Raw genomic sequence first — 70,501 nt, 5'->3', positions numbered from 1 at the left:
ATTGACCTTGGGCAAGTTACTCATGTTCTGAGTAGCTTTGTAAGAAGGCACTTTGAAATGTGATTTCTAAGGCTAACCCTTGTTTGAGCATTGCAGATCTGACTTTATGTCTGTTCTTTATTGTCTCCCAGTGACAGCTCTAGGAGCACTGAACCTGGCCAAGCTGAATGATCTGGGGGAGGGCAGGAAAATGTACAGCCTGGGTTTTGCAAGTTGCAGGACTTGGCTTCCTTCTTGATTACCCATGGTTGTCAAATCAGGAAGAGCAATCAGACAGAAAATGTAGATTCTGAATCTTGTTCTAGAGGTTGGAGCAGAGCATAGGTTTCCTGAAGACATGTAGATCTTGACTCTCCCGAGTAGTAAGATTGTTTCAAACTGACTTTGTGAAGTTGTGTCCAACTTTTCTGAGCAATAACATGTGAGTTTGTATTAAATAATAATAATAATAATAGCAATAATATGAAAGGCTTACATAGCACTAACTGTGCCAGTGCATATTATGAACTCAATCCTCAAAGGAAGTAATAGTATTATTAATATACCTATTTTACAGATGAAGAAATTGAGGTAGGTAGAGGTTAAGAACTTGCCTTAGATCATCTGGCTAGATTACGATCTCTTCCTGCAGATTGAAAGCTGATGGAAAAATCAAACAAAGGAAATCCCTATGAAACAGTATCCACATTGAATTAATATAGAAGCACCCCCTCCAACTCCATCCAACCTCCTCCCTCCAATCCAGCCAAACAGTAGCAGAACAAGAATGATCTCTGGGAAGTGTGGTTAGCGCCATTAGAAAGAACAAAAACACTTTCTGTAATCAAACAAAGTGATTAAAATTCTTTTCTGCAAGTGCTTTATCAGTTCAAGGACTAAATCAAAAAGATAAGTCTCTTCTCTTAATCTTTCACTCTATTTTTAATAGTGTTTATATAAATGCATCTTTTACTATAAATCTTGGAGCCTTTTAGGAAGCTGACAGAATGTAAGTGATGAACAACTGGAGTATATTTCATGTGCTACTCTGCTTTGATCCTGACTAGAAATCCATGAATGTTTTTTTTCCCCAAATCATTCCCACTTTCGAGATCCCACTAACAGACTTCATAATCAAATGCTTACTAAAGTTAAACTTTAAACTTTATGTACATTATCTTATTTAATTGTCATAAGAACACCATTTTACAGTTAAGGAAGTGAAGGTTGGGAGGAAAGAACTGACTTGCTGAAGTTCATACCCAGGTCTAACTGCTTTTGACATCTCTCTCCAGTGGTACCCTAGTCCGGGCACCATCCTTTCTCTCTAGCTGCTGCAGTAGCTTGTAGCAGGTCATTCTGTTTTCACTTGTGACATGTGTGTAGATTGCATCATTGGCCCCCATTCTTTACCATTCCCTGTATTCTTGCTCTTTGCCTGGACTTTGCAGTTCTTCTCACTAAAGGAGTGGAATATATATTTTTGTCCCATGACTTTGGGTTTGGTCATGTGACTGACTTTAACCAATGTAGTAAGGCAGGTCCTTAAACAATCTGTCTCCGCTTGACCTCTTGAGCTTTTGCTGTCACAAGAGAAGGATGTCAACACTAGTCTGCTGGTCCCAGGAGAAGGATCCAGCCAGTCTCAGCCTAGATCAGTCTACTCCCAGATAATTCACAGATGCATCAGCTAAATAAATGCTTATTATTGCAGTGGTTCTCAAAGAATGGACTACAGATCCCTTGTAGGGGGTCTGTGAGTTACATTTGTTTTTATAATAGCAGAAGACATTACATGTCTTTCTCATAATGTTGAAATATACACTGATTTAAAAAAAAGCAATGGCAGACTATATAAGAAAACCAAGACCAACTATATACTGATTGCAGGAGACATACTTTAGATTCACAGATAAAATAAGTTGAAAGTAAAATGATATAAAAAATACATAATATACATCATGCAAACACAGCAACTATAAGAAAGCTGGATGGCCTGGGGTGTGTGCAGAAGGCAACCAATTGATGTGTTCTCTCACATCGATATTTCTCTCTCTTTCCCTATCTCTTTCTCTCTCTCTAAAAATCAATGGGAAAATATCCTCAAGTGAGGATTTAAAAAACACACACAAATAAACAAAAAAAGCTGCTGTGGTTATACTGATATCAGACAAATAGATTTTAAGACAAAAGTTACTAGAAATAAACAGGGATATTCTATAATGATGAAAGAAATCCATCAGGAAAATATAAATATTATAAACATATGTGCACTGAATAACAGAGCCCCAAAATACATGAAGCAAAAACTGACAGAATTGAAAGGAGAAATAGACAATTCAACAAAAATAGTTGGAGATTTCAATAGTCTAGTTTCAATAATGGATAGAAAACTAGGCAGAAGATTAACAAAGAGATAGAAGACTTGAGCAACATTATAAAGAAATGAGACCTAATAGATACCTATAGAATATTCTTCCCAACAGCAGAAAAATATACATTCTATACATGGCACATTCTCCAGAATAAACTATGGTAGGCTATAAAATAAGTCTTAATAAATGTAAAAAGGTGGAGCCCTGGTCAGTTGCTCAGTGGTTAGAGCATCAGCCCCCAGAATGAAGGATCTCAAGTTTGATTCTTGGTCAAGAGCACGTACCTCGGTTTCGGTTTTAATCCCTGGCCCTGGTTGAGGTGCATGCAGGAGGCAATCAGTCAGTGTTTCTCTCTCTCTTTCTCTCTTTCTCTCCCCTCCGCCCTCCTTTCCACTCTGTCAATGGAAAAAATATCATCTGGTGAGGAGTAAAAAGCAAAAAATTTAAAAGGGTGGATGTAATAGAGTATGTTCTCTGGCCACAATAGAATGAGTTCAGAGACCAATAAAAAGGAAATCTGGAAAATTCACAAATATGGGAAAAGTACATGACACTCTCAGATAACCAGTGGGTCAAAGAGGAAATCACAAGGACAAATAGAAAATACTTTGAAATGAATGAAAATGAAGGCACAGCATACCAAAACTTATGGGATACAGTGGCTTCAATAAGAAAGTTTTGGAGTTCTGGCCAAGATGATGGCATAGGTAAATGCGGTACCCAGAACCTCCTACAACCACATCAAAATTACTACAGTGGGGCCTTGACTTACGAGTGTCCCAACTAACGAGTTTTTCGAGATACAAGCCGTCTCTCGGCCGATTTTTTGATTTGAGTTGCGAGCTAAAATTCGGGTTACGAGCCAGCTTCAGATACCCCACCGCTAGTTGGCGCAGCGAACGTCACAGTGAACGCCACAACATCAGCCCAGCATCACGTGTCTCACTCGTTCACTGTTGATTTGACATACGAGTAATTTGAGTTACGAGCTCCGTCACGGAACGAATTAAACTCATAAGTCAAGGCCCCACTGTAAATTACAGAACAACCATCATTCAGACACGTGAAATCTAACTGAATAGAAGTCCTATAATTAAGGATAAAGAAGAAGCCATTGCCCTGGCTGGTGTGGCTTGGTTGAGCATCGAGCCATGAACCAAGATGTCCCCGGTTCAGTTCCTGGTGAGGGCACATGTCGGAGTTGTGGGCTTGACCCCCACTATGAGGCCTGCAAATGGTGGCCAATCATCTCATCAGTGTTTCTCTCTATCCCTCTCCCTTCCTCTCTTTTTGAAAAAAAATCAATTAAAAAAATCCTCACCCACGGATATGTTTGTTGATTTTAGAGAGAGATATGGGGGTGGGGGAGAAAAACATCAGTGCGAGAGAGAAACATTGATTGGTTGCCTTCTTTACACACCCTGACTGGGGATCAAACCACCTAGGTATGTACCCTGATTGGGAATTGAACCTACAAGCTTTTGGTGTATGGGACAGTGCTCCAACCAACTGAGCCACCCTGCCAGGGTGCCATTGAGGTTTTGTGGCTGTTTGTTATGTAGTAGTAGCTAGCCCATATACTGTCTGTGGTCATTTGTCCACGTAGCATAGTGAACTTTTAAAAATACCTGTTGGGTCTATCAACAGATGAATGGATCTCTCTCTCTCTCTCTCTCTCTCTCTCTCTCTCTCTCTCAATATGTATAACTAGAGGTCTGGTGCACAAATTCATGTACCAGTGGGGTCCCTCGGCCTGGCCTGTGGGATTGGCCAAAACCGGCTCTCCAACATCCCTCGAGGGGTCCCAGATTGCAAGAGGGCACAGGCCAGGCTGAGGGACCCCACTGGTGCACAATTGGGGCTGGGGAGGGATGTGGGAGGTTGGCCAGCCGGGGAGGGACTGCGGAAGGGCTCCAGGGCATGTCTGGCCCATCTCACTCAGTCCCAATCGGCCGGACCCCAGCAGCAAGCTAACCTACCTCAAGCTAACATGAGATGATGGAGTGTCTGTCCCCGTTGTAAGTGCATGTCATAGCGAGCAGTTGAGCAGCCTTAGCATATCATTAGCATATTACACTTTGATTGGTTGAATTAACGACTGGATAACCGGACGCTTAGCATATTAGGTTTTAATTATATAGGATAGAACAGTGGTTGGCAAACTGTGGCTCGAGAGCCACATGCAGCTCTTTGGCCCCTTGAGTGTGGCCACGAAGTTTCAATTACACTGTACATGTGCGCCCACACGTGGTATTTTGTGGAAGAGCCACACTCAAGGGGCCGCAGTTTGCTGACCACTGGGATAGAATGCTATTCAGCCATATAAAGAGAGGAAATATTGCCATTTGCAACAACATGGATGGACCTTGAGTGCGTTATGCTAAGTGAAATAAGTCAGAGAAAGACAAATACTCTATGATCTCACTCATATGTGGGATCTAAAGCAAACTAAATTTATAGAAAAAGAGATCAGATTTATGGTTACCAGGGACAGGGGATGGGGGTTCAGGGGATTAGATGAGAGTGATCAAAAGGTACAAACTTCCAATTATAAGATAAATGCTGGGGATGTAATGTACAACATAATGACTATAATTAACACTGCTGTATAGTGTATTTGAAAGTTGCTAAGAGTAAATCCTAAAAGTTACCATCACAAGAAAAATTTCTTTCCTTCCTCCCTTTATTCATTCCTTCCTTCCTCCCTTCTTCCCTTCCTCCTTTCCTTCCTTCCTTCTTTCCTTCCTTCCTTCCTTCCTTCCTTCCTTCCTTCCTTCCTTCCTTCCTTCCTTCCTTCCTTGTTTCCACATGAGATGATGGATATTAACCAAATTTACTCTGGTAATGATTTCACAATATATGCAAATCAAGTCATTATGCTGTACACCTTAAGCTTATACAGTGCTGTATATTAATTAAATCTCAATAAAACTGAAAGAAGAAATAAAACTGACTCTACCCAACACCTTATTCTTGGATATATAGTATCCAGAACTATGAGAAAACAAATTTCTGTTGTTTAAATTTTAAAAAATTATATATATGTATCTGTATCTATTGGATTATATCATTACTGTGTTTAAACTTTCAGTGGTTTTCTGTTACACTTAGAATGAAATCCAAACTCTTTCCCTGGCCTGTGAGTCCCTACAAGATCTGGCTCTTGTTGACATTCATGACCTCATTTCTTACCACTCTTCCTCAGTTCACTCTACTCTGGCCACATTGTCCTTCATATTATGCCAGATTGCTGCTGCCTCTGGGCCTTTGCCTTTGCAGCTATCTCTGTCAAAAGTGTTCTTCTCCCAGATCTTTCCGTAGCCTTATCCTTCTTCAGTCAGGTCCTTGCTCAATGTTACCTCCTGAGATTGGCCTTCCCTGACCATCTCATCTTGAATAGTAGCCTAAGCCTCCTTACCTTGATTTGTTTTCTTTAGGGTACTTACACCTCCTTCTTTTATATTAATGCTCTAAGTTTGTATTTGTGTCTGATCTGTCTCCCCCACTACAGTGTCAGCTCCATGAGGGTAGGGACTCTGTCTATCTTACTGAAAGCTGAATCTTTAGGGCCTGAAGCAGTGCCTGCGGCAGAGTGGGAGTTGTGCTGTGTTAACACGTGTCGTGTAGATGTGTGCTGTGTGCGTGGAGTTTATATCCCTGGGAGTTCTCACTAGGCTATACGGTAAATCCCTTGTAGACAGGGTTGTGTTTTACTAAAGACCTCTGTGTTTGTGGAGGAATGGGGACAATGATTCCTGCCTGTGGACCTCATGGGGTTGTTTTGAAGCTCCAACAAGCTAATAGACCACGGAATGTGCTCTGAGGAACAAAAGCAGGACAAGTACTGGAGGTGGTTCTGATTTGGCCTTCTTTGGCTCCCTGCATATTTGGCTCCCTGCAGACTCCGAATTTTGCAGGCTCAAAGGAGCCAGGCTTTGTTTCCAGGTTCAGTCCTCCCTGTCTACAGCCTCATCTGGATGCCAGTGGTGGCCATTCCCTCTCTGGATACCCTGGGCATCTGCTCGTGGTGACCTCATAATGCCAGACAGGACCCTGGGTGCCGCACACCCACCTGGGAGGGCAGACCAAAGGTAAAGTTGGACGAGACAGCAACCCTCATGCTACTTCTGTGCCTGCTGGGTGGTCTGTCAGGGAGTGATGGCTCCCCTTCTGTTTTGGTTGACCAGGACACTTAATGATCTTTTCATTGAGCCTGAACTTCAGGAAGCTTCAGGAGCAAGAAAGCTCGATAAAGCCTGGGGCAGCTCCGTGTGTATGGGTAGGGTGGGTATGTACCTTGCTGCTCTCAATACTGAATGTTAGTTAGATTAGAATTAGAGTTTCAGCTAAACTTAATTTAGGCTAAAGTTAATTAATTTAGGTGAAACATTCTCCCCAAAGGCAACCTGGTGTAGAAGAATGTGAACTGAGTTTGGAACTAGCGCTAGCTGGATTTGAGCCACGCCTCCCCCACCCACCAAACTATGCCTGGCAGAGGGGTATTTTGCAACCCAAGTTAGTACCTTAAGTCCCTCTTTAGGTGCATGTCCCTCAGGAAGTGAAAAATGCATGCAATCTCTAACCCATCAGTAGAAATAAGTGAGTCTAAGAACTTCCTTGAATCCCAGATAAATCTAAGAGTTTCTTCCTTGAATCCCAGACACCTGGGGGAAGGGGTGTGAAAGAGAGGAGGGCTCCCTTGATGTCACGTGCCCCGGGCCTTACAGTGTCCCTCCACTGACCTTTAAGAGACACTGAACATTTGTCTTGTGCCAGGCGCTTTTTATTTCATCTCACGTAAGCTTCACATCTGTTCAGGAAAGGGGTCCTTATCATCTTGTTATTCTTGAGGAGACATCCTTTTTCCCCTTAGGACTTGCCTGGCACACTGTCGGTCCTTGGATTTCCGTGTATGTGGCAGGCATTGGTTCATTAGCCAACTCTTTCAACATGGGACCGATGTGCATGCAATGTGCTAGACAGGGATATAGCAGTGAATGCAACCAGGATCGCTTCCGCCCCAGGGACAGGCATTAGTCAAAACCCACACAAACTTAGGGGAGATCACACGTGTGGAAAGTGCTGAGAAGGAGAGGTACAAGAGGTCCTGATGGAGTGAGGTGGATGTGGTGGTTTGCTGGGATATGAACTTGGCCAGGTTGTGCGGGTGTTGACCAGAGTGCAGAGTACTGGAAAGACAGTTTGGCCCAGGGCTGCACAGGCCCCCTGGGTGGGCGAGAAGGCACCGGATTGTCTTTGCTGGCCTGGAAGGCATCGGACCTTCTCTGGAAGCTGTGCTGAGTTTCCACCGGCCCTGCAGCTTGCAGAGGCTTCTGTTCTCATTTCTAAGGTCTCATTTGCTCAGTACTTTGCATCTCATTTAGGACTGTGTGGTTTCTTTAGGACTAACACTGTGGGCTCCTAACCTGGGACACTGGGCAATGATATTGGGGTGTGATGCGTGTGATGGGTGTGTGGGGTGGGGACACATGGAGAACTCACTGACATAGTCTTCCAGTGCTCTTGTCAGGGGCCCCTGGTTCACTCAAATTGGGGTGACTATGAAGTGGACCTTAAGCTTTGTGGCTTTGGGTACAGAGGACCAATTCCAGCTTGATCTTCTGACCGTTGAGCATGACCATTGCTTCCTAATCTGTGGTCCCCAGACTCTGGGCATTCTCATAGGCAGCAGCCACCTAACAGCTGCTGCTTACTGATAGCGACCATGTACCAGGCACCAACTCCCTCAGCTCTTACTTTGTTGACGCTTCCTGAACAATTCAGTGACATGGAGTGATTGTGGATTGCCCAGAATGGCACAGCAATGCCTTTGGTCTCACACACTCCCAGAGCCTTGCCACTCCCTGCAGGAGCGGTCTTTTCTCCTCCTCCTGAACCTGGGGCCTTGTGGACTAGAAGGTGGTGGAGGAGGGATGCAGTCTGACTCGTGAGGCTAAGCTCCAGGAGAGAATGGCCTTTTCCTCAATCTCTGCCTGTGTGTCTGTTTCTTCTGTCTTTCTCCGTCTCAGTCTCTCTCTGTTTGTTTCTTTCTGTCTGTCTGTCTGTCTGTATGTCTCTCAGGATGCTTGCCTGAGTGAGGCAGCATAGGGACCCACTCGTAGGTGCTCTGACCCACAGCCTCAGCTTGGGTCCCAGCCAGAACCGACGGCTTCTGTGAGAGATGAGTCAATCCTTCACAAGCCCAGGGTGATTCCAACTCCCAGCCTTCGAGTTTCTTCGGTTGATGGTGAATGGAGCAGAGGCGAGCTGTCCTTGCCAATCCCTGCTCAAACCATTATTTCATGAGCAAAATGTTGTTTTAAAACACTACATTTGGGATAGTTTGTTTTGCAGCCATAGTAACTGGAGCATGTGGACATTATCATCATCCTCCCTGGTTGCACACTAGGCACAGAGAGGCTGGTAGTGTCTCTCAAGCATCAAGGTTGAAATCCAGGCTGGCCTGGCTCCTCCATGCAATGCTAATTCCAGGGGCAGGGCATCTATCCAAGGAGCGCCTGCATGAGCCCTTGCGTTGAATCCTCCTCTGCCATCCTTGAATTGTTAGGGTTTCCCAAAGGCAGGAAGAAGGAGACTGTAGGGGAGCTAGGCTTCAGGATCATCAATTTTGGAGGGAAGGGGATGCCCACTCTCTGGGACCCTAGTCCAAGTCCCAGAACACACAGTTCTCAGAAAAAAAGGTAACAGACTAGGAGAAAGTCAGGCATCTGATATGATACCAATTAGTGGAGCAATGTTAGGCCCCATGTTGTGAGCTGTTTCTCTATCTGTAAAGTGGACAAGGTATGGGATTTAACAGTTAGAGGGACACAGGGGGCACTTCCAGTGGGGAATGGGCTGAGCAAGGACATGGAGGTGGACTGTACAGGAGGGTCTGGAGAGCTGGCTGGGTAGCCATACCTGGTATAGGTAGCTGAGTGGTGCGGGTGAAGAGGAGGCTGACAGATGGGCCGTGGTCTCAGAAGGGGCTGCGGGGTGGGATTAAGAAGATTCTGCTAAGGACTGGGCATTTGTATTGGAGAGATAGCTCGGACAGTAGGGAGTTTAATCAGTACCAAGTCTGGTGTCCTGGTCCAGCTCAGCCCCCCTTTCACTGGGTGACAGTGAACAAACCTTTCTTCCTTTCTGCACCTCAAGTTCACCTGTGTGAAATGAATGTAGGTGTGTGTCCATGTTCCTCACAGTCCTCATGCTCTAGAACCCTGGGTCCCAGGGCCGTTCTGGGATGTTGCTCATTCTGGAGAGAGCTCCAGCTCCGGCATGTGTCTGCCCCAGGAACGCAGGTGCCTTGGCGGTCCTGCCCAGGTTTGGTGCATCCTTTCTGTGAGGACCTATTGTTGGAGGGGGCCCTCTAGGATACTGTTGATGAAGTGTCACAAACAGCCCACTAGTGGAGAGAGTGCACTGCCTGCAGCCGAGGAAGAGCTGGGAGTAAGAAAGCAGCCACTCTGTTCTCTCTGTGGCCTTCAGAGGGGCAAGCTGCTCCAGGACCAGGACCCCAGAAAAACTCTGCCTCCCGCTTGGTTGCCCAGCCCCACTCAAATCAGAGCTGGCTGAGGATGCCTGAGAACACTTGAAGGAAGGCCCTGACTTCTCCAGCATGTTGGAGAAAACACTTTCCATAGCGAAGGCAGAGCAGAAAGTGGAGGATGGAGATATGTTGGTCAGTCCTGAGGCTTTTGGGATTCTCTCCACACATTGCAAAAATAATCCATATGCACTATGAAAATCAGAAGGTACAGATAATAAAAATACTTAAAACCATCCATAACCCTACTGTTACTGAACTCCAGGGGTTTGCCACTTGGGGTGCTCTATTAGAAAATGAGACATAGTGGCTGCTAAGTGGTTTTATTTAATTGCAGTAAGTAAACTAAAGAAGGAGATTCATACCCAAAACTATGCCTCCTGGGAAGGGAGGCCTAGCCATTGCTTATATGTGCTATTTGGTCAATTATACGTTGATTTCTTCTTTACAGTTGGCCCTGTCCATCCAGTTCCCTTCCTGTCAGCTCATCATGTTTACTGCAGTATCTGCAAAATAGTGTGCTGCATTTTAACATTTAGTAAGAAATTACATTTACAACTGCCCAGACCTTGAGACCCATGTCCTATCTAACACTGCCATCCAGAGATAACTGCTAATTTGTTTGTAATATTCTTTATAGTCCAGTCTCCCCTCCTTTCCCCTCCCCGTTTCCTCCCTTTTACCATCCTCCCCCCTTCTTCTTCACACACACACACACACACACACACACACGCGCGCGCGCGCGCGCACGCGCACGCCACCTTTCCATGTCAACACAGATCCACCCTATCATTTTTAACCTCTCTATAGCTTTTCACTGGATGTGCACAGTACTAGTCTTGTTCCACTCATCCCTTTTCACTGTTACCAACGATGCTTGATTAAACCTGTATACCTCTCTCTGCTTTTTTGCCTAATTGTTTTTTTAACACTAGAAAGACTGAAATTTAGTATATACCTATATTACCCAAAAGCAGTCAAAATGACTGCATTGTGAAAGAATAACTAATGTGTAAAGAAATTTGTTTAAAATTAATTTTTAATATTTTGTATAGTATTTACAGTTATATAACAAGGTATTAGTAAATATTAACAAAAAAATGTACCTCACTTGGAAAAAAAATTTATGCATTATTATTTGTACATTTCATGCAAATGAAAGTGGAAATCTTTTTATGTGTACATCTTCCGCAAACATACTTTTGACATTTTTCACATATATTATTTGTTTTGTTGTGGCAAAGTCGTACTTGACAAATTTTGCCGTTCTTAGAATGGGTTGCATTTGATGATGTTGCAGTTGATCTTTGTGGGTCTTCATGTTCTGATGAATTTTTCTGTCTTGCAGCTCTGTATTCGGTGGAAAGCTGTTCTGCTAATTGAAACAAGAACTCTTTTCGTTGTATTTGTATTCCTGTCATTTCTTTGTAAAGGATCCAAGCATTTATAGCAGCCAAATCTAAAATATTGAAAAATATTTGGAGGGGCCATCTACAAGAACTAGCTTTTACTGTGTATTTTCTGGCCATTTGATCCGCCATATCAACTCCAAATTTTGTGCTGTTATAAAATTGAATAGATTCCGGTAACATTTTTTTATTACTCTTACCAATTTTCACAGATTTATGCCTAGAACTTAGAACAGCTACTCTTTTATTTGGTTTGCTTTTATATATTGTAAGAACACAATTCTCTGATTTGTATAGCAGAGTGGAAAAACGAGGCCTGTTATCCTTCGTTTGTTTGGCTGCTTTGGGTAGTTCTCTTTTGTTTCCTCTAATAGTTCCAACTAGAGGTGTTTGTTTGGCCAATAATTTTGTCGCGAGTGACATGCTAGTGAAAAAGTTATCGGTCGTGACATTTCTTCCACAGCCTGTATATGGCTCGACAAGTTTCAGAACAACATGTTCACTGAGAAGCATTGACGGTGGTTGCTGTTCATCTTTCCCCAAATAAGGAAAACCATTCAAAACATATTTGCTACTAACATCTGATGCAAGCCAGAATTTGATGCCAAATTTGTTGGGTTTGTTAGGCATATACTGTGTAAACCTGCACGTGGCTTTTGACGGAAATAATTGCTCGTCAACTGTTATATTTTGCCCTGGTTGATAGCAAGCTTGACTCTTTTCAATGAACTTATCCCATACTTCCGAAACCAAGGCAAACTTATTTGTTTGTAGGTGCCTACTTCTTTCGGTTCTTCTGTCAAAAGGAATAAATCGTAGGATTTGCTTGAACTTTTCTCTGGCCATAGTTTTCCTGAAGAATTCGGGACCCCACTTTGCTGACCATAAATAACTGAGTTTTAAATTTTTTGCCTCATAGGCTCCACGAGCATATAAAATCCCAATAAATGCACGTATTTCCGGTAATGTTGTTGTCCAATCGTTCCTCAAAATTCGGCGGCCTTCTTCTTCTGTGCACTTCTTTATATGTTTGATAATATAGTTATCTATTATCAACGAGAATGCACTGATAAGATTATCTGCCATAATGTTCCTTTTTGCGTAGCCTGTTGGCCCTTTCACACCCTTGAAAATACAAGTGCATGGTAACCTTCCAGGAATACCACCTTCGTCAGATTTTGACCACACAGTACCATCGGCAGCTGCTTCGGTCTCCTGAACGGTGTTCAGTTTCTTCATCAGAGTCTGAACTACTTAGCACCCTACACCTTTTCCTGGGCATATTGATGGCACTTTCCTTTTCATCACTGGTGATCGACTCTTCATCGCTATCTTCAGTGTCAGATGTTTCACTTTGAATATAATCCGCTTCATTTTCAGATGATACTTCAGAATTTGCTGCATCTGATTCTATATCGGAGCACTCTTCACTTATGTTCGTTAGCTTTTCCAGTAACTCCCTTCTCTTCGACATTTCTTTCATGAATTTAGGGAGCAAAAGAAATACAATAAACAACCTATTAGAACAAGTATCACTGCATAAAGATTCAAATACCAAGTACTAGTTTACCTTATTGAGCAACTGCAACTTATCAAGTATCGACAATTTATCATGTACTTGTATGTTATCATGTGACGGTAATCGAAAAAAAAAGAAAACTGTTATTTCAATACAGAGCCGAACTGGTCATATAAGAAATTTACTCAATTCAATAATAAGAGTCATTTGATTATTTAAAATTTCCCAAGCAGTCAAAATGACTGCTTTTGGGCAATATAGGTATAACACATATATATACTGGAAATGAAGGAGGGGGAGGTAACTACAATTATTAATAAACACATTTATATGTTGTACAAAAAGTCACAAAATTCTAAGACATTGTGTCCTTATATACATAATTGTTTTTCTAATTGAAATTAAAAAGCAGTCAAAATGACTTTCTTGGGCAATCTAGTGTTAAGTTACATCACTTAGAAGGGTTAATCGCTGTGTCAACAATTATCCATGGATTCAGGCTTTTGATACATATTGTCCAGTTTTCTCTTACAGAGGCTATTCCAAAATACATTCCCTTCAGTCAGCAATGTTTGAGAGCATCAGAACCCCTGCCCCATCCCTCCTCCCTCCGGGGCATTTTTCTTTTTCATTTTCATCTGTCTGCTAGGTGAAAAATGATAATATTTCACTGGCTGGACTCACTCTTTCTATAGAGCGTGTTAGCCTTTCCCATATAGCACATACTCATTCTTTCTGCTAGTGTTTATTGAGTACCTACTGTGTGCCTGAGCCTCGTTGACACTGAGGATGCTTCATTCGTCTGTTTTATACTCACTGCTTCACCATGTGTGTTTTGTTGCCCAGACTGAGAGGATGATAAGAAGCGAGCTGAGAGGGGCCATAGAGATTGTCTCATTTTAAGGAAAGAAAATGGGGCCAGGCAGGCGTGGGGCTTGCGCATGGGCCACACCGGGCAGTGCATTCCTGGTGGCATTGTAACTGAACTCAGGCAGAGATTCTGGTCCCTCCGCTTGCCTTCATTTTCTCACCCGGCTCCGGAGCACTGGGTGGTGGAGCTCAACTCTGGACCCACAGCACTCCCTTTCAGAATCACTCCACTGGGCACCCAGCAGGTGCTTAGAAAATATGTATTAAATGCATGTTTGTGCATAACAGAGCACAGGAAATAGTACAAGGTGGTCAACATCCCAGGCAGACTTCTGTCGGTTACCCCGCTGGGAAGAAGTATCTTTTCTCTCTCTCTCTCTCTTTCTTTCCCTCTTTCTTTCCTCCTTCCTTTCTTTTTTTAATAAAGAAGAACAATGAAACAATGAATGGTTGTTGGAATTGGTGGAGGAGGAGAGGTGGGGCTGCCTGAGGCTTGGGACAGCTTTGTATTGAGAGCTGTCAGGTCACTGAAGTTTCCCACAGGTTCCTTCTCAATCCTATTAGGAGCTGATAGAAATGGGCAGGAGTGTTGACAGAAGAGAGAGCTTTGTTTTAGTTGTGTGTCCTGTGTGCATCTAGACTGACCTCACATGATTCCAGGGGACTCTCTCACCCTCTTTCCTCAGCCCCCTCTACTTTACCGAAACTTCTTTTCAGCGTTCACCTCCAGAGCCTCTTTAATGCTGCTCAGGCCTTTCATGGCACAGGGGGTGGCTGGGTCCATGGACAAATGAGAGTGTGGTCTGGTTTCACTTGTGACACTGGGCAAGTCCTTGCCATGTGGCCCCAGGCACCACCCTATTCAGGCTACCTCTATTCTCAACAGCTTCTTAAGTGATTTGCCTGCTTCCAATCTATGCCCCCAACCCCCACAATGTAAATGCTTATCACTGATTACAGCTCTCCTTAAAAACCCCAAATCTTCCTGGCACCCTGAGTGAGAGAGAGAGAGAGAGAGAGAGAGAGAGAGCAAAGTCCCCACCATGGCTCCCAGAGGGGGTGGTCTGGTTCTCCCACCCTCTCTACATTTGCCTCATGCTTCATGCCAGCCATGCTGGCCTCCTTTAACCAGTTGTGTGGCTGTGGGCAAGCCCCCTTCCCTCTCTGAACCTGTTTCCTCCTCTGTGAAATAGACATGAGAATCACAACCATTCTGCTTGTTTTGAGATTTATGGCCACTTTAAATGACCCTCCACTCTTCCAGGCCCTAATCCTCCAAAAGAAGTCACAAATTCAAAGATCCTGATTCTGAATAAGCCTTTCCATCTGCAACAGAACAGCCTGTTTTTATTCCAAGGTCTGTGATTACTAAAAAATGCTTTTCTCTCTAGTTATGTGTCTTAACCTAGGCCAACAGTGTCTACCAAGGGAGAACATTTTTTATGCCAATTTCTAAATAGTTGCGCTGTGACATCCACTGTCAGTGGGCATGTTTGTGGAATTAGAAGCATCATGCCTTATCTCTGCCATCGCGTACTCTCTGGAAGAATGGCACATATGCATGAGTAACATGCTTTCTCACAGAGATTCCCCCTCATCTTGATTTCCACAGAAATACTGTTCTGGGAAGCACAGGTTTGCCCCTGGTGACTAGTTTGTTGAGGGATGTTCTTGGGTAGTCCAGAAACCATTTTCTCAACATATTTTTATTGATAGGTATGTATGATAGGAAAGATGGTAGGTAAATACATAAAGGACTTTGATATATGGGATTGATACTAGGCACTTACAACGGGATGGGGAGACTGAGCACATTCACATTACAAGTGAAATCTGCACTGTGCAAACCTGCGCTCACTCAGCAGAGGCTCAGAAAGTGGGGAGTTCTCAGAGGGCAGGGTAGTCAGAGAAAGAGGGTGTCCCTGAGGAGGTAGATTTAGAATTCCCATCACACCAGTTGTTACTGTCCTTGCCTGGCACAGTCAGAGAGAGAGAGAGAGAGAGAGAGAGAGAGAGAGACACACACACACACACACACACACACACACACACACACACACACACACACACGGTGTTTGGCTAACTGAATTGAAAAGACATGTGGAACTCCATCCAGAAGGATTAATAAGATGGAGGTTGATTGGATGAGAAACAGTTTTCATTGGATGGACCTGGGGTGAGGACTGTCAGTATAACACAGAGTGAGTTGTACAATACTTCCCTGTTTGCAAAGCACTGCTCATGTGGGGTGGGGGCAACGTCTCCTCAGCTGGAGGCACTGGGGGTGGGAGCATGCTTTATTCATTGTGAGGAGTCTTCACAGGGACCCCACAGTTAATAGCTCCTCCCCCACCCCTGCCTGGCTTTTGCACACTTGAGAAATAAAGCAAGATGAATGGGAATCAAACCATTCACTCCCCCCCCCCCCCCCGATGAAGGCTACATGAGATTTTAGCTATTGTATGAGACCGAATGGTCCTGCTAAGTGTGTCCAGAATTCTGCATGGGACTGGGCAGGCCTCTCATGTGGGCTGGAAGAGGGCAGCCCTGGAGAAGTGGCCCAGGAAAACTGTTCCCTGCAGGCAGCTTTCTTCCTGCAGAGTGAGGGGCAGGCCCAAGGCTTCCTTCCAGAATTTACCCCTCAGGGTGTTTAGGGGAAACCCCTCCTCATCTGGCCATGGGATGGGGCCGATGTGTTTTACCCCCTAGGATTAAGCTCTGATGTGGCATGGATCATAAAACTTCAGAAAACCAGAGGATGTGATCTAAGAGATTAGCTACTGACCAGCCCTCATTTTTTTTTTTAAGTTTTATTGCTTAAAGTATTACAAAGGGTATTACATATGTGTCTTTTTTCCCCCCCACCCTTGACAATCCCTCGTCCTCCCCTACCCCCCAGTGTCTTATGTTCATTGGTTATGCTTATATGCATGCATACAAGTCCTTCGGTTGATCTCTTACCCCCCTACCTCCTGACCCCAACCCTCCACGGCCCTCCCGCTGCAGTTTGACAATCTGTTTGAGGCAGCTCTGCCCTGTATCTGTTATTGTTCCTAAGTTTATAATGGTCTTTATTATCCATGAATGAGTGAGGTCATGTGGTATTTTTCCTTCATTGACTGGCTTATTTCACTTAGCATGATGCTCTCCAGTTCCATCCATGCCGTTGCAAATGGCAAGAGTTCCTTCCTTTTTACAGCAGCATAGTATTCCATCGTGTAGATGTACCACAGTTTTCTAATCCATTCATCTGCTGACGGGCACTTAGTGACCAGCCCTCATTTTGCTTATGCATAAATGGAGACCCAGGGTCACTTAATCTTCATCTGAGTGGTCTGAAACTTTCACATGTAATTAGTGTGGCAGATACTATTAATATTGTTAAAAAAACAACACAAGACAACAGGCCTCAAGTGGTGTCACTTATGCTAAGTCCAACATTGCCAAACTGAGATTTAACCTAATTACAGTTCTACTCTCCCAGAGATGGAATCCTAAACCGGCCAGGAGTCCTCTGATCAGCACTAATTAGGTAATCTACCTGATAAACCCATCATCTCCTACAGGGAAAGTAACCTTGCAATAACCAAGCCACTTTTTGCCTAGTATAACTCCTTGTTCCTGCTCCCTTCTGCTTATAAAAAGTCTTTCATTTTGTAAGAGTCCTCTGAGCTGCTTTCTGTCTGCTAGATTGGATGCTGCTTGATTCATGAATCATTAAATAAAACGAATATAATCTTTAAAATGGACTCAGTTGAATTTTTCTAAACAATATTTTTCTAAACAAATATTCCTAGTTGTTTTCTAAAAAAGACAACTCTTGCCTCCCACCCCTTCGCAATGCTGCAGGAAGTGGAATTCCCAGGCCCCATCCTAGAAGACGCAGTCCTCTAGAACCGCGGGCCCAGGGCTACCTAAGGGTCAGCCCGGAGTCTTGGCATCGGACTGTAATTGTGGAATCAGGAAACAGGGTCCTTGGCTAATTCAGCTGTGTCCACATAATGAAAAGGAGAAGTGAAATGTCAGGAGGAAATACGCATTTAATAAATTTTAAAGAGCTCTGTTATTTTTTGAATCTCCACTTTTTTTCTTCTGCCTTCATTCTAGCCACTGTAAATTATTCCAAAAAACGATTTTAGAATAGAAAAGGAGCTAGGAGCCAGAGAAGCAGTCTTTAACATTTAACCTTCCTTTGGCACTATTTAGGATTTTAATTTTGAAGCATGGCAAGGAGGTAGAAATGATTTAGGGCCCCATATGAACAGAATCACTTTAAAATGAAGATATAACCCTCCACCCCCTTGAGATCTCTCCCTAAAACTACTTAAACAACAAAGACCTCTCCCCGTGCTGATTAGAACAGACAGCATTTCTAATTCCTCAAGAATGGGAATATGAGCAAAAGTATTCCAAAGCAAGGACTTACTCGGATTCACTGGAAAATCCACCCCATCAAGCCCCTGGGAGCGGGGGGGAAAAGCCCTGAAATTAACCTGCCTGGTATATGGGAAATATCAGTTAAATGCTTTTACAACTTCATCACCATCTACTCGGGAAAACACTGCTATTCAAGCTTCCCATTGCCCGAGAGTCTTCAGCTTCTGAACCAAGAAAGGAAGAAACCAACAGGGTTATTTACAAGTTCCTTCCTTCCAGTTTTAAGCCTCTGAAATAAACCTGCTGGTTACCGCTGCCAACGCCTAGCGGGTTAACCTGGCTCTGCGGGGGGGGGGGGGGGGGGGGGGGGGGGGTCGGCTCTGTCAGCTTTCTGCGCCCCCGGGCGGTTTTCTGTGGTGGTGCAGCCCCGGTCACTCGCTGCAGAAAAGCGTCCCCTGGCAGACGACACCGCGGGCTGACGCTGTCCGCGCGCACCAGCCTCGGTGGCGCTCCTCGCTCGCCTCTGTCCCCATCGTGCGACCATCAGGCTGCGGGAGAGGGGATTTTTGCGGAGGCTCCTGAGTGCAAGAACTCAATATAGTGTCAGGCGGCGCCAACACAGCCACCCCAACCTGGGCTGGGAGCGCACGCATCTTTGGAGTCTTCCGCGGTGGTGCAACTCCGGGAGCCAACTTCAGGCCAGTCTGTGGATTCGGTGCAGGTACCAGGATCCTGCCCCTCAGTGGATGGGATGGCTGGGACTGATGGGCCATTTCGGATCCAAGTGAAAGTGGTGAAGTGCCTCTCTCTCCTGGTTCCTGTAGGCGCGCGGGGTGCCCCAAGATTGTAAAGTGACAGAGCCCATGACTCTAGGGACCAAGATGCGTGTTGGAATGCCCGAGGGTGTTGGGCTGGGGAAGCGCCCTTCGGGAGGGGACGGGTCAGGGAGGACCCCCACGGGAGGGGTTTTGGGAACAGCGGTTAGGCGTCCTGGAGGCAGATACTAAGGCAGGGTTTCCTAGAAGGGACCGCTGGGCTGGGGTTCCACGGAAGCAGCTGCTGTGGAAATTCGGGGTTGGGGGGATGGTTAAGTGTCTTAGAAACAGGAAGTTGCAGGAGGGTCCTGAGCTGCGGTTTTCCAGGCAAGGGCTGCCAGGGATCTCCAGGGGAAGTAACGGGAGAAACGTTTACTAAAGGTTTGGGGGTCTCGCGGGAAGTGGCAGTGCTGAGAGTCCTGGGGGCGGGTGGCTAGTTTGGGGACCCCTGGGGAAGGTGGCTAGTTTAGTAGGCGTCCCAGTCCTGGGGCACAGTGGTCGATTAGGACTCTCCCCTTTCCTCTGTCGAAGCGACTGAATCCCACAAGGAACTGGCTGTCCGGTAGGTTCGCGCTCATTTCCAGCGGCTCAGAGGAGGTACCGCAAACGGGGATTTCTGGGGTGGCGGCTGAGCAATCCCGGGGCTGGCAGTTGTGCCCCGAGTCTCAGAGGATTTGCGGTCCTGGGAAGGGGACACCTGCGCTGCACGTGCGTCGGGAGAGAACCGTGGTGGTCTTTTCAAGGCCCTGGGGGTTTGTTTCAGGGTCCCACCCAGCAGATCTGCCCGCGGAGTCTCCGGGAGAGAAATCAGAGCCGCCCCCAGGCACGCCAGGAGGCCCCCCATTTCGCCCTACCCCGTCGGGTCCCGCCCCATCGCGTCACGCCTTAAAAAGCACCAAAGGCCAGGATCACGCAGCGGTGGCCACGGTCATGGAGGGTACCCTTGAGGCCAACTGGAGCGCCGAGGTGGTCAATGGGAGTGCGGCACCGCCAGGGGCAGAGGGCAACCGCACGCACGCGCCGCAGCGCAACGAGGCCCTGGCGCGCGTGGAGGTGGCCGTGCTGTGCCTCATCCTCTTCCTGGCACTGAGCGGCAATGCCTGCGTCCTGCTGGCGCTGCGCACCACGCGCCACAAGCACTCGCGCCTCTTCTTCTTCATGAAGCACCTGAGCATTGCCGACTTGGTGGTGGCGGTGTTCCAGGTGCTGCCACAGCTGCTGTGGGACATCACCTTCCGCTTCTACGGCCCTGACCTGCTGTGCCGCCTGGTCAAGTACTTACAGGTTGTGGGCATGTTCGCCTCCACCTACCTGCTGCTGCTCATGTCGCTGGACCGCTGCCTGGCCATCTGCCAGCCGCTGCGCACCCTGCGCCGCCGCGCGGACCGCCTGGCGGTGCTCCTCACGTGGCTGGGCTGCCTGGTGGCCAGCGCCCCGCAGGCGCACATATTCTCCATACGCGAGGTGGCTGACGGTGTCTTCGACTGCTGGGCCGGCTTCATCCAGCCCTGGGGGCCCAAGGCCTACGTCACGTGGATCACCCTCGCCGTCTACATCGTGCCGGTCATCGTGCTGACCGCCTGCTACAGCCTCATCTGCTTCAAGATCTGGCAGAATTTTCGGATCAAGACGGCGGCGGAGGGGGCGGCCAAGGGTCCCGAGGGCGCGATGGCGGGCAGTAGGGAGGGCGTGGCCCTGGCTCGAGTCAGCAGCGTCAAGCTCATCTCCAGGGCCAAGATCCGCACGGTCAAGATGACCTTCATCATCGTGCTGGCCTTCATCGTGTGCTGGACACCATTCTTCTTTGTGCAGATGTGGAGCGTCTGGGACGCCAATGCACCTAAGGAAGGTAGCGCGGGGCCGGAGACCGGGAGGAGCAAGCATGCTGGCTGGGCAGGGCCCTGCTGCTGCTGCCTCCGCACATCCAGGGGTCTGGGGACTTGGGGGTGGGGTGGGAATCCTGCAGAGCTGGGTTTGATTTATGCATGGCTCCATCATCCATAGGCCAAGTGATTTTGGGTGTAACTTCCCTGAGCCCCGACTTCCTCTTTTGTAAAATGACAATAATGATGAAAGTACCAGCTCTCACTCGGCAGTAGGGAATGAAATGAGAAAAATGCACATAAAATCCTTAGCACAGTCCTTGCGCTGCACATGGTAATGGTTCCTCATTACGGACCAGGAAACGGAGGTTCAAGTGACTGCGTTTAAGAATTGTTGGCGAGTGGTGGAGGTCACTCTTGAACCCGGGCCCAACTTCAAGATCCCTCCACTTTAATTCACTTTGCGTTGAACTTCCATTCTAAGTTCAAGTCAGCCTGAACCCACGGGTTCTGGTTCCCATAAGGACAGGGGTAGATGGGCGATTGGATTGGTCCAACCAAGCGCTGATAGGGTGCTGGGCGGGGCAACCTGGGGAGGTGGGATGAGTCTCTGAGCCCTGGCTTGGTGGAGGTGGTAGAGAGGTAACACCGGGTTCTATAGGCAAGCGTGGGAGCTAGGGAATGTGCTTCTGCTGGGGCTGTGGGGGAAGAGAGGGGAGCAAGGACCCACATTTTCAAATTTGACGGGGAGATTTGGGTGATTTCTGTAGGTGGGGAACTTGCCCTCCGGTTGGAGGACTGTGGAGGTCAGTGCTGAGGGTGTCCAAGCTTGGCTGGTGTCTGGGTGATTGGTAGAAGAGGAGGAGAGGAAAGAATGGGGTGACCTGTGGGGAGGGAGTTTGGGGAAGCAGAGAGCACTATGGGCTGGGGGAGGGGGGAGCGCTAGGGGCTGTCTCTGGGGGGCTAGGAGCTCCAGGCAGTTGCTGTCTCATTGCCCACAATTTGCAAAGAGTAGGAGGGGTAATCAGTGGTGGTGAATAACTCACACCTTTTTGTGTGAGGGTAAGCACATAAAACTGCACTGGGATGCCCGGGACTCCAGTGTTTGTCAGGAGATACCAAGGGGTTTGCTTTTATCCTATCTGCCTTTGAGACAGTGCAAATGTCCCATTTCCTGATATAATCATTACTGCTTCCAAGAGTCTCAAACACAACCATCTGGTGCAAGCTGAAACCTCCCTTCATTCAGCTGGATAACTTTGCTTTGCTCTCTCCCTAAAACCACAGACTCCTGGCTTTCCCAGCCCTCCCAGGTAGTCTAGCATTATTCCTGGGTCAGTTGTCTTCAATATTTATTGAGCACCTTCGTTATGCCATTCTAGCTGTGAGGGGTAAGGTTGCTGAGAGGACTCAGCAAAGCCAGCCTGGCTTCATCACCCAGTCCCTGGTCACACCTTATAGAGGGGATTCAGGGATCCAGAGAGGGGAAGGCACTTCCTCCAGGTCACACAGCAAGTCAGAGGCAGAGCAGCCACTAGAGCTGGGGTTTCCTATCCACGCCCCATTTCTTCCTGGGCTAGGGCTCTGATTCGGGAGTTAGGTTGGGCAGAAGCCAGCAGTGAGGTGTTGTAAGTAAGATGAGACACCAGGCCATCCATTCCTGGGCAGGCTCCTGGAGAGACCAGACCCAGGTCTTGAGGAGCTCAAACACCAGCCCTTGAGGAAGTGAGGCTGACGCTCCCTTAGAGTGGATACTGGGGAGACCTGGGATCTAGTGCTCCCTCCAACCCTTACTAGCTGTGGGACTTCTGGTGAGGGATCCCCGCTTCCCCTTAACCCTTAGTATCTTACTTTTAGGTGAGGACATTTCAGCATTCATTTCGTTCATTCGGCAAATACTCTGACTCCTCTCTTTGTAGCCTCCTCACCACCCCATTTATTTTCCTCCCTGATGATTTTCCCCCTCCTCCCTCCCTTTTATATGACTTCCTGTGTCCATCCCCTCACCTGCTCTCCTCTTTCTCACTTTTCTCCCCAAAGATTGAGAGTATGTGGTCAGCAAATGTCATAATCACTCAGTGAAGTGTATATCTTTTCTACACTTTAAAAGTACCCCGAGTTGCCTTGACCAGTGTGTTCAGTGGTCAGAGTGTTGGCCCTCTCACCGAAGGGTCGCAGGTTCAATTCCTAGTCAAGGGCATATACCTGGGTTGCAGGTTTGATCCTGGCCCAGTGTGGGAGGCAAGCTGTCGATGTGTCTGTCTCTGTCTCTCTCTTTCTCCTCCTCCTCCTCCTCCTCCTCCTCCTCCTCCTCCTCCTCCTCCTCCTCTTCCTCCTCCTCCTCTTCCTCCTCCTCCTCCTCCTCCTCCTCCTCCTCCTCCTCCTCCTCCTCCTCCTCCTCCTCCTCCTCTTCCTCCTCCTCCTCCTCCTCCTCCTCCTCTTCCTCCTCCTCCTCCTTCTCCTCCTTGTCTCCCTTTCTCCTTCCCTTCCACTCTATCTAAAAAAAAGGAAAAGAAAAAAAATGGAAAAAATATCCTGGGGTGAGGATTAATAACAACAACAAAAAGTACACCAAGCAGTTTATTTGTCTGTCTTAAAAACAAGACACAGGAAAAGAGAAGAGAAAGTGCCCCTTGGGTAAAGTGAGGGTAGAGCCCTTCTGGTCCCCGGAGGGGATCCTGGGGCGAGGCCTTCGTAGAGACGGGCTCCTGCTCAGGCTCCAGGAGCAGGGAAAGAAATGGACTCTCTGAACCGGAACTTCACGTCTTTCTTGCCTTTGCTCCTTTGCTTTTTCCTAGTTCAGGGTGGGTCTCACATGAAAAGCCCAGGTCCCCTGGTCCTCCGGGGCATTCTGCCCTGGGTGCTGGAGAAGAGTACAAATGCAGACCACAGGGGATGCATGGCTACATGTCGCCAGCTCCCCTCCCTCCCCACCTCCAGCGTGTTGCCAGGAGCAGGTGCCAGCCCACGTGGGAGAGGACTCCGGCTCTGGCCACCAGCCTGGCCAAGGCATGCAGGGTTCCGAGTGGACGTGGGCTCAGCCAGAATACACATCCTGTGCCCACTTGACATTAATCTGGATAATTGCAAGTAGCCGGCTGGGCCATCAGAAATGATGGTATTTATAGTTACCTTGGAGATATGACTCAGTGTAGAAACTGTCGGCAAGCGTTAAGGAAAGATTCAAAGAGAGATGCTCTCAAGTTACTCAGGAGATGTTGATCAGCAAAGTGGAATCAGTGCACAGCCCCCACTCTCCTGTCCAAGAGGTAGGTGATTTACAAGAGATGCAAAATACCTAGGTCAGGGCTTCTTGCTCTGCTTATTGCCTGGGAGTGGAGAACGGAGCTCCGGGAGCTTGTTGTGGACAGTGTGACATTCTTCAGGGAAACCCCTGGACAGACAGGCTCAGACCGGGGCAGCAGGGGTCAGAGGTGGGATCTCTTCTGCCAGTAGCTTCATCTGGAAAACAGAACCAGAAGCAGCTACAGAGCAGAGTGGCTGGGGAAGTCCTGCTGGCCGTGGCCTCTTGCAGGATATAGGTCCCTGCCTCCAGCAGGGCTCACCCTCAGGCGTTCTCTCCAAACCCAGGTGCCCCTTTTACAATGCTCCCCCTTGTCTGCCCTCTCCCCCAACCCCCACACCTTCATTCAAACCAGGGGCTGCCTCTATGGGCTGAGAGCTCACCTTATTCCAAACATAATTTGAGGTGGGTGGGGCACTAAGAGTCAGGTACTGCAGCAAGATAAAGTAGACATAAGGAAACTTAGATAAGGGGACTAAAGAGTAAGACAATTATAATCACAGCAATAATAACGTCTCTGTGTGGAGGTGAGCCGCACACAGGCTTCCTATCCCTAAGACCGAGCTAAGAGGAAAACTCAGTTTCAATATTTCCACTGATTGGATGAAAAAACAATGAGTGATAAGAGCGATAGCGGGCTGCCCCTGTCAAGCCTCCAGGTATTGGACAGGTCACATGGTGGTAATTTAATGAGCTCCCCCCTTTAAAGTAGCCACACGCCAGAGTGCTGACTAGGTGAGCCTGGGGACTGCAGGAGGAGGGCTGAGTGGACGTGGAGACCACTGTTCACTGAGACCAGACACCCATCCATGCAGGTGTGACAATCCCCACCTGTATCCTTCAGAATCAAATTCCACAGCCAAAGACTTGGCACCAACCTTCCCCCTTGAACTTGCTGAAGTTGTTTTGCTGCTGGTCCCAAGAACTCCAGCCCTGAGGCAGTTCTGAGGGAGGAGATAGCGAGGGTGTGTCCCTTTTTCCAGGGGTTGGTGGATGCGGATTGGGTATGGTGAGCGGATTTTTAATCTCTGTCCCTAGTTCTCCCCTTCCAGTGTGTCTCTCCTGAAGTGCCCACTCCAGTTGGCATAGGTGAGAGAGAAGGGGGGCAGGTTGGCAGATGGGGTGGGATGTGCTGCCTGAACACACCAAGCAGTGCTTCCTGTCTAGTCACCATTCCCAGAAGCTGGGAAGCTAGAGGAGAACCTTTTGAATTAAAGGAAAATCTCACAGTTCATTCATAGATGAGCCATATTCATCTTTCAGAATAGTCCCCTTTTCTCTCGAACTTGCTGATTTCCACAGGAGCAAGAAATGCCCAGAGAACAGAGCAGGGCCTCCACTGCATCGGCCAGGACAGCGGGCCGGCACCATAGGGTCCTGGGCTCCACAGGTGCAGGGAAAGGGCAACACAGCTGACCGTGTGTGCAGGCTGCTGGCTGTTTTCTCCTGTGTGTCCTTGAGCAAGTGGTTTCATCTCTCTGAGCCTCCGCTGCCTCCTGTGCATAACAAAGGTAGCAAACTCGTGGAGTTATTACGAAGATGACATGCTGCGAAGGATGGCACATGGGGGCCACATGATCAGGGTCACTCTTCTCCCCTCCCCCATTCCACATGTTAAAGGTCCTGTTTGCATTCTCGGGGTTGACTGAGATTTGGGCGGTTATTCCTGTGGGAGCAGATGGACATTTTTCTCTTGAGAGCCTGGGTGGAGGGGGAAGAGGTGTAAGCAGAGCCTGCTGGACAATAGGCGCTGTGTCCAGGCAGGTTGGTATGTGGAGGAGAGGCGAGTTAAGACTGGAGAGGTGAACTGTGAGCCTTGTCACAACAGGGATATTGCCTGTCCTGTTCACTGGTGTGTGCCTGGTGCCTAGCACAGGCTGGGCACCCATGGGGATCTCAACCAGTGCTTGTTGAACAGATACGTGGGACATGGAGGAGGGAGGTGCAGGAGAAAGGACAGGGATGCGTGTGTAGAGCTGGACTTAGAGAAATAGGACTCTCTAAGCAGTCCTTCAGCCGCAGAACTAGCTACCTGATGAAGAAGTAAATGCCCCATCACCGGGGCAACCAAACACCTGTCAGGAGTGTGGGACCAGAAGGAAGGTTGAAATGCTCAGAGGCCTGGTTTTAAGTGTTTTCCATCTGATAATAGCTTCCCAGCCCCTCCCTGTTTTTGTGGAACCAAGGTCCCTCCAGTGTGGCCTGCCACCTTACAAGGACACTGTGCCCAAGGTGTGGGTGGGCTGGGCAACTTGGAGAGGGGCCTGCTCTTCAGGCGACCCCCTTGGTATGGAGAGCGGTGGGAAAGGTTGGGCTGGAGGAGACTGACAGGGAGGTCTTAGCTTGGCCCTTCTGGGTATAAATTGCAATTAAAGGGACAGGAGGAGACTGGACAGGGAGGTCTTAGCTTGGCCCTTCTGGGTATAAATTGCAATTAGAAGGACAGGTAAGGATCATACTCTTGTCTGATTAAGCAATTGCAAGTTCTTTTACATTCTTGGATAGTGCTAATGTTTTCCCTTGAGTTTCTGGCCAAAGGTGACTTTTCTTCTTTTTAAAGATTCTATTAATAGCAGCAAAAAATAAAAATCTGTTGGGGGAGGCTTTGCTACATATTTTTTTTCTATTTGATGGGTATCTGAGTGGGTTGGGGAGAGGGGGACAGGGGCTGTGGGAGGAGATCAGCTCTCTGGAGGGACTTGGTGAGGCCTGGGGTCAGGGCTGGCCTGTCAGCTGCCTCAGGGGCTGGCCTGCTAGCTGCCTCAGGGGCTGGCCTGCCTGATGACCCCACCACCTTGTGCTAGCTGTTGGAAGCAAAGGCAAGCCCATAGGCTCACTTTTGGGGGCTGGGTGGAGGCTGAATGGTGCTCTGCTGGACCCTGTATGTTAGTGCCCACCAGCCAGAGTACCTGGACCCTGAGATAGCACTGGGAAGTGATGAGAGTCCCTGTGGGGCATGCCTCCAGGTGGTCTGTGGCCTTTGCCATTCCCATGTGAGCAATGGAGATGGTACCTCCCAATGGGACACGATGCCCTGTCTGGGTATCAGTTTCAGTGAGGTGAGGAGTTGGATTAGCTGATATCAGTACCACCCCTTGTTAAGTTCCAGACCTGTATCTGGCCCCATCTTTCCTCACCCAAACACAACCAGGGAAGGGGGCGTTTCCCCCATTTTACAGATTAGGACACTGAGGCTCAGGGAGCACATTGAGTAAGGGAGGAGCTAGGATTGAACCCAGTCGCCTCATCTCAGACACTGCTAGATTGCACCGGGCCTGTCCCAGGCCAGCATTTTCAGTGTTCTATTTGCCTGAGTGTCGGGATCTGCTGGCACTTCTTTAAAAAGCGGATTCCTGGCTCTGTCCCAGGCGCACCGTACCAGAATCCTGCACCCACTCTGTGACCTGGGCTCCTTCCGGCAACACCCAGCCTCATGGCCACTATTGGCACTGCCCTCTCAGCACTCCGGGCGTGACGCCTGTCGCTTGACTTCCCCCCGCTGTCCACAGATCCCCATGGCTCAGCACACACCCCACGTCACACTTCCCTTCTCCTTTCCATTACCACCTTCTTGGTTGAGAGCAGAGGTTTTCAACTTTGGCTATTGACATTTTGGGCCAGATAACCTTTGTTTTAGTGTGGTGTTGGGAGAGGCTGCTGTCCTGTGCCCTGTAGTACATTTAGCAGCATCCCTGGCCCTACCCACTAGATGCTATTGCACGCCCCCCCCCCCCCCAGTGTGACCACCAAAACCATCTCCAGACATTGCCCAGGTCCCCGAAGGGGCAGAGTCGTCTGGTTGAGAAGCAGTAGTTTAGAGCCACATGCAGGCCTGGCCTGAGCTGACATCCAGCAGATGAGTGCACCTTGTCACCTAGCCTGGGCTCTGGCCCACTGGCCTCGTGTCCCCTTCTAGGCCTGCCGACTGGCCCCTTCCCACAAGTCCTTTTGCTTGGCTCTCACGCTGACAGTGTTCTCACCAAGGAGGGCCCACCCCTGTCTCTTCTGTGGAGACCCATCTTTCAGAGCCCAGTTCCAGTGCGGGCTGCTTTGTGCACACCTCCAGGGGGTGCCATTGACCTCAGGGTCTGTGAGAAGGATGCTCTCAGGAGCTGTGCAGGGACAACCCCAACACGGCACCTGGCAGCCTCTTCCAGGGCCCCTTTCATGAAGCTTTCTCTGTCTCCCCAGCCAGGGGTCTCCTTCCTCCTCTGAACGCCAGTGTGTTCATTCTACCACCGGTTGTTCTGTGTCTCCCGAGGGTTCTGTCTTGCACGGCCTCTGCCGGGGTCTGCCAGCCCTGGGTGAGGAGAGCTTGCAGGGAGCCCCCCTCAGGCCTTCACCTGCCCTCCCAGGGCCAACAGCTGCTGTATTCAGAACCGTGCGACAGGCAGGCCAAGGTTGGCCACAGAATTCTGGGTGTACCACGGACCTCTGGGAGGAACACCCCCAGTGTTTGCCAGGCTGGTGTTGGGGTCTTATGTCCCATGGGGTAGTCAGATGGAGTGGCAGCAGTGACCCCCAAACCTGCCTAGACCTCAGTTTTCTGGGGTTAAAAATAGAGTTTAGCTGTAGCTGGTTTGGCTCAGTGGATAGAGCATTGGCCTACAGACTGAAGAGTCCCAGTCTCGATTCCAGTCAGGGGCACATGCCTGTGTCGCGGACTCAATCCCCAGTGGGGAGCATGCAGGAGGCAGCCAATCAACGATTCCCTCTCATCATTGATGTTTCTATCTCTTCCTCTCTCTCTGAAATCAATACAAATACTTAAAAAAAAAGAATAGAGTTTAGGTTGGGAAGGGGGTGGAATATGCCAGTGGCATAGTGCCTAGCATATAGTAAGTGCTCAATAAATGTTTGCTTTTATTTTATTTTATTTTACTTATTTTTAATCCTCACCCAAGGATATTTTTCCATTGATTTTTAGAGAAAGTGGAAGAGAGAGTGAAAGGCAGAGAGAAACAGTGATGTGAGAGAAACACATCAATTGGTTGCCTCCTGCAGGAGCCATGACCAGGGCCTGGGCCAGAGAGAAGCCTGCAACCGTAGTACATGCCCTTGACAGGAATCAAACCTGGGACCCTTCAGTCTGAGCCAAACTGGCTAGGACAATAAATGTTAGCTTTTAAAAAAGAAAGTTCAACCGAAGGACTTGTATGCATGCATATAAACCTAACCAATGGACACGGACACCGGGGGGGGGGGGTAGGGGGGCGGGGGGGCATTAGTGGGGGTGGGGGCAATGGGGTGATAAGGACACATATGTAATACCTTAATCAATAAAGAAAAAAAAAAGAAAGTTCAAGATGGGCCAGGGTCCTGAGGTAAGTCAGTGCAGTGCAGTGAGGGGTGGGAATTGCTTGGAGCTCAAGAGCAGCGTTGTAGCTTCAGGGCTGCAGTCTCAGTTGAGGAATGGTGGTCAGCCCAGGGGTGGTGGGAGCGAGAGTGTCTCGAGCTAAAGCAAAATTGGAGGAGACAGCAGGAGGTGCAGTGGGGAGGTTCTAGCTCTGGGTTTTGGAAACAAGGGACCCTGGTGTGACAGGTGGACAGGAATGGGGTATAACCAGGTGGTCTTCAGTGTCCCAGCCCCTGATTCCTGTGAGCCCCACTCCTGGCCACCGAGGGGTTAAGAATAGAGTGCTCCCCAGAAGCTGGCGTTTTCTACTCATTTGCCAGATGCTCCAGTACCACGGTCTCTGCCCTCCAGGGCCCATGCCTCACACTGCTCATCCTGTTTCTCTTTCCCTCCACCTGACCCTGATATCTGGGTGTGAATTTAATTTCTCTAGAGGGAATTACACTTGAGTCCAGTCATCTTGTTAGGAGCCATCTCCTGTCATCAAGCTGGGAAACTGTCCTTTTGCCTTTCCGATGTGCTAGTGGAGGTGGCTGATGTATCAGGACTTCTGTCTGCTAATTTCATGCTTCAGTTCAAGTCTTTGCTCACCAGGGACAGAGCCACGAATGAAAGCCACAGGTTATAAACATAAACAACGATGGTATGAAGGGATGGTGCTGTAAGAGAAGTATTTATTTATCAAGTACTGTGAGTGCCCTAAGAGGGATTCATTGATTTTCTTTCTGGGGGAAAAATCAGGAGGACTTCAGAGAGGAAGCAACATTTGGAAAGGGTTTTGAAGGATGAGTAGGAGCTGACTATGTAAAGAAGCCATGTTGAGAGCATTAGACAGTTATTTTATTTTTCGCCTAATAGAGGAATACTTCTCAAACGTCAGTGTGTACACAAATCATGTGGGGGATCTTGTTAAAATGCAAATTCTGATTCAGGAGGACTGGGTGGGGTTTGCATTTTTAACAAGCATCCAGGTGGTGTCTTTGCAATGCCCATGAGCTGGCCTATTGAGTAGTAAGTCTTTAATATCTTTTCTCTTTTACCAAAACATGCAATTTGCCTTTACACAAATGGTCCAGTGGGCTGCAGGGCCCTGTTGTCCCTTTGGAGTAGAGAAGGGCTGGTCATTTGCCAAAAGGCCCCTGCCCTTCTGTTTTCAGAATGTGGCTATTCCTCAGGTTCAGTCCAGAGAGCAGAACATGTCCCCTAGATTTGAGCAGTGATGTAATAGAAGCCCATGTGACACGCTGTAGCCCACAAATTTGGCTGTTAATCCTGACCCTGTGATACATAGGATGATCACACACTTGTGATTTTTAGAACAATTCCAATTTTTAGAACAATTCCAATGTTGTCAAGTTGTGGCCTTTTCAAAGAAGGCCCTCTGTAATACATATTGCTTTTCAGTCTTTATTAGTATATACGTGTACAGTAAAAAAAAAATAATAGTAATAAAAAAATAAAAAAGGGTCTTCCTTAGACCACGACTCCCAAGTTCCACACAGCCCCATAGGAATAAAGGACTTAGACTCTAATTCCTGATTTCCTGGGTGGGCTGAGGGGTGCTGACATGGGGGAGTGGGAAGGCCTTGAACCTAGTTGTTGGTTTCTGGAGTATAAAAGTTGATGAGCTTGATTTGATTCAGATGAGAGCAGAGATGTCGGCTGAGCCATGTCTTTGAATTGTATGTGAACCGCCTTGGACAGCACAGCCCAGAGAGGCCTTGGGCAGCTGTGCGTCAGCTGTTCTGGGCTAATTTGGGCCTTCGGTGACAGGAGTGCTGGGAAATTTGAGTGGAGGGAGTGCTGGGATATCCACACAGGGGAGTTCTCCCGGCTTGAGTAAAGCCGGCCTGGTAGGCGGATCTCCGGCAGACAGTCCTGGGGTGGCCCTCAGCTGCCCACCTCTCCGTGAATCACGGTGCCGAGTGGAAATACAGAGTGATTTCCGTGTCCTGGGGTACAGTTACCAGCATGAGATGTCTGCTTCTGGCACATGGCCATTTCTGCTTATCTTCCCTGCTTGGAGCCTCTCCCTAAAGATCACCTGTGGTCTCCTGTCTTGGGTCCACCAGCTTCTCCCCCAAATGCTGTCACTCCCTGTGTAATGGAGTGCCTGTCTTGTACTTCTCTCTTTCCACTGGTGTTTGTAAATCCCTTGAGAGCAGGTCCCCAGGCCTGACTCAGTGGCTGGCACCCAGAGTAGCATAAAGGATACATGAATGTCTCATAATCTCCTTCTCCCTCCCCCTTCCCTCTGTCTTCTTCCCCTTCCCCCTCTCCCTTTCTCCCCATCCCTCTTCTTCTCCTTTTCCCAGCTTGAGGTCCAGCAGGTGTGAGGGCCAATCCATGGACCAGTGCCTCCCACTTGCCCCCGCTTCTAGGCAGGAACCACAGAGCAGTGTGCAGGCACCAGGGCAGGTCTGGGAAAGGGGTTGTTTTTGTGGGGGGTCCATTGGAGAGTTGCTGCCACCTTCCCTTTTGGGTTTCTGGCAGGGTAAGATTTTTCGAAACAGGTCATCTGAAGTTCCTTTGGTGTCATGTAACCCAGTCCAGGGCTCTGAGTCTTGATCATGGTGTTTTTTTTGTTTTGTTTTGTTTTTTCGTTTTTTCCTTAAAGTCATGGCAAAAAGAGCAAAGGACACTTTCTTTAATCAGCCTGGGATCAGGAGTCCCCGGACCTTGGGCTTTAACTCTTCAGTTAATCATATCTCATAACCATTAATAATAAGGATGCTAAGTACTTGAACAAACACTGCCATTCACAGAGCCCGTTCATATTTTTTTCTTGTTTTCCCAAAGTCCTTGTGAGTGTCCTCTGTCCTGTGTCCCATACCGGGCTGCCTCAGATTCCAAGACACAGCCCAGCCCAGGGAGCAGCCTCCCCCACTGTTTCACAGGCGTTGGCACTAACTCTGGTATCGATAAGAAAAGTGACATTTATTGAGCACGTACACTTCATTGTAGTAGTAATGACAATTGCGAAGCTTTTTTAAGTGTTTACTGGAGTTGAGTGCCAGGAGTCATGGTGAGCACTTGGAACCCTGTCTAATGAGAGTTGGCAAGGATTCTGTAAAGAAGTTATTTTTATTATTCCTGTTTCACAGATGGGGAAACTGAGGTTAAGGGAGGTTAGGTAGTTTGTCCAAGAGCACACAGTTGCAAAGTGGCAGAGCGAGGATTTGTGCCAGGCCAGGGTAACTTGAAAGCAAAGATAGGTCCTCCTGCTAATGTGGGGAGCAGTGGGCTGAGCTTGCCCTGGGGGTCCACCTGTCCCCTTTCTGAGCCCTTTTCTATGCTTTTTAACACCAGCCCCTCCTTTAGACATCAAGGATTGACTAACTTTTTCTGTAAAAGGCCAAATAGTAAATATTTTAGGCTGGGGTGAGGGTTGGGGGTATAAGGTCTCTGTAAGAACCCTATGAAAGGGCAATGTTGTAGCCTAAACAAGATGTAGTAAGTGCAGAGAGCAGTTGAGGTGCAGTCACTCGTCTGCTGGAACCATCAGTGGCTGCCCATTGCCTGTAGTCTCCAGTTCAGACTCAGCCTGGATTCAAAGTCCTCCTCAGCCCGGCTCTTTCCAGTCTCTTCTCCCATGAAACTGCCCTTCTCCAGCTCTGGCAGTCCCTGAATGCTCTCTCCGGACCATTCTCACCTGTGTGTCTTTTATTCCTGCTGCTTTTCCCCTTTGAAATGTCCACCATGGTCCCTGTTTTACATTCCCAAGTAGCTCTCCTTCTTGCTGATGGGGGAAATTCCACCACGGGGAGGACTCTCAGGTTTTGGGTGACTAGGATATGTGTCAACTAAAAGAAGTCCAAATGTGTCCTTAGCATTGGCAGCTTGATGTGAGCAGGATCAGCGTAGAGAGGGTTGCCTGTGGCCAGGCAGGTTATTTGTGTCTGTGGCCACCAGGTGGGGGGCAGAGGTGCTGGTCATGGCCCCACACCTCCCACCCAGGCTGGCCAGCTGCTCAGAATTTATCAGCTGTTTACGTTTGGGTTGTTTATGTAAGTTTTTTAAAAATAGGATCAATAAATTACAAAGATCCACACGTAAGAGTGAGGCAAGTAGCTTCAATCAACTAAGATTATACCGTTAGCTACACAGCTAGGTAAAACACGGTGCCTTTCTGTCTAAGCCTGAACTTCATCTATCCCATTGTATAGCCTCAGACGCCTACATTGTCCCCCTGGTGTCTGATAGATTATTTTCGATGCCTTTTAAAAGTTTCACTTTCATGTGTTGATTTTGCCTCTTTCATTTTATATGTTTAATTATGATGTATTCTTAGTCTTGGTGATATTTCACCAGAATTTCTAAACTTAAATTCATCTTCTTGCCCATTCAAATCAGAGCAAATATTTTTTTCATTCTCTTTTCTAGAAAGTGAAAAATTCAGTATCATTGGCTTTCCTCCTCTTCACTCTCTCTTTTAAATTATTTTAGTCTAAGGGTTTGATTTTCCTCTTTTGTTCTCTAAACTTTCTCTTTTGCAAAATTTTTATTTTTTTGGTCTGCCTTAGCTTGTTTCGGTTCCAGGTGCACCAAGTAATCAGACCAGTGCTTCTCAAACTTGGGTGTGCGTCAGACTCCCCTGGAGGGCTGTTTATAACCAACCACTCAACCATGCCCCCAGGATTCTGATTCCGTAAGTTTAGGGTGGGGCCTGGGAACCGGCTTTTCTAACAAGTTCCCGCTGATCTGGGGAACCCCACTTTGAGAACCACTGAATTTGTTTCATAAACAACCACCCTCCTCCCTTTGGTGCGAGGACACATTGCGGACCAATAGCTCTATTCTGCATTGATGGTGGTATTAGCGTAAGAAATGTCCAGACCTGTAGCGACTTTTTATGAGTTCTTTTGAGTCAAACTGACTTGGAAGCAAAATCTCAACAGGTTGAGAAAGTGCTTTGGAAAATGGCAGTTTATTTCATACGTTAGCATCAAAGGAGGAGCCATAAGGGGGGTTACATGAAATCCATTGGTGGTAGATTAAGGGGGTGAGAGAGGTAAAGTAGGGAAATCTCTGGGATTGCATGAAAAGCAAAATGGAGAGACATATACTTATTTTACATTGGTGGGTACAGGATAGTTACATTTACAACACACACAGATGGTATTCAGAGATCAGTGTGGCAATGAGGGGTTCCCTGAGGGGGTCTGGGAAAGAACATTACTCCTATTTCAAAGGCATGTTATCTTAGTTACAAAAAGACAACACACAGGCTCACTTGAGGTAAAGATTAACCTTTGTCAAGGACGCTACAGGCCTATGATGTCACTGCCTGCCATAACCAGCTTTTAGGCAGGAATTTTTATGATCAGACCGTCCTATATAGTTCCTTTCAGTCTCTGAGTCTGTAAGGCCCGCCATGCAGGCCTCCCCTGAGCTTGTCAGGTTTCATCCATGGTGGCCTCTAGATCTCGAAACTCCAGCATTCCCATGAAAAATCCTTTCCTGGATTTAGCTTTTGAGTCCTGGAGGTATTTTTTGAAAACTTTTCCCAGAAGAGACGGAAGACCGGAGGATTTTCCCAGCCTTTGCAGTTGCTTCGCTCATGAGGATGTGGTTGTGAATAGGATCCTTGGGACTACGATTTTCCTTGGGACTACGATTTTCCTTGGGAATACGATTTTCCTTGGGAATACGATTTTCCTTGGGTTGCTGGAGGTGCTGCCGGTCCTTCTCTGTTGATGGGAGATGTCTGAAGTTTGCCTGATTTAAGTCCATTGAAAGAAACCCAGATTTTTCTCTCCTCCTACTACGTAGAAGTATTTAGGGTTAGGACTTCTCTTTCTCTTTGAAGGTTAAATTTGTGACATTTTTGATAAGTAATGTCATGAAGTTGATTGCTGATCACTAATTCTGCCTGAAACGCAGTAAGTCTTCAGGATAATGGCTTGTACACAGTGCCTCATTTAATTTTAGTGCCCCCCCCTTTTTTTGGTAAAAGTTCATTGTCATGTCAAAGCAGTGCTCTTAGGGGCATCTTCACAGATAGCATCCACTTTCTGGCCACCACGCCCTTGCCTGTGTCATTCCCTCCTCCCTGCCCAGCCTGGAGCATTCATGAGCATCCTTCAGGCCTCAGCTCCAACGCCGGCTTCTCGGGGGCCCACTGTGGTTCACTCCTGGAGAGCTGCATCCCTCCTCAGTGCACCCACCTCATGGTGCCACTCATTTTATTTTTGTGTTCCCAGTGCCTAGCCTGGTGCCTGGCACATGGCTGTGGTGGCAGCCAGCAATGTACTGGGCACTTAACTATGTTCTGGGCACTCATTAATCCTTACAGCATTCCTGTGGGGTTTGTGTACGCTTGTCCCCACTTAGAGATTAGGAAACAGAAGTTTGGGAGGAGTTAAAATCATTTGTCCCCGATGGGGCTAGAATACAAACAAGGTCTGGCAGCTTCCAGACTGCGCTCTTGGACTCTGAGCTGTAGGCACTCACACCTACTGGGTTAGTGGTGAGCCACAGGAGGCTGTGGGGCAGCGCCTGCTGGTGGAAGCAGGCAGTGGGAAGTGTTTGATGAGAGAATGACCTGGAGCCTTCCAGGGCTGGCTGAGCCTGGGAGGGCTTGGGGTGGGGCAGGGGGAGGGGGGGCAGTCTGAGTGCACAACCAGAGCAAGGATGTGGAAGGAAGACAGATTTTGTCTCTTTATTATATTTTTTTGTTAATCCTTACCCAAGGATATTTTTTCCATTGATTTTTTTGTTTTTTTTCTTTCTTTTTTTTCTTTTTTTTTTTTAGAGAGAGTGGAAGGGAGCGGGGGAGACATAGAGAGAGAAATATGGATTGGTTGCCTCCCGCATACGCCCGACCAGGGCTGGGGAGCCTGCAACCGAGATACATGCCCTTGCTTGGAATTGAATCTGAGACCCTTTAGTCCTCGGGCTGATGTTCTAACCACTGAGAAAACTGGCTAGGGCCAGAGGATATTTTTTTCCATTGATTTTTAGAGAATGGACGGGAGGGAGGAAGAGAGAGAGAAAGAGAGAGAACCATTGATGTGAGAGAGACACATCGGGATTGAACCCGCAACCTAGGTACGTGCCCTTGACCGGGATTCGAACCTGTGACCCTTCTAATGGGCCAACATTCTAACCACTGAGCATACCAGCCAGGGCCAGACTTTGTCTGTTTAGTACTCTGTCTGTGGCCCAGCTCCTGGTACCAGAAGAAAGCTGCTCTCAGGAAACCGTGGTTAGCACTCCAGTCCTGATGCCTTGTTCTCTTTCTCTCTGCACCCCCAACCCCTGCAGCCTCGGCTTTCATCATCGCCATGCTCCTGGCCAGCCTCAACAGCTGCTGCAACCCCTGGATCTACATGCTCTTCACAGGCCACCTCTTCCACGAGCTCCTGCAGCGCGTCCTCTGTTGCTCCTCCAGCTACCGGAGGGGCTCTCGGCCTGGGGAGACAAGCGTGAGCAAAAAGAGCAACTCCTCCACCTTTGTCCTGAGCCGGCACAGCTCCAGCCAGAGGAGCACCTCACAGCTCTCCTCCCTGTGACCAGCCTGGCTGGCTGCCTCTTTCCATCAGGTTGTGTGGTGGCTGTGGCCATTGATGTATAGGTACCTTTCCGTTTGTACACCTCCGCACCTTGGGGCAGCTTGCATGGGGTGGGGTCCTGACACAGGAGGGGAAGTGGTCTGCTCAGGGGAAGGTGATAGGGTGACTCAGTCACCAGACTGTCCTGGGAGCCCCCCTGGTTCCCACAGCTACTCCTGCTGCCCCCACCCCACTGCTGCCTGGCTGCTGGGCGGGTTGTTTGTGTTTCCCGGGCCTGTACTTTCACTCCAGTATCTCTTTTCTCCTTTACTCTGTGATCTTGTGAAAAGTAGTAAGTGTACAGTTGGTGACCAATTATATATGTAAGCCTAGTGTCCTGAACTTGGAGTAAGGAGTGGGAGCAGGACCGCAGATGGGGTGATGGTGCTCATAGCCTCCTGACCCAAGAGAGTGTGTGCCTCTGCGTGGCTGACCCAGCATCCTCTTGTCAGAGGATGGCCCTGGGAACAGGAGATTCCCCTACGAGGCAATTTGGCACAAGCAGCCGATTAAAACTTGGATTTGAAATGTTTAACAAGCTAATATTTAAGTAGCAAGTGGGAAAGAAAGAAGTAAAAGGGATCCAAATTAGAAAATAAGTAAATCTCTTTGTAGATGACATGATATTTTATTCATAGAAAATTCTAAGGAATTTGTACACATACACACACACCCATTAAAATTAATGAGTTCAGCAAAATTTCAGAGTACAAGGTCATTATACAAAAATCAATTGTATTTCTTCTTTTCTTTTCTTTTTCTTTTTTTTGCTGGGTACAGTGAATATTATTGATGGTACATCACAAGGTAGGGCTCCCTAAGCCCCTCCCCTTCTTCAGGGGGTCTGGGTGGAAACTGTGGAGGTCAGGAGATTCTCAGTGTGCTGGGGGATCGATTTCGGGGTAAGGACTCCCCAGCAGCTGAGGGCCTGTCTTCCTCTCGCTGGGGCTGGTGGTCCAGGGGGTTCTGACTCCTTGGAGGCCATGTGGGCCATAAGCCCACCACCTGTTGCTGTAGCCAAATTCATTGTCATAGCAGGAAACGAACTTGATGAAGTGGTCATTGAGGGCAGTGCCAGCCCAGCATCGAAGATGGAGGAGTGGGTGTCACTGTTAAAGTCGCAGGAGACAACCTGGTCCTCAGTGTAGCCCAGGCTGCCCTTGAGGCGCCCTCTGATGCTTGCCTCACTACCTGCTTGATGTCATTGTATTTCTTTATACTAGCAATGAACAATATGCCAATAAAATTAAATAATTAAATTTATCATAGTATGAGAAAGGATACAAAATAGAAATAAATTCAATGAAAGAAATATAAGACTTATACCCTGGAAACTACAGGATGTCATTGAAAGAAATTGAAGAAGACAAATAAATTGAGAGACATCCTTTGTCCTGGGTCTTAACAATACTATCCAAATTGGTCTACAGATTTAATGTTATTCCTCTCAAAATCCTAGCTGGCTCTTTGCATAAATTGATAAACTGATCCTGAAATTCATATGAAAATGTTAGGAATCCCAAATAACCAAATAAACCTTGAAAAGAAGAGAAAATCACTTCTTGCTTTCAAACGTACTAGAAAGCTACAGTAATCAGAACAGTCTGGTCCTGGCATAATGACAGACACATTGACCAATGGAGTAGAACAGAGAATACAGATATAAATACTTAGATTTATGGTCAGTTGATTTTTGACAAGTGTGACAAGAGAATTTAATAGGAATGATAGTCTTTTCAAAAAACAGTGCTGGGACAACTGGCTATCCACATGCAAGTAAATGAAGTTGGACCCCTACCTCACACTCTATATAAAAATTAACTCAAAATGCATTAAAGACCTAAACGTAAGAGTTAAAACTACAAAACTCTTAGAAAAAACATAGGCATCAATCTTTGTGACCTTGGATCAGGCAATGGTTTTTTAGATAAGACACCCAAAGCACAAGGAAAGGAGAATTAGCTAAACTGGACCTCATAAAAACGGGCACAAAAGGTTTATGCTTCAAAGGACACTATCAAGAAAGTGAAAAGACAGCTTGCTCACGGAATGAAAGAAAGGAAATATTTGCAAAATCATATACTTGTATCCAGAATACATCAAGAACTCTTACAACTTAATAATAAAAAGACAAATAAGCCAATGTCAAATATGGGCAAAACATGTATTTGAATTAACAAGTGAATAGACATTTTTATATCTTCTCCAAAGAAAATAATATAACTGCCAGTAAGTGCATGAAAGGATGCTCAGGATTATTATTCATTAGGGAAATGCAAATCAAAACCACAGTGAAATACACTTCATCCCCACTATGATGGCTGTAATCATAGAGATGGGCAAGGATGTAAAGAAATTGGAATGCTTGTACATTGCTTGTGGTAAGAATGTAAAATAGTGCAGCCACTTTGGAAAATAATTTGGCAATTCTTCAAAAAGTTAAAACACCAGAAATGCCACTCCTAGGTATTTACTTAAGCGAGATTAAAGCATACACACAAAAACTGGTACATAAATGTTCATGGCACCATAATTTATAATAGCCAACAAATGGAAATAACCCAAATATCTATCAACTGATGAATGGATAAACAATGTATATCTCTATAATGACATGTTATTCAGAATAAAAAGAAATGAAGTACTGATACATACTATAATATGGATGAACCTTGAAAACATTATACTAAATGATAGAAGCCATTGCAAAAAGCCATATACTATATAATTCCATTTATGTGAAATATCCAGAAGAGGCCAGGAGCTGGACACTGGGGTGAACGGGGAGTGACTGCTAATAGATATAATGTTCCTTTTACTGGGTGGTGAAAATGTTCTGGGATTAGTAGTGATGTTGTACAATTTTGAGAATATTCTAAAAACCACTGAATTAAACACTTAAAAATATAAAAAATAAACAAAAATTTTCACCAGCTCAATTCAGCTTGAAGGATGAATTCCTTGGAATCTCTTACCTCCCAGCACTTTGTTTCTCTATGTGACTCACCATTTCGGGAAATCCCATGGTTTTCGTACTTAGTTTTTCTGCAGGAGTTGGTGTTTCCAGTTTGGCCAAAGGACCAGCAGTGACGAGACGCCCACCCTGCTCTAGCAGGGCACTGGGAGGCCTTGTGGCTGCAGCTGTTATATTTTATTTAGGAAGACAACTCACAGGGCTCTCAAAGGCTTTCCTAACATGTTCTCAAATGTCCTCTCAGCCTTGAGGTAGAACATAACGGTGTCCAAAAAGTACCTACAAGTTGTTAAATACGTTATAGATCAGAGGTTTCTGACTGAGGCTGCCCAGCTCAAAGGCACTCGGGGGCACTGTGAATTTTTAAAATTTCCACAGATATTTTTGGACTCACTGTGGTACAGTAAGAGCATTTCCAAAAGGCTACTCTTCATACACACTTTCCTCTTCCCCCTTCACACTGCAATCTACACACACATGCACAGGGAGAAGAGAGACAGGCCCTGACATGCCAGTGTTCAAGTGTCAGCATTTAGTTCCAGGTCTGCAGTACGAACTAGAGAAGGAAGACAGTAAGCATCACCTTTGGACCCAGAGGCATTGCACAGTGTTGATGTGGCTGCACTCAGAGTGTCAACTTGCTCTGTGGGAAGCAAGCAGGATGCTGGTTCAGAGTCTCGGTGCTTATGGACAGGACCCCGGGGCACTGGTTGCATGTGCAGCAAAGGTGGGGTCTGTTGGCATTTGAGCCTCTCTGCTCACCAGCCAGAGATGCCCCCATCTCTGCTGTTCCCAGGGAAGTGGTCGTCCCAGCAGCCTACAAAGCCACTGGGGATCAAGGAGACTGACTCAGTATATTATTCTGACTGGGGCACAGCCTTCCTGTGAACCCTGGAGTTGCAAGATTCTTGGGCACCAGAACCAACTGGGACACTTCCCTAGTTCTGTGTAAGCTCTGGATGGTTCCTTGGGTCTCATATGGCACAGGCACTGTGTTTTGTAGCAAATCAGTAACATCTGATTTTAGCAGCACCCCTGGCTGTACACGTCTCCTTCCCAGGCTCATCTTGGAGAATATGTTCACTGTTTCTTAGCCTTTCCCCAACGGAAGCTTGGAGGGAAGAGCATGGGGTCCAGAATGCTACCTGCAGCTCAGTCATTTCCTTTCTCCAGTTTACAAACACAGCGTGTGGCTGGAGGTGCCAGCAGATTGGAGCACACAGATTTTCTTCTGGAATGTGCCATTGTTCTGATGGTCAGACGTGGAAGGTGAATACTTGAAGACTCTGAGCCTTATTTCTTTCGGCCCTGAAAAAAAAATCTGTCACACAATTGGTGTCCTCTCAGGATGGGTCTATGGATTGAGACTGCAGGAAGCTGCCTTTTTAAATGAAGATCCTGGTTTCAAAGTGCTTAACCTTTTTGAATTTAATTGCAATGAAATATCACTTAGTACAAAATGTGAATTACTTGATTTTGTTCTGCTATGGTGGCTCTCGTGTATTGTGTCAAATGGTGAGTGGTGTGGCCAGCAATGAGATGTCTGCTTCATTCGCTGCTTTAAAAAAGGTGCATCTAATAAACTTGTTTTTTTCATACATTGTTTTGTCCTCTTTCTCCCAAGAACAATGACCATATCTGGTGCTTGCACACTTGAATTCCCTTGTGGAACTGCATGCTTACCTGCCTGATCATCACAGAGGTGCATCTGGGCTGTGGCGGGCGAGGGGGTGTGTGTGGGGGGTCCTGGTCCCCTCGTCCTTGGGCACAGGTCCTCTCATGAATCAGAATTCTCAGAAAACATTCTACATCCCAGAAGCATACCTCTTGTATGATGTAGCCACCTCCACTGTGTGCCACAGTCTAATAGGATTCTAGATTGTCACCTTGAAGGGACCCTAGCAAGTGTTTCTTCAAGTGGGATATAGGGGCCACCTGTGAAGTCACAAATGGGTCTGCGTTCATTCCTGGCACCACTACTGAGGCACACGCTGGAGCTGGGCCCTAAACCTTCATTTTAACCAAGAGTGCCTCATTCCCTGGGTGCAGGATACAAGAGGGAGTGGATCTCCACCTCCCTCCTCTGGCCCATTCGCATCACCCACCACTCCCCGGGGTGCAGTTCCGTGTCCTGCTTCTCAAGGGATTCCTGGAAGGAACAGAACTCCTGAGACATACATGCATCCAAGGGGGTGTCCTTTCTCCAGTTCCATGAACTTCACAGGTAATCGAGCACCTGCCATACTCTGCCCCCAGCGAAAGAGCGCGAACTTGAAAAATTGGAGTCCTAGTCAAATCAGGTTTCAGCAAATGCCAAGAGGGTGACAAATCTCTGCGTAACCCAAGATCCCAAGTGTGAAACTACGGCCTCATGATTTCAAGAGGTGTTGGAAGGGCAGGCCCCTGGAGGAGGAAGCCAGAAATACTGGCTTCAGTATTTCTCACCAGGAGGAGCCTGGGCTGCCGTGTCCGCGTGAGAATGTGCAGAGCCTCGTAGAGCCGAGAGGCGTGGGCTGGGAGCGCAGAGCGGATGCTGGCTACTGTGCACCTCTCGGCAAGTCTCCTGACCTCTTTGGGCTGTAACTTTCTCATTTGGAAAAAACTAAGGGATTGGTTATGTGTTTAAGAGCAAAATATATTGGTATCTGCAGCTTATTTAAAAATGCACAGAGAAAGATGGGATTGGTGGACAGAGAGAGAAGTGACAAAACAGGAGTAAAATGCTCGTGTGGAGCCTAGGTGGTGGGTGTGTAGTTGTTCACCACAAACCTTTCAGCTTTTCCTCTGTGTTTGAAAACTTCAAAAGACACTAGAAAAAACAAAAATGGGTAAAATTTTAGAGCTGAAATGGGCGTCAGAGATCATTTTGTGGATGACAAAATTGAGGCCAGAGAAGGCAACTAGGAGAGAGGCAGGACTAGAAGGAGGCTGCCTGCGCCCTGTCTCCCAGTTCACGTGTGGTCCATCCCACCACGCTGCCCCACTGACCCATTGGTTCATGGCCAGGCACCAATGAGGTGATGCCTTTGAAAACTTGGAAAGTGCGGTGAAACCTTAATTTTATGAGCCTTAAATGAGTCTTATTGCATTAAAAAGTCAAATAGGATTGGGGGATACGGGCCTAACCAATTTCTTTTCTGCAGGACTTCTCAGAGCTTTTAATGTGTCAGTGTCTATTGAAAATCTTTTAAGAGAAATATATAGCATTTCCCAAACAAATTTAACAACAGAAGCCATCCCCTCTTTTTTGGGGGGACTAAGTTCTAGATAACACAGTTGGGAAAAGCATCCCTAAAGACTGTAAGATTGCTGGCTTTTATTGGGGGAGTTGTAGGGGGGTTGAGGAGGAGGTGAGACATGCCTTTTCTATTGCTGCTTATTTACACCGTGAGTCCACACGTGCACACATTAGACCTTATACCAGTGATGGCGAACCTATGACACGCGTGTCAGAGGTGACACGCGAACTCATTTTTTTTTTGGTTGATTTTTCTTTGTTAAATGGCATTTAAATATATAAAATAAATATCAAAAATATAAGTCTTTGTTTTACTATGGTTGCAAATATCAAAAAATTTCTATATGTGACACGGTACCAGAGTTAAGTAGGGTTTTTCAAAATGCTGATATGCCGAGCTCAAAAGGTTCGCCATCACTGCCTTATACTCTCATCACACCTCTCAGGGCTGAAGGTGTGCATGTGCCAACTGACAATGCCAGGGGATCCGTGTCTGGGGAGCCACAGGGAAGGTTCCGAGCGGGTTGACCCCAGGCCCTCGCCTCAGTGGTGCCAGAGAGGGCCCCCCACCCCTTCCATCCAGGGGCCATTTTCTTCTGTTGTTGACCTCTAGCTGGCCTGGGAGGAACAGAGTCAGTGTGAACTAATCCAAGGAACATTGGGGAGCAGATGCCCAGCTACCAAGAAGAATCCCAATAGAAACCTAACTCTGCCCTGGTTGTTGGGTTTGGACAAGAGGAAGGGCCAAACAGCTTGTTCCCTGTCGGTTTCTCAGGGCAGCGAAATCTGTTTTAGGAGCTGATCAGAACACACACGCACCTTACAGACCCTCACAGAACACAGCATTCTCCGAATGCAGCCAGAACCCTTTATTGGAGCCACCCCCCAATGCCCACAGTCCCTGGTGGCTTCCTGGGTGGCGCATGTGGACAGGTCGACCCTGGGTGGGAACAGTGTGCTGGTTTGTGCTGTTACAGTACATGTGATCGCAAAGACTTGCAGTAGCTGCCTCTTAGCAAAGGATCTTCCCACGTGCCCGGTCACGGGGGCATCATGGAGGGACGGGGGCAGCGTGGAAGGCCACTGTGCTTCTGGGGTAGGGCTCTCTTTTTGTTCTGGTTTCTCTAGACTCAGTGCTCCCATCCTGGGGGGAATAGCAGTCCTTACAGAGCAAGAGCGCGCCAGCAGTCCCCGGGGAGCAGTTCCGTGGGGCCAGCCTGGCCTAACTCCCCTGCCCGGCCACACCCCTCGCTTCACCTGGCTTTACACTTCCTTCCGCAGCAACACCTTGATGCTGCTGCACATCTGGCCCAGGGCGGCGAAGAGCGGGTTGCAGAAGGTGCGGATGCAGAGCGAGTAGATGTGGCTGATGCACTGGATCTCGATCAGGTAGCTCTTGATACACGGCACCACCGCCCAGATGTGGCAGAAGGAGATGCAGGCGAACAGGAAGCCCCAGAGCAGGGCCAGCGGCACGCCCAGCAGCGTGGACAGCAGGCGGTAGCACCAGTACTTGGAGACGGTGAAGGTGGTGTAGCTCACCTTCCACACGCCGTCGAAGCTGTAGGTGCCCACGGGCTCCGCGATCACGTCCTCGAAGTCCACCTGTGGGGGCAGGAAGGCGATCCTCAGTCACGGCACCCACCCGTTTCTCAAGCTTCGGTGTGTGAGCATCAGACCGCCCTGGAGGGCTCCTGACCCCGCAGGTCCCCATGGGGACTTGACCCCTTACCTTACAGGTGGGTAAGCAGGCCCGAGGAGCTGAGGGACTTGCTTCAAGCCAAAGGTAAGTTGGAGGCAGGCCTAGAGGCATGGCTCTCAAATTCTATTATTTTATGATCCTAGGGAGTTGGACAGTCATAGTCATGCTGGAAAGATTTAGGGGTGCCTGCTGATAAGATGGTGGGCAGCAAAGGTTCCAGTGGACCCAGAGCTCATGGCGGGCAGTTGTACCACCGTGATAAGTGCTCGGGTAAGGGAAGGGAAGGGGCTGTGTGCACCCACAGGAGGACATTGAACTCAGCCTGGGGAAGGGAAGGCTTCCTAGAGGAAGAGACATCTATCTAGGCTGATAGCTGAAGGTAGCCAGGTGGAGGGAGGGATTGTGGGCTGAGAAAGAGAGTTTGGGGCAGAAGGAGCAGTGATTGCTGGGAGCGAGGAGCTGGTGGGACAGTGTGTGCTCTCAGGGAGATGCAGGTGCTTCCCAAAGTCCAAGCCTAGACGACAGGAGTGAGGCTGGAGAGGCAGGCAGGACAGACGTCCGTGCGATGAGCAGCCTCAGAAGGCTCTGTGCAGGGAGCAGCTCGCTCGCACACAGGGTGGGGTGGTGGGGAAGATGCATGTGAGACGAGCTGGGCGTGCTGGAGAATCCAGGCAGGACCTGGCGCCTGGTTCGGGTGGTGGGGATGAGTTAGAGGTGCACAGGTCTGAGAGCTATTCTAGGATCTGGCATGTGGCACAGTGAGGCATGCCGTTCCGGCTAGTGAGGGAGGCTGGTATCTGAGAGGGGCCGAGCCTGCTGACAAGCACCTTGAGGAGAAGGCAGATTGTCTCCTTGACCCATTCCTGCAGGGGCCTCAGATGTCCTGCCCCCATTGCCCACAACGTCCCTCTGTGCAGCTGGAACATGGGTGCCCAGAGAACCCAATCCACACAGCCTCCTGAAGGGTGACTCAGGCCCCTTGAGGGAAGTGGGAAGATAATCTGTGGACTTAGAAAATGGTAGCTTCCAGCTAAGCCACTTAACTAGCCTTTCTTGAGTCCCTGCTGTGCATTAAGCTCTGTTCCAGCTGCTTTCTCATATGTGATGCCATTTAGTGTCACTAAACTTTAGCTGTCTTGTCTGTAAAACGGGGTAGTGACCACCTCGGGCCATTTTAATAAAGTTGGTTGAGTGAAGGCACAGACTAATCAGACTAATGGGAGGGGTCCCCGGTGGGGGCTGTTGGGGCCTGAGCTCAAAGTTCAGTCTTCCAGGGTGGGCCCGCTCCCCACTTTTTTTGCGGGGGGGAGGAGGATTCTCTCCTCTATGCACAATGGTGTTATTACAGTTAGTTTCCATTATAAAATAACATAGCCACGTTGCAGAAAATTAAGGCAATAGCAAAAACAAAACAAAACAAAAACCATCTCCAATTTGTATTTCTCTGGCACTAAAAATATTATTGCTTTGGTGCTATTCTTCCTAGTGTAACTTTTTCGGGGGAGGGAGTGGGCTTAACCGCGTTGTACGTTCAAGGTTGAGTCCTGTTTTTCTCGTATGACTGGATTCTGGGCTCCTGCACCATGTCTTCGATCTCTGGGTCCCCGGGGACAGCTCTGGCGGAGGCTCCACGTATGGAGGCATGTTAGCAGGGAGCAAAGTGTAGAGGGTGAGATTTCAGGCAGCAGTTCAATCTGGAAAAGCTGACTAGGGAATCAGAAGGGCCTGCCCTGACCCTCCTGTAAATTTTGCCCCCGGCCCTCTCTGCCTAATGAAGCCCCCTGTATAGAAGGGGAAGAGCATGCATATGGCCCTCACTTCCTGGAAGGATGGCACTTCTTCCTGGAGGGCTTCCAGGAGGTGGTGGCTGGCTGGGAATTTGGGGGGCTGTGGGGTTTGGAGGCAGAGATGGAAAAGTGGTGTGCTGGATATTTGGAAAAGAAAGCCCAAGTTGGTTGGAGAACGTCTCATGGCTTTGAAGAGTGGATGAGAAGTGCTGGCATCTACATCTGGTTTATATGGGCCAAAAATCCAGTTGCTGCTCCTTAGGGGAGCTTTCAAACCCAAGGAGCTGGGGAGTAGAGGCCTGGGGGACCATTCCAGCCTTGCCCTGGGTTCTCCCACCATGGCTATCGAGGGGCAGCCAAACTCATGGGCCCTGGAACCTGCTGCCTGCCCCTCCTCTGCTGTGGCCAATGCCCAGTCCATGCCCCATGCCTGTTAGTGCCAGGCTGGCCGCTGGAGCATGCTGCGGCCCCAGGAACTTTGCCAGCAGAGGGAGGCATTTGGGCACAGACATGCCTCCCTGCCTGTGTCCCCACCAGCCCTCCTTCTTTCCCTCTCCCACTGAGCACCTGTGGCCTCTCCAGCCTTCTTGTGGCTGCTCCTTAGGAGATTACCCAGCCCTGCCTCTCCCCTCCCAGGGCAGCAGACAGGCCAGAGGAGGCAGGGCCCAGGCTGAATCTAGGCGTCCTGATTCTAATCTGAGCACTTCACACTGCCCCAGCCAGGGTCAGACCCCGGGGTAGATGCTGGTTTCGGGGAGGGTGACTGTCCCTCTGAGGTCTGGTCCTTGTCAGTAAAGACCTGCCCAAGGCAGCGCCCTGGGCCCGTTCTTCTTCCACTCCCTACCTTGCTCCCAGCAGTCAGCAAGGCCCCGGCCCCCCTGCAGCCCAGCCCGATTTGTTCACTTATCCCAGCATATTCCTCCAGGCGACACATTTGATTGTTTGTGTCTGGCCTCTAAGAGGCAGCAGAGTGGGAAGAGCCATGACTGATGAAGTCACACTGCTAAGGTTTGATTGAGTCCAGCTCTGCTCCTTATGGCTCTGTGACCTTCAGCAAGTGGCGTAGCTTTTCGTTGCCTCATTTTCCTAGGCTTACGAAGCTTATTGGAGGATTCAGTACGTTAAAAGATGTAAATACTGAGCATTGCCTGGCACCGAACACTGATTAGGAACTGTTAGCTGTTGGTGGTTGTCACAGCGTGCTTTCAACAGGAGACGAGAGTCCCAAATCTGGGTGTGCACACCAGGGTAGTTGCTGGTCTGATGAGTGACTTTGGCAACTTAACCTCTTTGAACTTCATTTTCTCATCGTAAAATGGGTTTACTACTTCTTACAACCTTGTTATGAGGAATAGAAATAATTTCTCATCCATCCATTCAACTCAACCAGTATTTATTCAACATCCGCTCTGTGCCGGGCACACCGCCTCTTGGCCAGTGCTTAGCACGACACCTGGCACGTGGCAGGTGCTAGTGATAGTCATTATTTGTTCAGCTGCTCGGAAGTTCCTATGAAAATATATTTAAGGGAATCTGTTGACACCCCAGATCATAAGTGCACTTCTTCAGCCTACTTAGCCATAAAAGTGTGTGTGTGTATATGTGTGTATGTGTGTGTTTATGTGTGTATGTGTGTATGTGTGTGTGTATGTGTGTGTATATGTGTGTATGTGTATGTTTATATGTGTATGTGGTGTGTATGTGTGTGGATGTACACACATCACCTGTACGCACACACCTCAGCCTGTGCTGATAAAATGGACGGGTCCTCTTTTCCCTCATCTCCTACTTACAGTAATAATCCTACCTCCAAGGATCTCTCTGTTGTGTCTTTTAATTATCATTCATTTTGTTGCAGAAGCCGTTGGTGCTGACATTTGTATTTTCAGTAATTGCCCTTGGGCACTATGCATGGGGCAACTGATCTGTGAATCAGAAAATGTGCCCTGAGAGGGATGGGCTGGGCTGGGAGGAGGCAGCTGTTCCCCTCACTGGGATTAAGCATGGAGATAGCGTGCTAGTTTGGGGAGGTATTTATAAGACCCGGCTCAGGCAGCTCTAGGCAGTCATGCCAGTGTATCAGAAGCACACGGTGACTTCATTTCTTAATCCGTTTTTCAGAAGCTGGAGGGGAGATGGCTGTTTGGGGAGGGTGGTGGGGCGGGGGCTGGATCCATGGGCAGCTCAGTGGGCAGCTGGAGGGAGGGGCTGGCGGTGGAGGCGGAGAATGTGGCTGCTCGTTCAGTTGGTGCCCCCTTCTCTGGCATATTTATTTTTGGAACAGCAAGAGGGCCAGTTGATTAATCGGAACCAGCCAGCGCAGCCCCCGCAGTCTCAGAGGGCAGGGAGGGTGCCAGGCAGCAGGACCAGGCGCTGCTGGAGGATGCGGGGGAGGCCAGCAGCCACCTCCTGTCAAAAATACCTCCCCCACATGCCCACATGATTCAGTCCCTGGGCATCCAGGGCCCTGGACACTCTGGATAGGGTATTTGGGGAATAGCTCTAGGCAGGAGGGTAGACGCCTGGTCCCCGCCTCCACTTGACCACTGAGCGACCACTGTGTGATTTGGGGCCTGGTGCTTTCCCGCTCGGGCCTCTGGGACTTTTTGTTTTTATTTTTTAACTCTATCAGAGGATTAGGTCAAGACCCTTATAACATAGACTTAGTTTTGGAGTCAGAAGACCCAGGGGGTGGCTTAGCTTTGCTGGGTCGCAGTTTGTTCGCTTATTACCTTGCTCCATAAAGGGTGGTCCTCAGTCAGTGCCTGTCCACGCCAGGCAGGTGCAGAAGTGGAGAGAGAGCATTTAGAAATATTCACAGCCTTTTGACCCAGTAGTTTTATGTCTGTTGACTCTAATCATACTAAAAATTGGAGCTTACATTGTGGATGCCTTTTATTGATTTGATTTCTCTAGTAATTAGTTTTTATTACATTTTACAAAAGTATTGGTGTATAAACAGATTGGAAAAATAGTAATAAAAGGGACCCTCTACTGAGATAGTTTGAGAAACACCGGCCTAGAAAGTAGGAAGCTAACATGAGGTGATTGCAGCAAAACAGTTGAAAAACAGCAAAGCTTTGCTTTTTGTGTAATTGGTAATAACGTTAATATAATTCTGTACAATCTGGGAAACCATAGCAACACCCATAATTTGGCCCGGTAGATGCTGGCTTCAGGCCAGAGATCATATCTAGTGTTTCACCCAGCATGTAAGGGGCGAGCAGGGGTGGAGCCCACGTTGGCCTGACATCAAGTCCTGAATTCCCTCTGCCCTGTCCCTGGCCACGTCATCGCAGGGCCTGGTATCCCAGCAGGAGATGAGGCACAGATAGCGGCACAGGCCAGTTCTGAGGGCAGGAGGCGGGGTCAGAGGTTCCTTGGAGCTTGAGGGCCAGAGCACCCTACAGAAAGGATCTGGCTCGCCTGGGCTGGGTCTTACAGGGACTTGGGTTCATGTAAAAGAGCTGTGAAGAGACTGAGATGACAGAAGGCTCCAGGGCAAGAGAAAGGACCTGTCGGAAGAACCCCCACCAGGTCTCCTGAGCCCTGTCCTTTCCCTCCTGCCCGTCAGTCTCTGCCTTCAGGAAGTCGGTGCGGGTGGGAAGGAGAGCAGTAGAAATAGCCCTGGGCTGAGTTCTAGGCATGCCTGGCACCAGATTTTGGTGGGGGGTGAGCTAGTCTTCAAAGATGCCCCCCAGTTAGTCGTGCCTCTCAGCGTTTATGATCTCGCCTCGTCTCATCCTCATTGAGTCTGGGCTTGCCCTGCAACTTGCTTTAACCACCAGAACGAGGGAGAAGGGATGCTGTACCATTTCCAGAGCTAAGCCTTAGGAAGGCGTGGCAGCCTCTGCCTTGGGGAGCTCTAAGCCACATTAGAAGTTCACTTTTATACCCTAATCTAGAGGCCAGTCCATTGCCACACCCTGCTCTAGAGACTGGTGGAGAGGCCACATAAAGGGAGAGGGCCCAAAACAATGCGGAGATAGAGGCCCAGCCATTCCAGCATCGGAGCTGAGCCCTGCCTCCCAGCCATACCCGCCAAGGCGCCAGGCATGTGAATGAGCCATCTTGGATGTTCCAGCTCAGTCGAGGCCCCAGGTGGTTGCAGCCCCAGCTGTCATCTGACTGCAGCTACAGGAGCTGCTGCCAGTGAGCCCTGCAGGCTGCCCCGCTGAGCCTGGTCAACCCACAGGACAGTGAGAGATCATCAGATGGTGGTTACTTTAAGCCTCAAGTTTTGGGATGATTTGTTACACAGCAATACATAGCTGATACAGTGTGTCTTTAGGGAAATCTGGTGGTAACTCTGGACTCCAAGTTTGTCTTCTATAGGACAAAGGGGACTTATTTGCACTTGAAAGTGCAAAACTTTCACTGATCCTGGTTAATAAGAATTTCTGGTGGCAGGCCCAAGAAATCTGCATTTTACAAGCTCCCAGGGAAGTGGGCCATATTTTGAAGAACTCCAGGCTAGCTGATATCCAGAAGTTCCCGTAACTCTAACTTATAAATACCTCAGTGTGAGGTGGTCCAGAGTGGCCCTTCCTGGTGGTACTTGACAGAGGGCAAGGCATTTCTGAAAGGCATTGCCATGTGGAACGACTGGCCGATGGGGTGACCTCCCACAATCCACCTTCAACCCGCCCCTTTGCCTTCCTGCCCTCCAGTTCCCTTCCAGATGCTTTGTCTTAGTCCGCCTTTCTCCGCAGTCAGAGCAGCACAGAGGTTTCATCTGTGAGCCAGCAGCACAGAGGTTTCATCTGTGAGCCAGCTCGGCCTGGCGGATGGACCAGGGCTTCCTGGGGCAGTGCCCTCACCCGAGAGTCCTGTCTGCCTGGACCTGGGGTGGGGAAGCGGGGGAGGGGCCCCTGACTCTGCCCTACATTCTTCTCAATAATTGTGGCCTTTGCTTATTTTGTTTCCTCCTCTGGGAAAACCTGTTCTTCCCTTTCCACACTTAAAATTGTTCCCTTTTTTAAAAAAATGCATCTGGATACCACCCGCCCTGAATCTGGCTCCTGATTTTCCCAGATGAGAGTGATGTCTTCTCCTTAACACCCCGCCCCAGCCCGGGGCACTTCAGCTGGCACGAATTTATGGCATTCAGCAGCTCCCTGAACACTTGTTAGTTTTATCTCCTCTTGCCGGTTGGGTTGGCTTCTTCTTGAGAAGGAGGAAGTGCAGGTCAGTTTGCTCTCTCTGTAACAGCGTGTCCAGGGGGCCCACATGGGGAGCAGAGCTGGTAGAGCTGGCCCTCTGGGTGTTTGCAGCAAAGGCTGTGGCTTGTGTGTTTTTCTGCAGGCAGGTGTGGGTTGGGGGTGGGATGGAATCTAGAGTGCTGGGCTGGGACCATGTCTGTCCCTGCCCTGTTTGAAGGGCCAACTTTTAGTGCCTAAGGAGAGAGCGGGTGGGGCCAGAAACTGAAGGGCCTGCATGACCCTCTGTGCTCAAGTGTCACTGCGACAGCACCTGGAGTCTCGTTGTGAGGCAGGGAGAGAGCTGACCCTGGGCCCTCAGAAACAACTCAGGAGGACTCAGGGTGGGGCTGGGCCTGCGGGAATGCATGGGGAGAGGGCTGGAGGCTGTGCAGCGTGGGTCTGAAGGGAAAGGTGTCCTCACTGGCGGGCTGGAGCCCCAAGGACCATTGGTGCACATTCACCCCCGACACCCCCTAGAGCCGGGCATGGGGTCTGAGACAGCACAGTGCCTGGCACATGGCAGGCACTCAGCAGTGATCCGCGGAGTCAGTGCTCCACGAATGGTGGGTGATGGTGGGAGCAGAGGGAATAGGTGTGTTTCCCCAGCTCCTCAGCCCTGGGCCCGGCCCAGAATCTTGGAGAACACAGTTCAAGTCTGTTGGGCTGTACAGGCATCCCCTCTGCCTTAGCACCTATTTCCCACCTGGGTTCAAGGGCGGTCCCAGGCCTTGCTCAGGAAGTTTGGGGAGGTTGGAACTCTGGAAAGACTAAAGGGAGTGCCTCCCCTCTGCTGGAGGTCAGATCCATGGACACATTGGATCTGTCTCCCTCTTCAGGACCAGAGAGGGAAAGGAGTTTTCCCAGAATCACACAGCAAGTTAGTGTCAGGACTACGACCAGAACTTAGGTCTCTGTACCCAGTCTCATTTCAGCACCTTCCTGTATCACTCATCCTAGGCCACGTGGAGCCATTACCACTCATGAAACCACCCCTAGCAGGTGCCTTCCGAGCCTTCGTCTCAGCCTGTCTCCCTCACCCCTCACCCCTCACCCCCTTTTCTTTCTTCCTCCTTCCATCTGGTCTTCTCCCCAGGTGATGAAAAACGCCCAGGTGATCCACGCTCTCCTCTCTCCCTCCCTCTCTCTGAATTCCCTCACAGACCATTACACCACCCTGAAGTCTGATTGAAGTCTATTTTCTGGTATTTGTCTGACTTGATTTTAAGATCCCTGTTCTAAATTTCAAAACGTTTTCATTTTTCACTCATGAAAAAACAAAAGAAAGAAAAATTAAATAACTAGCCAAACCAGGGAATGGCCAATACCTCTACCAAATAATTAACAAGGTTACTATCTCTTATGGGAGAAACATTTTTCTGGGGCTCAGCCCCAGGGGAGGCGGCATGAGCAGCTGCATCTGTGGGCCCCCATCCCTCCTTTGGTTTATAATCTGGGCCTAGAGCCTGGCAGGCTCCCTCCCGGCTCAGTAGGGCCCGAGAGTCTCTCTTCACTTGTCTCCTACTGCAGGTCTCCTTTGGAAACCACATTCTCTCTTGGGGTCCTGTTCTCCATTCCCAGCAGAGGGGCCGCCAGAGGGGAGCCTGGGAGAAAACCTGGCGCTGGTTCAGTTCTCTTTCCTGCAAGCTCCTCCGGCCTCCCACTCAGCGCACACTCACCACACCCTTGCTTTGTGCCGGGGACTGTGCCAGGCACTCTCAAACCCCTTGTTACGCTTAATCCTCACAGTATATTTCTATTGCACAGAGCTGCTCTGAGATTCATGTACCTGGTGGGTATTATGATATTATGCTCATTTCACAGAGGAAACGCAGACTCTGAAAACCTAGGTGACTTGTCCAGTGCCATCATTTTTAGGTCGAAGAGCCTGGGTTTGAAACCAGACCTGTTAAAGTCAAGTGTGGGACTATTCCCTCTAGACCACACTGAGCAAACCGTGACGAATACTATTTGCCATTTACCTCGCGCCTTTTAGCTTGCAAAATTTGCCCCCGAATGCTCCCTTTGCAGCCTTTTCACCCTGTGCTGTAATTACCCTATCTCCTCCATCAATGACATACACATATAAATGCAATACTAGCATAGTATGAGCTGTTCTGGAGTAAACGCCCTGAGTGAAGAGCCAGCCACCAACTGCCTGGAGGAGTTGGGGAAGGCTTCTGGTGGAGGTGACGGTTGAGTTGGTCTTGAAGGCTGAGCAGGGCCTTCACCATGTGGAGGTGAGGAGCTGGGTGCTCCTGGCACAGACACAGGAGTGTGTCCTGGTGGGTGTGGTCAGCCCCTGGCATGCGGGCTGGAAGGTGGGAGAAGGTTGGGATCAAGATGGTGCTGGGGTTTGAAAGCCATGGGGAGAAGTTAGACTCAGCATGGGCAGTGCCTGCTGGAGGATGGCAGGGCAGGGTGCTCAGGCCGTTCTCAGCCATGCCGTGTCATCAGTGGCCGTGAGCTTTGGGCCAGTACACCCGCTGTGGCCAGTACAACTTAAGAATTCTAAAGTTTGTATAATTTTAATTAAAATGTAAAAGCTGATATTCGGTTCTAGGATTGGCAAACTTTTAAAAATGTTTGGGCATGTGAATTTATTTGGGCATTTCAGCTGTACATTTTATGCAATTAAATACAGAGCAAGGATTCCTGATAAAAATTTGGAGTCTGAATTGAGATGCGCCCCGAGTCTAAGATACACACTGGATTTTGAAGCCAAAGGAAGACTGGCAGTAGTTCATTGATCATTGTTTTGTATTGGTTACATATTACAATGATACTATTTTGGATATACTGGGTGAAATCAAAGTATGAAAATTAATATCCCTTTTAAATCATAAGTATGAAAATTAGTATCTCTTTTTCCTTTTTAAAATCATGGCTGCTAGGAAATGTACAGTTACATGGGGTGAAGTATAATGGGTCACATTGTTTCCCTTGGAAAGTGCTTTTCCTAGGTCTGATGCCTTCAGTAGCATCAGGAGGCCCAGGCCCCTTCTAACAGCCCTAACAGTGACTCTGATTCTGGTGGCTGCGCCCCTGCTCCCAGCGGGTCAGCTGTAGGAAGATCCCTGTGGGTACCAAGCGGAGGTTGGAGTGAGGGTGTGGGCCTGGAGGCAGCCGGGCGAGGAAAGGGGCCTGATTCTGGCAGTGGCCGTGGGTGGGGCTGACTCCCTAAGGCTGCCCACCTGTCCCCCATCTGAGCATTTCCTTTCAGGGGCCTGGGTGCTCTCTGAGAGGTCTCTGCCCTGGCCTGGCCCCTGGACCAGGGGTCAGGTGGGGGGCTGGCAGGAGTGCTGGGCATGGCCCCATACCTGGGGGGTGGACATTGGGCAGTGCCGCAGGGAGGGGGTGGTGAGTGCCCCTGGGAGGGCCACCAGCCCTGGCAGGAGCTGCCCTCTAGGGATTAGCCCCGAGTCCGCTGTGGAGACCGCAGAAACGCCCCCTGGCCTGGAGAAGAGCCCACGTTGGCCACCTCGTCTTCATGCTGGGACGAGGGCCAGGAGCCAGTGGGAAGCGCTTCAGGGTAGTAGGGCTCCGTCCGTGACATGCTCCCCGCCCAGTCAACGCCTGGGTCACCCGGGTGTGGCTCACTCTTGCTCTTGTTTATGTAAAGGTCCTTTGGCGGGTAACAGGCTGGGTTTTCAGGGGGGAATTGGAGAAGACAGAGGGACCAGGCCTCTTTCCAGGGAAGCTGATTGTGTGGAGCAGAGCCCTCCCGTCCAGCACCCACTGCTCAGCACACCCCACACCCTCTGGGCGGGCGGCGCCGGGGCAGGCCCGAGCCTACCTTCACTATGTCCTCGTTTATGTTCTTGGGGTCTCGGTTCACCAGGTCGATCTCCTTGCAGTGGATGTCCTTGACGATCTGGGCCTCCAGGTCCGTGTTCTCTTCGGCCATCATCGTGGGGCTGGGAGACCCGGGGGGAAAGACGCGGGGCAGGGACACCAGTTCAGTGTCCCCAGGCTTGTGCCCCAGCCGGCTAAATAGGCCCCACCCAGCATGCCAGCTGACAGCTGTCCCACATAGCTCCAGCCTGCCTCTCACCAAAGCCTCGGTGGCAGGCCTCCAAGCTAAAATTAAGATCGGCGCTCTGCTGGGTGGCCCAGAGCTCCTTAAAGGGGGCTGCTGCGGCACTGGGCCTCATGGGGCAGAGGGCCTGGCACCCCCGCTGCCCCCGCCCACAGCTCCAGCTGGGCTGTTGGTTGAGGTCCTGGAATTTGCCCCACAGTTTTACCACCGTGTCAGCGTTTGAGCTCCTAGGGGAGTGGTGGGGCCCTGGCTCTGCCTCTTGCTGGCCGTGTGAGGTGGACACACCTTCCCCCTCTGGGCCACCATGTGCCCACCTGTAAAATGGGCCCCTAATAATAATTGGGCCCTGTTTGCCTTTGTTGGGAGGAGGAGGCCAGCTCATGTGTGGGAAAGGGCTTCACAAAGGAACTGAAATGCTGGCTGGGAGGGATTCGTGTTAGAGTAGTTCTTACCTGGCCCTGCTACTTGGTGGCCTGGAGTAGAGATTTTCTTCCTTCTGGGGTTTTCCCTGGACAGGGAGTTAATGGACTGTGACATGGGAGTGGGACAGGGAAGGAGACCACTGATGGGGATGCCCACCCTCCTCTGTCTTCTTGACGCCACATGGCGAGGTCCACGTTTACGCTGCTCTTTGTCCTACCAAAGCGATAGCTTCCAGGGCACTCATGGACCACGGGCATCGCTGGGTGCACCTCTCTTAGGTGCCTGCTCAGTTTTCATGTGTCCTCTTCCAACTCAGCCATCACTCGAAGCCTCCACAGCATGAAGAATGAAGACTGTGTGTCCCCAGGGACCAGGGTCTATACATCCACTCATCCATCCATCTACTCATTTGGGATTTGCTAACAGCGGGGCTAAGCAGATCCATCAGTCCCTGTCCCTACCTTGAGGAACTCAGTCTAGGGGAACAGACTGATAAAAAATAAATTGTAATACAGTGCAGCAAGTGCTACAGATCAGAGGCATTTTTACAAAGAACTTGCCTTAGAAGTCCACAGGAGGCAATGGCTCACTCTGAGGGCATCAGGGAAGGCTTCCTGGAGGAGGTGGCTTTGGAATAAGGTGTTAAGAACAAGCAGGAGATCACCACATAGAACATTTCACATAGGAGGGCTATAGACATGAGGACTAGTGTGAACTAGAAAGCTGAGGAGTGTGCAGTGGCTGGAGCATGGGTTGTCTGGGGTGTAGGGTAGGAGATCAGGCTCTACTGGGGCTGGGGTATGAAGGATCCTGAATGTCTACTAAAGAGTATGGATTTTATCTAGAGGTGCTGGGAAGCCATTGGCGACTTCAGAGCAGCAGAGGGTCTTTATCAGATTTGTGTGTGAGGAACATCACTGGCGATTGGAACTGGGTGAGGTTTGAGGCAGGAAGGCTAATCAAAAAGCTGGAGGCAATAAAGGCTCTCTCATAACTGTGATTGACTACTTACTAATAATAAAGATGTAAAACCGTAGTGGCTTGTACAAGGTGGGGGCTTTTTCTTTCTCTCTCACGTCGTACAAACAGGTAGTTCAAAACTTCTGTGGTGTCCACATGGTGTCATTCGGCCCCAGACCTCCATCTTTCTGCCCTGCTATTCTCAAAGCCACCTCAGGGCACAGGGTAACTGCTGCTCTTCCAGCCATTGCATCTGAGTCTAGACAAGAATAAAGGAAAGCACAGGGAAGGAAAAGGCATCTCCAGTTGCATCGGCTGCAACAGAAAGCTTTCCCACTAAACAACTTCTGTTTATTTCTCGTTGGTCACCCCTCTTGGCAAAGGAGGCTAGAAATGTAGACTTTAAGCTGAGCACATGGTCACTAGGGGTAAACGATTGGCAACTAGAAAACTCTGCAGCTAAATCTCTTAGGAACTGCCTGGGTTTTGGTTTTTGTTTGTTTTATCCTCCTGTCTGGGGCCCAGGTCCTGGGAATATGCACCTCCTCTTGCAAATCGATTGGGACAAAGCAAGAAAGTTGTTGCTTGTGTTCATTTGGGGCATGGCAGGGATCTGCACCTGGCGCGAGCTTCGCCCACTGCTGGACCAGTCGTGTGGTGAAAACTGGGGCAGCAGGATTGCCACAGGGTTGGGGGAGCCACCTGGAAGAGACGCATCCTAAAGGAGAAGGGATGGTAGCGGATGATGGTAATGATTATGGAAAATTGTATTTTTCAAAGACGGCTGCATCTGTCTTCTTAGAACGGGGCTGGCTGTATCTGTGTTCGTACAATGGGACTGACACTCCTTCCATCAGGAGATGGGTCTGTGTTCCTCCCTTCAATCTGGACCGGGGTTTGGATTACTCTGACTCACAGGGTGCCGCAGAGCTGACTCGATGCGACGCTGGGCCAGGCCATGGAAGGATACAGCTTCCTGGCTCTGTCCTCTCAGGATTCTTGCCCTTGGAACTCAGCTGCCATATTGTGAGGAAGCCCAAACTAGCCCATGTCATGAGACCACAGGAAAAGGCACTGAGGTCCCCAGCTGTCAGCCAACATCAGCCTTGAAACGTGTGAATGAATGAGGCTTTGGTTGACTCCAGTGCTGTCTTCGAGTCACCCCTAAACCTTCACACCTTCCAGCTGCAGCCCAGACATCATGGAACAGAGCCACGCTATCTTCTTTGTGCCTTTAAAAAAGTTTTTAAATATGTATACCAGTGCCCCTAAGCATTAGACTTTTTTTTAATGTCACTAATTTTGGGGTAGCTCGATTCCCGGTCACAGTAACTGGGAGCATGAGTGATAATAGAAGCCATAGCAACCGCCGTTTGTTGAGTTCACCGAGTGCTGGTGTTACGCTAACGCCCCATGGAGTGTGTAAGTTGGTTCATTTGTTGTGTGAAACTGTTACAACCTTGATCTGATGATCAGTGATGAGGGCCAAGGTTGTGGGGCAGCCCATACAGATTTTGGATCCCAGAGGAAGGAAATGCTGTGATCTGAGGTGACTAGCGAGTGCTTTCTGGGGGTGGCAGCCCTTCAACTGGACCAGAAGAATGATGGGAGGCAGAAAGGCAGAGCTGTCTCTCATTTCATATGACAATCTTGTTTCCAAAGGCGATGTAACAATGAGCACTTAACCCAGCAGCCCTTAGTCTTGAGGTCTTTTCTTGGTCCCATCACTCCCAGCTTTGTGACTGCGGCTCAGCTATTTACCTTCTCTGTGCCCGTGTTCTCACCTGTCAGACGTGAATGGTGAACCTGCCGCATTTCTCACGCACAGGGAGAAACCCTAACGGGCACCAACAGGCCTGTGCAGCCTGGAGAAAATGTTAGGAAGAACACCCTGACAGATGAGGCTGTCAAGTCAACCCTGGCTTGATGTGCTCCTGACGTGAGACACGGTGAAGGAGGGGGAGTGACTTCCTAAAGCCCGTTTGTGCCTGAGGTTTTATGGAGAACCCTGCTTCTTATTTTAAAGACATTTGTTGTTGTTTTGGAGAGAGAGGAAAAATCTTCGAAAGTGGGATGTGTGAAAAGACAAAAGTTTGTGGAGTATGAAAAGAGGAAATAATAGGAAAGATGATATAGATCAAGTCATTGAGAAAGTTGTAGCCCTTCAATCGGCAGACTCAATTAACTGTCAAATTTAGAGCTACCACTAACCAGCAAGCTATATCACTTATGAAAAAAATAAGGCACCCTTCCAGGTTGCTCAGTGGTTGGAGCAGCATCCCATACACCAAACGGTTGTGGATTCATTCCTTGTCAGGGCACATATCTAGGTTGCAGGTTCAGTCCCTGGTTGGGGCATACGGGAGGTAACCAATCAATATTTCTCTCACGCGCGCTCTCTTTTTCTCCCTCTCCCTTCCTCTCTCTCTCTAAAAAAATAAATAACATATCCTTGGGTGAGGATTAAAAAAAAGGCTAGGATGAGTAGTAGAAAAGGAAACTTTTTTATTTTTCCTAGGCGTTTTAGATCTAGGCAGAAGGCCTCTATTTTTCTGTTCACTGCTTGGCTTTCAGAGTTTGCATTTAGAAGACAAATCACAGCATTACAGAGCTGGAAGAGACCCATCTTCTGCATTTTACAGATGAAGAATCTGACAGTCAAAGAGTCTTGGTTGGTGGAGGGGAGAGCTTGGGATTTGGAAAGAGAGCTGGGAGTAATGGCCACATGCCAATCAGCTGGTCTGTAATGAGGATAAGAAAACCATCTCTTCTTACCACATTTTGGTACCTATCCCTACCAGATATTTTGGAGATTTTTGTAATGGCTCCCAAAAAGGACAATGTGATCTCAGGATGCATTAGCAGAGACATATCTGCTAGAATGATGGAGGTGACTGTTTTACTCAGCTCTATACTGGTCGGACTCTACGTGGAGCCTTGTTTGGGCTCCATGGTTTAAGAGGTTGGGGCATATGTTTGGGACCCTATTTAGAAATAGGGTCTTTGTAGATGATCAATTAATATGTGCTCCTTGGGGTGGGCTCTCATCCCACATGACTATGTCCTTACAAAAAGGGGGAAATGTGGACACAGAAATGGACACACACACAGGGAGATGCCATGTGAAGACTGGAGTTCTGTGCCACAAGCCCAGGAACCCCCCAAAGCTAAGAGAGATGCCTGGAACAGACCCTTCCCTGGCGCCTTTATTTATTTTTTTTTAAAGATATTTTTATTGATTTAAGAAAGGAAGGGAGAGGGAGAGAGAAACATCGATGATGAGAGAGAATCGTCAATCAGCTGCCTCCTACACGCCCCACACTGGGAATGGAGCCCGAAACCCGAGCATGTGCCCTTGACTGGAATCGAACCCAGGACCCTTCAGTCTGTAGGCTGACGCTCTATCCACTGAGCCAAACCAGCTAGGGCCCCTGGCGCCTTTAGAGGTGGCGCCGCCCTGCAGGTGCCTGGATCCGACATGTAGCCTCCAGAACCACAGCAGGATAAATTTCTGTTACTTGAGCCACTCTGTTTGTGGTGCTTTCTTACGACAGCCCTGCGAAATTAATGTATGGTGAAAGGATCCAAAATTCTAACTGAACTAGTTTCCTTTAGCTGCTGTAATGAATGAAAACTTGTAAATTAACAAGACATTTCTATCTTACACTCTGGAGTTCACAAGCCCCAGCGTCCAGGTGTCAGCAGGCCAGCAGAACTATTTCCTGCCTTGCTAGCTTCCAGAGGCCAAGCGTCCTCTGGCTTGCGGCTCCCGCTTGTCTTCAAAGTGCATCCCGTCAACCCCTGCTCCACGTCAGGGCTGTGTTCCAGGCTTCTCTCTCCCGTTTGCCCTCCCGGTACCCCAACCCCCACGTCTGGTCTCCAGGGATCTTCTGCTTTTTGCCTATTGGCACATGAGCACCTGATTCCTTTCGAGCCCACAGCCTCCGGCTCGGTGGGAATGCTGGGGCCGTCATGCCAGGGCAGTCTGTCTGGACAGCAGACGCTGCTGGCCCCAGCTGAGCCGAGCCTACTGGGAAGCCAAGGGCACCCAGCCCCCAGACTCTCCTGCCTCCCTCTCTCTTCACATGAATGCTATGCTTGCAGGAGAAAAGTGGATTTGGGACTTCACATAAGGAGGGACTTCTCAGCAGCCAGAGCTCTCGGAGAGTGGACGGGGGTAGGAAACAAGGTAGCTCAGTGGAGAATGCAGAATCCTGTGGGTCTGAAGAGCATGGGCTTCTGGGTCATACTGACCTGAGTGGATCTACCTGTCATGACCTTGAAACTGAGTTTTCTGACCTGTAACATAGGATTGATACTAATAGGATGACATGAGGACAGTGTCAGAGTCGCAAATTTAAATGCCCTCAGGGGAAGCGAATGTTTTTCTTCTCAGATGGAAGAAACCCAGGGCCTAGTGGTCATCTCCCTTTTGATCGACACAGAGACAAGAAACACATCCCTTTCCTTTTAGCTGTAGGAAAACTGACAGGGCAAACATGAATGATGGTAGCAAAGGATGCTCAGCCCTAGTGTGGAGGACAATGTGGAGTGGTGGGGACTGTGGAAAACTGGAGATCATGTGCCCTAATGCCTCCGAAAGAAGTGGGTATTCAGGCTTGGGGATGTTGCTGAATGGCTCAGCCCATGTGGGGAGGGGCTGAGTGGGCACAGTATGGGGCTATGTCCTTGGGGCCGTGAGGAATCTCAGTGCCCAGGCCATACTCCAGATCCATGATGGCAGTATCTCAGTAATTTCTAACGCCCCTCTCAGAGTCCTGGTTTTAGAGCCAGTCTAGCCTTAGGGATGAGGAGGTTGGGGCCATGGGGTACCCTGGCGAGTGGGGCCAGGGAGACAGACTGAGGGAGAAGAGAGATTCCTGGCAGGGGTTCAGGGGTGAGTGCCGCCTGCTGTGCACTGTGACCCCTCGCTGTGACCCCGCATCGTCCTCATAAAGCGTCACACGTCTCAGTGTGCCTGTTGTCATGGGGAGGGTGGGCTGAATTTAGTATTAAAATGACATCACCCAAAACGGCTATTGTAAGAAGAGCAGCTGACTTGCCGAGAACAAAAAGGCCAATATTCTTGTGAAATTGCTCAGTTATGGTCGTTCTTTTTTAAAAAATTTTATCTTCATTATTGAAAGTATTACCGATATCCCTGTCTTCCCCCCCCACACCCCCCACCACCACCAATAACCCCCTTCACCCCACTCCTGCCCCCTCCCTGTGGTTGTTCTTTTATGGGAAACAGCACATTCTTTTCAGAACTCAGGCAAGAAGAGCTGCAAGATCTAGATGTGCAGTGAGGAAGGGGCTTGACAGATTGGAAATCGGGGAGATGCCTTTGGTGGTCCCCGGGGCCGGTGTCAGGGTTAGAGGTGCAGGGCCAGCTGCTGAGGCTCAGAAAGGAAAGAACATGTCCCAGCCTGTCCTTGTTTAAATTGCGCCCAGGCCGAAGAACACAAAGATAATGGGAAGTGTAGGAATCACTGTCAGAGGTTTGATAGGGTCTGTAGAGAAGAGTCCTTGGTCAGCCCAGGAAGAAACATTTTGAGACATTCAATAGTATCATTAAACTGAGGCAGCAAAGGACATTCCTCAGGTTGCATTTACCTGATAGACTTGGCACCTCTGCCCAATGAATAAAAGCCATTCCACCCAGCCGGGGTGGCTCAGTGGTTGAACGTCAATCTATGAGCCAGGAGGTCATGGTTCAGTTTCCCATCAGGGCACATGCCTGGGTTGTGGGCTCAATCCTCAGTGTGGGGCGTGCAGGAGGCAGCCGATCAATGATTCTCTCTCATCATTGATGTTTCTGTCTCTCTTCCCCTCTCCCTTCCTCTCTGAAATCAATAAAAACATATTTTTAAAAAATAAAATAAAAGCTATTCCTACTGAAATGGAACTTTTGTGGTTTGTGGTTGGTCTTTATTTTGTTCAGATACACAGGAAGTCTTTGTTTTGGGTCTGATGTGAGCTGTCCCTAGATATGTGAGGGATCACTGTAATACTTCATTTTAATGTGCTGCAGAGCTAGCATTAAGTTGTTTTAATTTTTACCCGCATGCATATTTACATCTGCTGTTTGTGTGCCTTTGGGTTGAGGAATTAACTTTTTTAGGGCAGTGGTTTTCAGCCTTCTGGCCCTTTAAATACAGTTCCTCATGTTGTGACCCAACCATAAAATTATTTTCGTTGCTACTTCATAACTGTAATATTGCTACTGTTATGAATCATAATGTAAATATCTGATATGCAGGATGGTCTTAGGTGACCCCTGTGAAAAGGTCGTTCGACCACCAAAGGGGTCACAAACCACAGGTTGAGAACCACTCTTTTAGGGGAAACAGGACAGACCTTAGTTTTATCCCTATTTAGTGGCCCAGGCACAGAGTGGTCCAGTTGGTTGGTTCCCTGGAGCCAAGGAAGTGGGGGAGAGAAGGAAGTGGCAAGGCTGAGGGAAAGTGTGACACTGTGGTTTAGAATAGGTAGGATTTGGTCTTTGTCTCCATTCCTGGCATCCCACACCCCCAGCCTCCTGGACATGGAGTGCCGTGGTCAGTCCTGCCTCCCTAATGAAGCCTCAGGCAAACCCAGAGGGACGAAGATCTGAGAGCTCCCGGTGGTGAACGGGGCGATTCAGGGAGGGTGGCGCTCCCAGAGGGGCGAGGAAGCTCCATCCCTTCCCCATACCTGCTCTGTGCACCCCTTCCATCTGCATGTTCCCGGGTCACACATCCTTTTGTAATAAACCAAGGAGGGTTTGCATTAACTGGAGAGGTGCTGAGAAGAAAGCTTTGGAGTTGGGGCAAGGAGACCAAGGGAGATGGGGCAGAAAGCTTGCAAACTGACAGGACACAGGCATTAGAGGAGAGGGCATGTGGAGGGGAAAACAGCCGCCTGAGCTGCCCCAGGGCGGGCGTGGTGGACTGGGGTGGATTTACCTAAAGGGATCTGAACGGGAGAGTCTTTCCTTTTAAAAAAGCCAGGTCACCTGGGGAGTTACTGAGCCTTTCAAGGTTTCTGACAGTGGGTTCTAAGGAATTAACTGTACTGGCCCCTTCCGGGACCAACGATGACTTTGGAAAGAAATTGATTGAGGGAAAATGTGTAAGAACTGGGAATAAATTCTTCCTTTGAACTTCGCTTTTTGGAAACTAGTGCCTGGTGCCCAATAGCGGCCCTCTAGATATTTGTTGAGTGAATAAATTACCCCTCACAGTGTGGAGGTAATACCACACTGATTCGTGTCTGGGAAGAGAATGAGAGTAGAAAATGCTCAGCCAGGAGACGCTGTGAATGGAGAATGATAGGAAAAGATGTGCTTTGCTGTATGTGTCCCCGTGAGCTACACAGGTGTGGGCCCCTGTCCCCTCAGGCTTGCCTCCCCTGGGGACAAGGCCAGGGCTGCGAATGTGGGTCCCGCCCCAGTCCAGCTGAACGCCCCCGGACGGGGTGGCTGACAGCATCTGCGTGCTCTCGGCTCTGGAAGTGATTGGGAGCGGCTTTTGTCGGGCACAGAATGACTCACGTCAGAGCTGAGTCAGGCAACAGGCTGCTTTCAGCTGGATTCCGAGTGCCTTTGAGTCGACGTCGAAGGCCATTATAGTTCCGTTAAACACAGGAAACGCTGAGATGTTTTTGAGAAGATGAGAGGTAAATTGGGCAGTATAAATTCAGATCCATCCTGGCTCTGCCACATGCCCAGGGTGACTTCGGGCAAGTGATTCAGCTCGCCCGGTCTCGGCTTCCTCCTCTGGAAAGTGGGTGGTGATGCCTCCTCACTCCTAGGACTCAGTGAGTGGGCACATGAGTTAATCACAGAAAGCACAGCAGTGCCCAGTTACTGTTGTTGGTCACCAATAGTAACGCGTTTCGGAAGGAGGGAGGGTGACCTTTGTTACATGTGTGTTGAGTGACTGGACTCTGAGGATTCCACACCAGACACTGTGCGAGGCACATTGTATCCACTCCCATTGGATCCCCGGAGGCTCAGAGAGGTGCAGTACCGTGCTGGGGTCACACAGCTGCTAAGTGGGTGTGCTTTGAACTCCGCAATGCCAGAGCTTTCCCTCGGCCACGGGGTGGTTCTGAAAGGGAACGGGATGGCCTGTGGTTTGCAGCTGAACGTGGTCTTTTGCTGGAGAGTGCAGAGATGCTACCCAGGGATCCTGGGGCTGATGTCGCAAAGGGGCATGGAGTGTGAGACAGGAGATCCTGGGTCTGATGTGAGCAGTCCCTAGACGTTCCCCTTACTGAGTCTGACTGTCATGGGGTGGCATCCTAGGGATACTTTGGGGTGCAGCTGGGAGGGAAGGTGCTGGGGAGAGGTCCCGGTGGGTGGGAACAGCCAGCAGGCACTGATTGACAGGCAGTGGTGTGTAAGTACCCCAGCTCCTCACCCTGTGGAGCAGGGAAGAGAGGACTGGGAGGAATGTGTCAGCACTGCCTCCTAGAGGCCCCCTGCAGGATCACATGCCAGTCACCCACAAGGCTTGATGACACGCCCACTATTGGCTTCTGTTTTTTGTTACATCATTTCCCCACTTTCCCACTGACCCTCCTTGCATCTCTCACATAAGCTCCTTGTGCTGAATTCATTGTCTCAGGGTCTACTTTTGGGGACCCGAACTGAATGAAACTACCTGGCACCTGGTAGACAGAGGCGGGGATGCTGCCGAACATCCTCCAATGCACAGGCCAGCCCCCCAACAAAGGACTATCCAGCCCGAAAGTCAGTAGTGCCAAGGGTGAGAAACCCATTCCAGACCATGGCAGCGGGTCACCCTGGCACGATTATTTGGCAGGAGGGAGTCCCCGCCCCTAGGACAGACCTCCAGAGCAGACACAGCCCTGCAGACACAGCCCTGCAGACTCACCAACGCACACGGCAAGGCCACTGGGAACAGAGGAAACCTGTTGTTTTGAGGACGGGCCAGCATTTCAAGGAGTTAATGAATCAGCTAGAAGGAACCTCAGGGAAGTAGCATCAGAACAGCTGAGTCTTGGCTGCCTGAGGCACAGGCGAGGGTGGCCAACTCAAGAAACTGCAAGTTACAGAAGGAAACATCGGTTCTTGTCTGGGATGGGAAAGAAAAATGGTTACCAGAGAAGTCACAACCTAATGCACCCCGCTCAGACGCTCCCACCCCAGGAGCTCCACCATCTGCATGTTCATGAACCTGGGGTCTGGGTGGCCATGAAGGTGAACCCAGGCCAACATCTTTCCTGTGTCCCCGGCTGCCTCTCCACTCCCCCCAAATTCACGCCCCTGATCCTCACTCCTTTGACACTTGGCATGAGGACTCTGGCTCCCTGGAGTCACACAGCCCATGGGCAGCTCTGGGCCCCGCTGGCCTCTCTGACAAGGACCCCCTCCATCGCAACAGCGCCAGCCGCTAACAACTAGGATGAAAGTCCCCCTCCACCGGCTTGTTAACTCGGCTCCCTGCTTCTTCACTCTGTTGACCAGGCCGGCTGCCAGGTAAAACCCACAAAAGCCTTAGCTCGTGGCTGTGTGGAGGTTTTCTAGCACCAGCACGCGGTGGGTGCTCTGTAAACATTTGTTGAGCTCATGGGCAAATCAGCTTCCTGAGGACATTGTAACAGAGGATTCTGGAAGGTGCTAAAGCCCTCCCTGGAGGATTTTGGCTCCCGTGGTGGCACCTCGGGCATCCTCACGCCAGCCACTGCGGCTCTGGCTGCCGGCCCAGGCACTCAACCTCACCTCTCTGTGCCCAGAGGGCAGTGCAGCCAGTGGGTGAGGTCATTTCATCCACACCATGTTCAGAAATGCACAATATCGCGCCAGCACATGAGCGATGCCACCAAAAACCACCATCCTTTCACCCTCTTCTACGTCAGCTGGCTCTGCCCAGGAGCTTTGTGACAGAGCCTCAGCCCCTGAAGCCACAGCCTTGGACCCAAAGCCCATTCCACTAATTTCCGGGTGGCTGGAATCCAGATCGCCAGCCAGTCCACCTGCCATTGTTGGCTGTGTGTCCCACCCCTATCCCCACACAACACTCGATCACTCACCCCCTCACTTTCCACACTCTCCAACCACTAACATTGAGCAATGGAAGTTGGTGCTGGAATGTGGGTGGGTTCCTTTTTTAAAAAATATTTTTATTGAGTTCAGAGAGGAAGGGAGAGAGAGATAGAAAAATCAATGCTGAGAGAGAATCATTGGTCGGCTGCCTCCTGCACACCCCACACTGAAGATCAAGCTCGCAACCCAGGCATGTGCCCTGATCAGGAATCGAACCATGACATCCTGGTTCATAGCTTGATGCTCAACCAGTGAGCCATGCCGGCCGGGCATGAGAGAGGTTTCTTCTCATAGCCCACAGCCTTCCTCCTGTCTGCTCCATCCTCTTCTCTCATTTCACTCCCCTGCTGGGAGCGAAAGGATGCATTTTCTCCTCAGGTTACATGCAGACCTCTCCTCCCTTCTGTCCCAAGTACATCTTTAAGCTCAGACACTTCTCAGGACTCTAGGCCAGTGGTTCTCCAAGTGTGGTCCTCAGACTGGCAGCCTGAGCATCCCGTGGAAGCTTGTCAGTCATGCAAAGTCTTGGGCCCCACCCCAGACCTACTGCCTTAGAAACAAGGATGGGGCCCGGTGAGCTCCCGGTGATTATCATGCTCAAGTTTGGAAACCTCAGGTCTAGACAACCCATGTTCTTTCCCTTGGGAAGTTTCTGGTGAAGCAGATGTCTCCTTACTATGAAGGTTTCAAGAGGAATTGGGCTTTGGGGGAGGAGCTCAGTTTCTGCCAGTGACCTCTCTATTGAGCAACAGCATGTGGGCTTGGGAGTCACCAGCCTGTCTTCTGCCATCTCTGCCACTTCCTGGCTGTGCAACCCTGGGGAGCCTCAGTTTCCTCCTCAAATGATATTCTCCACTTTGCCTTCTTCCACAAGTCTTGTGAGTCTCAGAGGAGGCCAAAGACCCGGATGTCCTTAGAGACTGTAACTTCAGGCAGTGTGGGATTAATTAGCTCATGACCTTCAGGCTCCTCCCGGCTTGGGGCTCGTCTCTGGGTCCTGAAAGCCCGAGTCTTTTGGGGGAAAAGGATGCAGGGCCTGCTGATAAACTGGGTTTGCAGACAGAGCATATGGGGTGTGAGCAGTGCTGGCCAGAAGGCACTGTCCATATCTGACATCTAACCCTTTCCCCTCCGGCTCCCTGCCCCTGCAGGTCACACCTTCCTAGAACCCTGGGCTGCAGGGAGAAGAGGAGCATGGACGGTCCTGCTCTGTGCACAATTCTTCTCACATGGTATCTCATTCAGGGGTATCTCAGTCCCCCTTAATTACCAAGAGAGGGGAGAGAGAGAGGGAGAGGGAAAGAGAGAGAGAGAGAGAGAGAGAGAGAGAGAAAGAAACACTGCTCTCAATTCCTTGATGAGAAATCTGAGAACCACCCACTCCCCATGGTCCTCCCAACGTACAGCACTTTCCATTATTCTGAGCTCCTTTTATTCTTGCACCCCTGAAAATAAAAATTTTCCATAATTGTAACTCTTGCCTCTATACATTTTTCTTTTTGCACTAAGTATATTAAAAACATTTTCTAAGCTGTTACATAATCCTTACAATTGTCATTTTCAATGGCTCCAAAACATTCCATTAGGAGGGCATATTGTCATTTGTTGAACTCTTTCCATATTGTGGATATTTAGATTGTTTTTCAACTTTTCTTGGTGCGCCATTAAATTATGTTGCAGGGACAACATCTTTGGGCATTGGCCTTTCAGATTCTTTTGGGAAAAATTCTGTGGAGTGTTATCATTGGGTCATAGGGTATCTGTAATTGTATGGCTCAACTTACTTTCCAAAATATCTGCCATTAGCAGTATTTAAACTTACTAGTTTTTCTGCAACTTTGCCATCATTGGACTTTAGTATTATTTATTACTAGAGGCCTGGTGCACGAATTCATACACGTGTGGCTGAATTCCTTCTCCTGGCTGATCGGGGCTGTCTCGCCCAGTCCCAATCAGGGCCGATCAGCCAGGGGAAGGACCACAGGAGGTTGACCAGCTGTGGGAGGTTGGCTGTGGGAGCACACTGGGCACCAGGGGTCAGCTCCTGCGTTGAGCATCTGTCCCCTGGTGGTCAGTGCGTGTCATAGCTACCAGCCAGTCGTCTGGTTGTAATGGTTGCTTAGGCTTTTATATATATAGATTATTTGACACATCATGGTTTCTACTTACATTTCTTTGGTAATTCGTGATGCCAAACATTTTTCTCCCCTTGTTATTTTATGTTTCTTTTCTCTCCAGGGGGAATTTTCTCCTCATGTCTTTTTCACATTTTACTTATTTGTATTGACTCTTTATGTAGATACTAACTCTCTGATATGTTTGTTTGCCTATAGGTGGTTAATGCTTTTTCCTCCCAGCTCAAGCTAGTTTTTAAACTGAGGACTACCGTGACATATCTCTGTGTACCTCTAACTGATGACATTTGATGAACTCATGGTGCTGCCAGAGGCTGGGCACTTGGGATGGTGGATGTTTAATTTGCAATGAAATGAATTGGCTTTAGATTCAGTCTAGGCAGGAACGGACTTCTGAGTCTGATGTCAGAAGTCTGGTGCCAACTGAGCAGGTGGCTTTCTCCATCCCTGGCCCTGTTTGCCTCCCTTACTTTTTGTCCAACTCTTTAGCTGAAGAGGAGCTCCAATAGGCACCACTCAGATAGACAGTGAGTTTTGCTGCTGCCATCAGTCGCTGTGGAAGAAATGCCCCTGGTCACTGGATTCCCTTCAAGACCTGTCTGGACACCCCCACCACTTCCCAAGGTTGCCTCTTCCTTCCCTGGGCCTGGGGAGGGCCGGCTCTGTCTGCCTGTCTGGCCAAGGAACCCATCAAGCAAACCACTCCCTGATCTGGGCCTCTTGCCACTTCATCCATTTCCTCTGCACGGTACGAGGTCCCCTGGGCACCTCTGTCCTTCATGTGGTGGTGCTGGAGTGGAAGGAGCACTGGACGTGGAGTCTGGGCCCGGCTGTGAGGCCGGCCTGTCCTTACCAGCTGTGTAACTCAGAGGGTCACTGGCCACTTCTCTGGACCTCAGCTGCCTCACTTGAGAGTTGGGATTATAACCCAAAGTCATCAAATCTTCAAGCTGGAAGGATTTTTCATGTGTCACCCCATCGAAGTCACACAGCAGCCCTCTGAAGCTGGGTCTGTTTATTAGCCCTGTGTTCAGTGGAGATGGCTCCGCTGCAGAGAGGTTA

General features: G+C 49.1%; 2 protein-coding genes across 3 annotated transcripts; one reads left to right on the top strand and one right to left on the bottom strand.

The window, feature by feature from the left end:
* Positions 1–18,547: 18,547 nt before the first annotated feature.
* OXTR (oxytocin receptor) lies at positions 18,548–41,499 on the top strand. Of its 2 annotated transcripts, XR_004971483.1 has the most exons (4): positions 18,548–18,799; positions 19,657–20,742; positions 36,643–36,952; positions 41,077–41,499. XR_004971483.1 is itself a non-coding variant. In XM_036332032.1 (3 exons), the coding sequence occupies exons 2-3, from the start codon at positions 19,824–19,826 to the stop codon at positions 36,888–36,890; spliced, it is 1,167 nt and encodes a 388-aa protein (XP_036187925.1). In that variant the 5' UTR covers positions 18,548–18,799; positions 19,657–19,823; the 3' UTR covers positions 36,891–41,499. The 2 variants fall into 2 exon arrangements, 1 of the variants encoding a protein (XP_036187925.1); XM_036332032.1 differs by having other exon boundaries at positions 36,643–41,499.
* Positions 41,500–43,989: 2,490 nt separating this feature from the next.
* On the bottom strand, positions 43,990–55,861 carry CAV3 (caveolin 3). The gene is made up of 2 exons (XM_036332031.1): positions 55,625–55,861; positions 43,990–44,746 (listed from the first exon to the last, which is right to left on the bottom strand). Exons 1-2 carry the CDS (start codon positions 55,736–55,738, stop codon positions 44,405–44,407), a joined length of 456 nt encoding a protein of 151 aa, XP_036187924.1. The 5' UTR covers positions 55,739–55,861; the 3' UTR covers positions 43,990–44,404.
* Positions 55,862–70,501: the final 14,640 nt, after the last annotated feature.

This window comes from Myotis myotis, unplaced genomic scaffold, assembly GCF_014108235.1.
Source record: "Myotis myotis isolate mMyoMyo1 unplaced genomic scaffold, mMyoMyo1.p scaffold_m19_p_13, whole genome shotgun sequence".
NCBI classification, from domain to species: Eukaryota; Metazoa; Chordata; class Mammalia; order Chiroptera; family Vespertilionidae; genus Myotis; species Myotis myotis.
Note: the sequence above shows the minus strand (reverse complement) of the source record. Positions and strands in the feature narration are given on the sequence as shown.

Excerpts from the sequence above, each read along its gene's own strand:
- OXTR (XM_036332032.1), top strand. The coding sequence starts at position 19,824 with ATGGAGGGTACCCTTGAGGCCAACTGGAGCGCCGAGGTGGTCAATGGG. Across the intron at positions 20,743-36,642 it reads CGCCAATGCACCTAAGGAAG|CCTCGGCTTTCATCATCGCC; the intron begins GTAGCGCGGGGC and ends CAACCCCTGCAG.
- CAV3 (XM_036332031.1), bottom strand. The coding sequence starts at position 55,738 with ATGATGGCCGAAGAGAACACGGACCTGGAGGCCCAGATCGTCAAGGAC. Across the intron at positions 44,747-55,624 it reads TAAACGAGGACATAGTGAAG|GTGGACTTCGAGGACGTGAT; the intron begins GTAGGCTCGGGC and ends CTGCCCCCACAG.